This window comes from Amphiura filiformis, chromosome 2 (genome assembly GCF_039555335.1).
Source record: "Amphiura filiformis chromosome 2, Afil_fr2py, whole genome shotgun sequence".
NCBI classification, from domain to species: domain Eukaryota; kingdom Metazoa; phylum Echinodermata; class Ophiuroidea; order Amphilepidida; family Amphiuridae; genus Amphiura; species Amphiura filiformis.
The window spans coordinates 83,722,830-83,794,918 of record NC_092629.1 but is presented as its reverse complement, the minus strand read 5'-3'; the positions used below and the strand labels follow the sequence as shown (position 1 = coordinate 83,794,918).

At 35.9% G+C, this 72,089-nt stretch overlaps 1 protein-coding gene across 1 annotated transcript; it reads right to left on the bottom strand.

The window, feature by feature from the left end:
- Positions 1-12,316: 12,316 nt before the first annotated feature.
- Positions 12,317-51,044, bottom strand: LOC140172031 (uncharacterized). The gene is made up of 5 exons (XM_072195381.1): positions 49,534-51,044; positions 21,142-21,353; positions 18,334-18,432; positions 17,523-17,623; positions 12,317-13,125 (listed from the first exon to the last, which is right to left on the bottom strand). The coding sequence occupies exons 1-5, from the start codon at positions 51,042-51,044 to the stop codon at positions 12,913-12,915; spliced, it is 2,136 nt and encodes a 711-aa protein (XP_072051482.1). The 3' UTR covers positions 12,317-12,912.
- Positions 51,045-72,089: the final 21,045 nt, after the last annotated feature.

The window sequence follows — 72,089 nt, the reverse complement described above, 5'->3', positions numbered from 1 at the left end:
ATGATAATATGTCGAACTTTGCTCTGTTGACCTACAAAGACAACAAATTTGGCTGATTCCATTTAGGTGTAAGTTGGGACATGTGTAAACATTACAAATATGCAAAAAAAATCAGGTTTGAAAAAAATTAACCAATTTCATATTATAAGATTGTACATTATAGCTTTAATGGAATTTATATTCACGATGGCTTTTTATTCATATCTGCTACATCAAAGGAAGATTATGGCACTGTAGCACAAGTGTCAAAATAAATCTAATTATTGTACATATGGATATGACAAAATATTTATATAAAATTAATCAAATTGAAAACAAATAAAATCTATTATGTTCATCTCCTTGACCTATCGCATTAGAAAGTTACAAGATGACGCTTACCACGTACAAACAACTCTAAAATTATTAATTTGTATTGTAAACGAGAATAGTCTTGAATAAGAAAACGAATAACAAATGAAGTAAAAGGGGAAAGAAAACTACCAGCATTGCAAAAAAGAGAAAAAAGAAGAAAACTACCAGTATTGCATACATTGGGCCTGCTACGCGTATAAATACCTATTACAGAAAAAAATATATTAATTAATAAACCCAATATAACTGCCTGTTTTGTAAACTGAGTATAAAATATTATGCAAGAGCAACCTTTGCACGTAACAGTCGGACGGTACTATTAAGACCCAAAACAATATAACTAAAAGAATGCAAAGACTGCAAAATCTAAATGCCGAATGCGATTGTTCCCAATCTTTGTTCAAAAGTGTTTCCCGACTCGCAACTAAAAACTTACATTCGTATACATACAATGAAATATCAATAATTAAAGTGTTAATGACAGAATTATAGCAACAAATGCTTTTAAAATATATCAATTTTACCGATATATAAAACCCCGAATTTGCACTTACAGCGATCAATGGTTATTAAACGCAAGCATTGTGTCATGTAAAACCTTCGAATAAATACAATCCCTCGTATCAAGTAATAAGCTTTCGTTTCTCTTTTGTTCAGCGACAACGATTGGTTTTTACCGAATGAGGTGGAATGCTTTTTGTTGCGTTGTGAAGAGTGCCACTACCTCATTTGTCAGATACCAACCGCTTTTCGCTCAATGATAGAGTACTATATTCAACTTTAGTGGACCATAAGCAGTCCAAGAGAATGCCAAATATGGATCAGGAGTATTACATAATAATACCCTGCTATGACAATAGCTGCACTAGGTTAATCGTATAATCTCCTTATGTGGTTAGCATGGCTGGGCCAGGAAATCCACAAGGTCAGCCAATGTATGTACATGTATTCGGTACATGTGCCATATCTTTACAATGGGTGATAAATTTCTGGTTTGTTTTATTTCAAAACGCAACAGTCGATATTCTAAAGCTTGGTCCAAATCCAAGAGAAGAACCAACTCTAGTAATTTATGTGGTTTCAAATTATATCGGGTGTTGCCTTTTTGATAGAAATGGTGTTTGTTGATGTGCACAGTTTCCCATTAGATCATAACATGCTGTTGTACATCCAAGGTCAAAGGTCTTTTAATCCATATTTGGCGTTGTTCTGGGACTGATAAGTATATAATAGCTTATTGTCATGATTGCGCTAAGCAAATATCGGACACATATCCGGATGTGTTTATATTAAATGTAGATCTGATATCAATCACACGTCGGCGGTAACATGACTGGCGTGGCACGGGTGGTGGAAGTATAAGCGTCATAAAAACTTTTCTTTGTTTGTTCATTTGTTTGTATGAAACATAAACGATGCATGTTGATGGAGATGATTTTCTATCTAGGCTCTCCTCTCCCCACCTAACCTCCTCTTCTCTCTCCTTAGTGTCTCCTTTCCCCCCTCCTTCCCTTCCCACTCCCAATGCTCTCTCCCCTCTGTTTCTCTTTCCCCCTTCCCCCACAAACTCTGCGATTATCACATGACTAGATGTGTATATATCCTCGAGAGTCAATTTTTTTGTAATCTTGGAAATATTTCGATGATCTATGTTTTTTCACAGTGAAATAAGCCTAGGATTATTTCGAAAACTAAATCACGCTTTCAAATGTAGATTGACTTGTTCGACTTCTCTGCTCGTGTATATTGCACTGCAACATTTAAAAACTTCTTTTGTATACATTGATCAAGGTAACTTCAAACCTGATAATCTGCGGTCACACGATGATGTAACAAACTGAAATGAAAACCAAAACTGCTTTCTACACGTTTCAAGATTCTAACAAAGGGTACAGACAAAGGTATTGGTAATGACGTCAGTCAAGAGCTCAGGCAGGATAATAGGAAACCACGTGATCAAAACCAAAACCAATACCAAAACGTATTATTTGAAACGCCCGAATGTACTGCAACTTTTAAAAAGAGGTGTATGGGTTTTAAATGCCATAGCCCAATGTAATAAAATGGATAACCTTCACAAGAAAAGAATGAAGGTTACAATAGGATTCCTATTTGGTCGCATACACTGAAATATTTATTTGCCAATATCGTGGTCATGTGACCAATGCATCTTTTGCTACTATCATTAAAAATATTGTGTAATGCTGAAAGAAAGATCTTAAGTATTTCAAATTAATTTTCAGCAACTCAATATTTTCGTTACTGATAAATATGCCAATTTTAATGATAATTAAATGAATGACGCATAAAACGATGATTTTTTTAAACAATAGATCATAATTATTTTGACAAATTAATGTGTTTGTTATAATACTAATGAGGAAAGCGCTGTAGCCTAATGTAAACAAACGTATGTCTTCTTTTTTATTATAAACATATAATACTAGTATTAACGACAAATGCTAACTGTAATCCTAATCTTTGTTTTTGTTGTTTTCCAATGATCAAACAATAACAAACAAACAGATAGACACACACAAAAATAGTTGGTTGATTCAGTTCCCAAGTAATAAATAGACAACACCAATCGACCGTGTCAAATCGATTCTTATGTGTTTAAACAAGCGTGCAAATTGGGTAATCATTCGATGCTAGTTCCCTCATCAATTGGTCTATCCATCTTATGCAAGGGTCAGGGAGCAAAGACGGAACTAACTGACTGTTGTCAATAAGACTTGTCATTTATGATAAATATAATTGATTAAAATTGACTTTGAAATTAATGCCCTTTTAATGTTAATATTCTGATGTCTCCAGAGATAATATAATCGGAATATAAATCCCTACTTGGAATGAAAAGATAACGTCTAGAGAACAGTATTTTATTGATATTATAAGGAAACGTCAATCGTCTCTTTGTTGTGTTATAATCCTTGAGGAAGTACAGGGATTTCGTTTGTCTTCATTATTATTATATTATTAAGCATTTTCAAGTTCAAGTTACTTTTAAGTGGCTTATCTTTAATCGCTGTTGTAGATTCAAGATTTCAAAAGCGATTTCTCGTTTGATAGAATTATTCAATTATATATAAAGGATGATTAAAGGTAGGCAATTTACATATACTGCGCCAATAAAAGTATCCTTACACTTGGAAAAATAATCACAATTTCAAAAGTAAACCATATTGGAATAAAGTTTTTTTTCATATATCTAATCCGGCACACTATGACACCCCATTGAATCCAATGTGACTTCAAGAAGCAAATTAACAAGCACTTTTAAAACTGGACCTTCGTCTATGCAATTGCTTGTAACTTTACTTCTTGAGGTCACATTGGTTTCAATGTGGTGTCATATTGTGCAGGATTAAATATGCATCTATTAAAAGGATTTACTTTACCCAAATACCGTTTGTTTTGCAAATGCATTTTTTTTGTGGTAGGGCTGGAGTATTTTGAAAATTACGGGCGAAGCAAGCAATGTTTGGTTGAATGCGGAGGGACAATAAATTCCATTTTTGGTACATATTTACTTGAATAAAACGGTCAAATAAACGTTTAAATAAGCAAACTATCACATCAAGACTGCTCCCATACAGACTGTAACAATAAAAAATGTACAATTGCAAGAGAGATCATGGCAACAAACAATGAAATTAGTAACATCTTGGCTAACAGAAAAAGTTTACTTGATTTCCTTACGGTGGTTGGAGACGGTGATCAAGCCGTGACCAGATTGGCAGCCTGCACATACTGCAATTACTGTCCGTTTTCCTATACACAATACACAGTGCTCTCACCATTGACGCGTGACCTCTACAAATGATGTATGTTGGAAGAATGGACACTTGCCTAGTTAACATCACTGTGTGAAAAATAACCAGCCAATATTTAATTTATTCTCCAAACTTCTAGCAAATATGTTTCTCTAACATGACCTAAAATTACAGCTAGGTTAGATGTTCAGAAATGGTCGCACTTTTGTAAAATATGAGTGAGGGCAAAGCATAGCTAGCTCATAGCCAACTCCCCGTGTTAATTGAATGGAGATTTGACCGAAAATATTGAGCTATATTGGTAACGGACCGCTCCGTTCTGAAGGATGCCACAAAAAAAAACGGTACAAGCTATATTTAAACTATAGGTTCTAGAAAATACAGTTTTGTAACATGTCCTAAATTTTTAGCTAATTTAGATGTTTGGAGAGGGTCGCACTTTTGTGTTTTAGGAAGGATATGTAAACGACAGATAACACCAAAAATATGAAGAAATTATTTCCAAACCGTGTTAAGTCAACAATCATTATGTTGCTCATTTTGAAGAATGCTGGTTAACAAAAAGCAGGTCTTTGTCTCATTTCGTGAACAAAGGTACACATACCATTGTTTCCTTTCGTTTCCTTTATAATCGGTTACCCAACTGAAGCTATAATACCAGCTTTATTGCGATGTCGCACATTGAAAACAGACACTTGTGCACAACCAGAGAAGATCTGATTTAATCAGTTGAGCTGCTTCAATGAGTGTTATCTTGGTTTAATAGCTTTTAATGGGGTTTAAGTCCTGCAAAGGTCGAGATGAATTCTACTGTAGACATGACTGCATCATGATTGATGAAATCAGTGCGTGGATGACTCAGAATAAACCGAAACGTAACAATGATAAGTGCGAATTCTTTGTCGTCGCTTCACCTTATATCTTGAAGAAAGTCGACATTGACAATTTGAATCTCAGAATCGGTGACAACACTATCCAGCGTTCTGGTTATTCCTTCATGTAATTTTACACGAAATTAGGGTTAGGGTTAGGGTTAGAGTTAGGGTTAGTTTAGGGTTAGGATTAGGGTTAGGATTAGGGTTAGGGTTAGGATTAGGGTTATGATTAGGATTAAGCTTAGGGTTAGGGTTAGGATTAGGGTTAGATACAAGACAAGGCCTTCTACGCAGTTGCCCCCTACCCCCCCACCCCGACTATGGAACTTCATATCTACTTCCCTTCGTCATTCCTCCTCTGTCCTTGCTTTTAGGAAGGGTCTTGACCTATTTATTCTACCGCCTTTATTCATGTGTATGCCCTGTATATTTGTGTTCTGCGGAGCTTTTATATTTATTTTGTTTGTTTTTATCCATGAACTGCTATGCCGGACTGGCATCTTTTATAACACAATTTGTTAATTAATGCAGCATGTTCCTCTGCTTTTATCAATTGTGTGTTTTTGATATGATGTATTTTACTTGCGTGCATTTAGTTTAGATATCGTGTTTTAAAACAATTTTTGCATTTTGATTGAAAAATGTTCTTCAAAATTGAGCTGGCCTTGCTATGTATTTTATCATTTATTATGTATATCTTGCTATATTATGTTTTCATATCATGTTAGGCCATCCAGTCACATAGCTGCATTTCATCAGATTCAACATTTGAATTGGGATGACAAAGATGTTTTCTGAGTTTATACTTGACGACCTTAGTGGATAAAGTAGTTAAGTGCCAAAATACCAGTTTCGAGAAAAGTGGGTTTAAAGTTATGAATTATGTCTATTGACCACAAACTTAGTTATTTTTGTATAAAACTTGCTGTAATGAATTGATATGGATATTGTACTTAATGTAGCTATTTTTTAACGATTTGTCATTTATTGATTTTCTATAATCAGTAATCAGTATTTTGTACTTGACTACTTTTTGCACTAAAACCATGGGTCAGATTTAAAAAAAAGCATTTTTCAAAAAATTGAAAGTTAATAATAGTTAAAAGTATACATTTTTAAAATGCCCATATCGAGATGAACAATTTGGTGTATCATTTATGCAAATCGGATGTTGTTGAAAATTTGACCTCGTTTGACCTTGGATTGACCTTGACCCTATAACTGCTAAACTAAGCACGTTAGATATGGCAAACTATATATTTTTGTAATCCTTATACCCTAAGGAGTAATTTGGGACCATTTTGAAATTTTGACCCCACTTGACCCCTCACGTGACCCCTACTTGGAAGGGGTCAAATCGACCCAAATTTTCAGAAAAAATGTTTGACCCCAGTGACTTATAATCTGCCAATAACTCAATTTCGTCAAAATGGCACTTAACTACTTTATCTACTGGGGTCTTCACTTTACTTTATCAGAAACATACATGTAGACGCCACCTTTGTCCTGACCAGTCCTGTTCATACTCCAAATGATATCTATAAATATTAAAATAATCAAATGATTTTGATCCAATGTATTTAAACATTTTTTTTGTAGTTTTAGAAATTTTTAAACAAGCTTCTGATATCGGCAATTGTCCACGACTTGCATCAGGATCTGAATAGAAGTGTACTGGGCCATAATGAGCATTCATGCGTATCACAGTTTACACTATTTGCAACATCATTATTTATATTATAAAAGATTTCATTGAAACAAAACCAAAAATAAACTCACTATTGACGGTTTCTCCTATCATGGTCGGTAGGCATCATCAGAATGATGGTTGCAGATCCATACTTCCGGTTGGACGTATCCCGAATGAAGAGGGTGTTTTATCAGCCAGGAGAGGATCATACACGTGACTAAGGAAGTGGGCCCCTCGTCTCTGTTCTGATGATGCCTACCGACCATGATAGGCGAAACCGTCAATAGTGAGTTTATTTTTGGTTTTGTTTCAATGAAATCTTTTATAATGTTTATCAACAAACCTGATGAATTTATTTAGTGATCATAATTTATAGTTTTTATTATTCAAATTGCAATCCAAAGTTAAAGGACTGGTTGAAATCGTATATACTTCATCTTCAATGTCAGAATTTGTATTGTTGAAATTATCAAACGGTCTACTGACAAAAGTTTCCGACAAATCCTTGGGATTTAGAATGTTCAGTTGTTTTGGTTTTAATGGACAAATGGACAACAATATAGATAAGCCAACAAAAGATCTTACTAATAATGCAAAATTGACAGAATTGAATTTAAAAATTTTACCTTGGGAAACAACTAAAGAGATGAAGTTTGGTTGATTCAGAACTAGATGTATGTATATTTTGTCAATAATATGAGCATATGTTAATTTTCATACATGCATTCTATAAAAAAAAAATATATATCTTGTTCAAACTATTTTCAGTTTGTGTGTTTCAATTTTGACACAATAATAATTGCAAATCAAGCAATTCATGTTACTTAACAAGTTTATTAACATTGTTTTGACCATAGCGAAATATACAATATTCAAGTCAAGGTGTAAAGATAAATTAGATAAAACCCTTTTAAAAACGTGTTTACTTTTGGGCTGTTTTGGAACAAAGATAATTAGATAAAAGATACATTCTGGTATGGTACACTCTTAGAAATATTTTACTCAACTTTCATACACTCTTAAAATCATTTTACTCAATTTGAGTAAAAAGATCACAGCTCAACAAATTGAGTAAAAATTTACTCAAATTGACAGAGGAAATAATACCTAACATTTACCTCATATTAATAAATAATACCCGGACCCTCAATGTTGAATACTATTTATCAATATGAGCTCAATGTTGGGTATTATTTCCTCAATTTGAGTAATATTTTACTCAATTTGTTGAGTTGTGACCTTTTTACTTTTAAGAGTGTATGCAAAGCATAATATATTCATTGTCAATGAAATTATGACATAAAAAGATCATAATGTAATATATTTTAGTAATTAATATAAGATGATATTCTGATAATAACAAAACTACAATACATAATAAACCAAACATGTACACTAATGGGATTTATAGTATTATTTTGTCCAAGTCTATTTGTTATGCTTTCCCTATTTAATGGGATGTTATATGTAGTCTATTCAATATTGGAATAATATTATTATGACATAATTTGATTCAATGTAGGTAATGTGGCTATAAATTCTTTCAAAAATCTATACACAGTTACTACGCTAAGGGAGTGGGGTGGAGAACAGAGATCTTGCCCCATAATCCCCCCATTTAACACATAAATCACATGAAATTCACCTAAGGGCCCCATACCCCCTGAAAAAAAAGGTGTCGAAATTTGCGTATATAAACACAATGGAAATGGCCTAAAACTTACTTGAACAAGTACATTTTGGAATGTTAATTTTAAGTTTGATCTTGGTTCTTTTGGAAATTTTTTAAAGCATTTTTTTCATTTGTTTAAAAGGTACCTTATGAATGTGTGCCAAAAATATCTTGAACCCTTTTGACTTTCCAAAAATCTCTGCATACTTTTTTTGCTTTCCCAGCTCTTGTTGCCCAAACTTTGAATACTCGGGGGGTGAAAAGTAACAAAGGTTGGAGTCAATAGAGGACCGCCCCAAGGTTGCTGTTTCTTAACACTGTTGGTGTTATTGTTATACCTTCCATGTGACACCAAAAGTGTAAAAATAACACCCAAAAGTGTTAAAAAATAACACCCCTGGGTGCGGACCTCTATGCTCTAACCGGTGGTACTTTTAACACCCGAGTTTGTGCAGTGTACAAGAGTAGTTCTAAAGTGGGTTCTTGGTGACTTTAAGAATTAACCTCATGGTTGGATTAATGGTGTCTCATTAGGAAGATGTATCATGTTTAGGGCCTATTTGAACTGTGTTTTCATAACTTTACCAAATAATTTCATCAATATATTTCTTAATCCATGATGCAATTGTGTGAAAATCACGTATAATTGCCATGATTGGAATACGGGTACAAATGTAATCCGAAAACTAAACGATCAAAGAGCGTAATCGAAAAGGCTGAAAGATGTAAAAAAACAAACGCTGTTCAAAATGATCTCAAGCATAATGAGCCTCCTTCGTAAGACAAATCGTTAGGACATATTTTTCCGGTTTTGGTTGTTTTGCTTAAACAATATAGTTTATTTCTGATTTTCTGCAGATTAATATACAATGATCTCATATTTCTATTCACTCGGTCGGACATCCGGGAACATTGTCCCCTTCGTCCCCGTTGCACAAGCGCGCGCATAGCAACCAGCTCCAGAAAGGGGAACTGCACATGCGCACACTGGTTTTACAAGGCTATTTCCCTTTGTGACAAATAATAAGTCAAAAAATGAAATAGTTCGCAATTTTCCCCTCCCAATAAAAATCATGCCCGTGGGTAAAAGAGAAACAAATTCTAGAAAGTCTAGGGATCTCACGTAATGAACCCATATTTTTCTTGTGAGTATGGGCTTAAAATTGCTCAATATTTGGGCACAAACACTGCTATAGTATAAAAGCTGTTGATTTTCAGGAAAAGACAAATTACAAACAAGTAATTATTATTTCGATAAACTCGGTAATCTTTTAATAATTGTTTATTAACAAGTATGTATATTATATACATACCCAGAAAACACTGACAAAAATGTATGATCGGCCAAATGGACCAATAAACGTGTACGACTGCATCTTATACGTGTAAGATTGTATCTTATAAGTGTAAAATTGTATCTTAAACGTCTTTGTAGCGGGATGCTTGAATCGACGATTCATATAGTTAGAAATTACAAAACAACCAATCATGTCACACGTAACAAACTTCGACCAATGAAATCTAAGACTCCCACGACTTGTAATATAAATACGTGTTTCGCGTAAGAAGATTGGTCGTTTTTTAATTTTTTTATTGTGTGATTGGATAAAGGTGAAAGGTATTCTTACACATTTTTGGTCCATTTGGTCATCCATAAAAATGTCTGTAAAACGCGTTATGGTTTTGGTTAAACCATTCTGACAACCTTTAAATGTCGGGTTATTTAAAAGTTATGGACACATCTGTAAAGGGCATTTTTTTTGTCATTAAAAAAAACGCAGCAAGATTTTAAACATGATGGCAAAATGTTATTGTAAGGTATAATCTTGCAAAAAGTTGTGAAACGATTCCGGCGACCATTCATAGCATTATGCGTGAATGTTTTGTACCAAGTTTTCAAAAATATATTCTGAATAAAAAACGTTTTATACCCTTTATATAACCCGGTATTTAAACATTCTCTGAAAAACGTTTTGCTGGGGTAGTTTGTGCGGTTTTTTTTAATTTGTGCGTTTCTTGAATTTACTACCTTACCTTACCACTAATACAACCAACTAAACATCTACCAAAAAGTAAGTACCCCTTTTAAATAATGGCCATTATCCCCAAACCGTTAATTGCATGCCAAATTTGGAACATGCAGTCGAAGCAGAATTTATTTCTGCGCATTATGACAGCTCATTTGTTCAAATGATTCTAATATTGATGTCGCAACGTACATTTTAATGAAAGTAACCCAAAATTTGAAAGTTGCAGCAAAATTCTAAAATGTTGTTGTATTCAGTCAGTATCCATTGAAGGAAATCTGTGACGTGTCATTTCAAAATCAGACACTTTTGGGCAGGTTATAAACACCATTTTCCCCAATGAAATCGGACATTCCTAAGCGAAGATAATGAGTTCGTAAGTTATGGTAATATAAAATTGGAAATTGAGCTATCGGCCTTTAAAAATATTATTGACAATGTTGAAAGTAGGAATTACCATGAAAAATGTCTCAAACAATACAAGATGCCAGTTATATTCCGGTCTGAAAGTACCAGACAATATTTTTAACATTAATAACATCACAAATTCGCAACAAACCCAAATTGTGAAAAAAGTCACCCCAGGCAGATTTTTGGCTATTTCTCCATTTACGATCCTGCCAAAAGTGTCTGTTTTTGACATGACACGTCACATCTTATCAGCTCTCATTTGATTTTTTTTGTTTCATGCATTTGGAGGGGATCAAAACATGTGATAGTCAATAACAATTATCGTTATTTATATCACTGATCATTATTCACGTAATGTCAAATTGACACATGAAGATTTCAATATTGTTTTCTCACTAACAAGGTTGTTTTCTTTTCAGTGGTAAAAGTTAGATTCAAAATGTTTTGCCCTCACGAAGAAAGAAGATTAATCCAATGAGCGCAGAAAACATTTTTTTTTCGTGGACACTGAATACAAGGCAATAAACTATGCTGTAACTTTCAAATCTTGAATTACTTTGAATTATCAATTGGAACCATTGGAACAAATGAGGTGTTATGATGCGCAGAAATAAATTCTACTTCGACTGCATTATTCCAAATTTAGGAATAATTGCCTTTATTGAAGGGGGGTAACTACGTGTTGATAGATGTTTATATTGTTTGCTTGTCAATAACGGCCCTGATTTGGTAAAACAATGTAACTTGAAAATGACTGTTTCGAGAAAAAGAGCTTTAAAGTTTGACCACTTGGCGTTTATCTTTTTCAATCAAATAGATTAATAAACACATATCTTCGAAAATGTATATTTATTTCAAAACATTGGCTAATTTGGTTCAGTAGTTTTAAAATAACAACCATTTTTAGGAAGTTAGATTGTTTTACATTGTTTCACCTTGTATCAAAAATAAACATTTTACGATTTTATTAATATTGTACAATTATCTATCTTGAGATATATTGTTTTACTAGTAACTTGTGAGACTTTATAAACCTAATGATATGTATAATAATAACAATACTACTGCTACTACTACTACTGCTACTGCTACTACTATACTACTACTACTACTATACTACTACTACTACTACTACTACTACTACTACTACTACTACTACTACTACTACTACTACTACTACTACTACTACTACTACTACTACTACTACTACTACTACTACTACTACTACTACTACTACTACATATTATTGGTTTAAAGCCATATTGTAACATTTGCTGATTGTAATGCGAGATTTTGAATAAAGCGCAGGAACCGTCGTTTTATTATTACGATGGAAATATAAGTTGAACGCATACGCGATGTTCATAACACAGTACGTAAATGGCATGCGGGGCAGTCGTTCACACATCAAAGGACCGTGCCGTATTACGACTGAAGGAATGACACGCATTGCCGACATCGGCGCTGGTATATAGTATATTCCATGATTTTGCTTTAACCACAGTTGTTCGGCTCAAAATTAAAAAGGGACATATCTGACATTTTTAATGGAAATGTTACAATATGGCTATAACTCGATGTGTATTGTGGCAATATCACTGTCTTCTTGACGTTTATTTGTAACTACATGTCTCTCTCCAAGATCATGACTTAGTCTGTGTCCACAAATATCCAGGTGACTTAAAGTGAATGTGATTTGCAACTTCTGAGCTAGTGGAACTTGGTCCCCTATGTTCCAGAAATCAAGTTTTCAAAGGGCGATTGTCTCTCGTGTGTACGATTCCTTACGATTGCAGTTTGGCCTTGGTCTAATACACAAGACGTTTATGTCCTTTTTTCTGTCCTGTCCTTTGGAGATTGTTCGGGTAAATTCAAATGTCAGGAAGTCTTAATTAATTATTAATCTAGCTAGTGGAAGATAGAGGGACACCTGAAATATGTCCATTCCGAGGTAGATACGTGTGCGCTCGGTTCAACAGTTTTAAATTTTAATCATTAATTAAACCAACACATAACCTTTCTTTTTCGTTTTCAGAATTAACCAAACGTCATCTACCGACGGATTATGGTATGTTTAATGGTAATGTAACAAAATCTGCTTCAAAAGTTAGGAGCCCTCTCGTGACAGCCTCCCATTTGTAGGTTCATTCGCTGAATTCGATGGAGAAACTGGACGTGTGGGTGAGTACGGCTTTACCAAGCGAGCAGAATTGAACTGTGTTTCTTCTGTATCTGTGTGATTGGCCCAACCAACTTGTCGCTTAGTTTCCAATGGGTCCACTACCCCATCAAGCCAGTATGTGTTCATTGTGCCTTTACCCTAGATTATAATAGAAATAAAAGAAAACAAAAGATTGACGGTTATATTTGTTATAATTATTACGCTCATATTGCGTACAATTTAGTGTGCCCTCAATGTCTCGTATACGTTATGCAAACCCTATAATGACGTCATTCTGTGTTTCACTGTTTGTCATACACGACCTAAAGTTGAACGTCAACAAATGTATATAACCGATCGACGTCTGCAAATGTTCAGCAATGTGTTACCTTACTCTGATATTTTTTTTCAATTATTATCGTCTGTAAAGAATAACCTCTCTAAATAGTCGTCTCAGGGCATTTAAATAAAGGCACTTAATTTAATGCACACGTGACGAGATGGGCGCTGACATTACAGCGTCTAGGCAGGATGTCTGGAAAAGTGACCTTTGGCACAGCGGGTGGTCTCCTGTGTATTTCAATTTGAATTTGTCATTTTTTTTGCAACTTTGTAGTATTATTGTAAGAGTTTCCGTCGATAACCTTTTTTTCCGTCGATCAAAATTTAGTTCTTGAAAACATACTAAAAAAACAGAATCCCCCCATGTATAATTATTTTGCCTATTAAAGTTTCAGCAATTTTGATGGTATTTCTTAGCATTGTAGCACATGTACTGATCAGTTGGTGGTCTTGGTATGGCGGCGCACATTGGTCACGTGGGCATTAAATTTAGTGCCTTTTATTTAATACCCTATGGTAACTGCTAAATAATGACGTCGGTATAGGTTGGCTTAATCGACTAAAATGACGGCATTTGATAACACTTTCTGATTAATATTCACTACCTCGTGAACATGCTACTTTGACCCAGAACGTATTATTAGGAACCCTGATTGTCTACATTTTGGTTTATAATTCATATTGTTAATATTCGATGATGGATGTTAAAGATTTTGACCCATATATTTTCATAACAAGTGGGCCACAGTGACGAATACTTGACGAAAACCCAGCGATACACCTTCCGAATGCTTCCCATTCACTAGGAAACATTTTTCTGTGAAAAATCTGTGAACGGTTAAAAATCCGGGAAAATCCGTGAAAACAGATTTTTCACGGATTTTTCAACAGATCACAGATTTTTGTTTCCTAGTGATTCTTTCTGCACACTGCATAAATGTCCGTATTTTACATGTGAGGTTTTGCATTTGACCTTTGACATTACATAATAGTTTTTTCCCGCGCAAAGACGATACTGAAGCCGGAAATAGAGCTATTTGATTTGAAACTTCGCAGCGAAATCTATAAACAACTAAATCCCAAATGAAGCCGTTTGAAAAGAAATCAATTTCGCATCAAACTTCCTAGATCATTTGCAAAACTCCTCGGTGAATATAATTGCTCTTGTGAAGTGCGGAAATTGGCGGATTAAACAACCACTTTCTTCGAATGACCAAAACAACACTGACATCTATCTTAAGCTTGTGTCCTTTAACACAATGATGATAGTGGTAACTAGTAAATAACCCTGTCATGTTTACTTTGATTGGCTAAATCGTTTGGAATTAAATCAAATCGAGCTATTTTGATCAGCAGTGTAGTATCGAATTGAGTATACATACTATTTATGTTTGGATTATTATGAATTCGACAGAGTGACGAATCGAGTATTTTGAGCAAATTGATTTGTATCCTTATGATTATGTTTCAGGTTATCTTTTATTTCCACCAAAAATTAATTACTCCCCGACGTAGTTATTAAAATTTTGATTTGGACGAATTCTAAATTCTAAATTTTTAGAAGGACCAATGGAATGGTATAAGATTTTCAAACGCCGTTTACTCAGAACAGCAAGTTTGCGTATTCGGCACTCTGCTGTGTTCATAACGAATAAATAACATACCGTGCAATCATCAGGGAAAAACTACTATAATTGCTAGTATATGCGTCTTAATATCAGTTTTAATTGGATGGCAAGAATAAATCGGTGGAAAATGTTAGAGGTCATAATGTTTTTATTCGAAAAATCAATAAAAAAACACATGATTAGAAAATATTGGAACAAAATTACACTTGAATCATTAAAATCATTAAACATCAAGCAATACACAAATGTAGACCCCAGACAAACAATAATCATCTGAGTAAATTACAAGCACAAGAATAAAGCATACAAATTGATGCCAGATAAACCCTCCCCCCATTTGATTCGAAAAGTTATTTAAGGTTGGTCTTCAATTTGTTTTGGTTGGTCTGAAATTATGGAATTTGTTGGGCTTCACAACTGCTAAATTGTTCTTTATTGCAAAGTAATTGGCAAAGATTTGAAGTTTTGGGTAAATCTCATTTTTGACCAAATTTTTCTGGTTATTGATAGAGTTGTAAACACTTATAGGCTTGTCCTGCTGACAGTTCTAAAAACAATAGCCAACATATGGAGCATGTTAACCGATTTGAAGATTTACTAGACCTAAAACCAAGGAGTTTATATAGGAAGGAGAGAAAATAGATTATGTAACGCTTATTGTTCCTTTGTGCCAATTGGAGTTCCAGACACGCTATTCATCGAGAGGTACCTTTTGTTCGAGACAAAGGGCTTCCGCCATTAAATCGGTAACTGACCTGACCAGCGTATTAACGCTATAATAGGCAGGCTACTGTCAATAAGTGATGAAACGAAAGTCACGTAAAAGCGCCTATACGAACGAGAGGTTTTGTACTAGTCCATCCCAAGGGTGTGCGTGAGTTGTCGCATGCACACAAAACGGAGGTTCACCTACAATACAAACCTATTGCAGCGCCCAAATTGGTTTGGGCGCTCATTTGATTATACTCAGTGAACACGCCTTTGCTCTACCAATTCGCTACGGAGAGTTCAGCAGCATAGGCAAAGTGTGCGCTCTGTGTGGCGGATATAAGAATCTACACAAGTAAGTTGTCTACATTGTTTGCCAATAGGTCTACATATAAGGATTTGAAGTAATTATGATATCACTCCTACTGTAGTATTTTAAAGGACATTAGCCGCGGTCCACATCGTGTTTTATTATGTATATAGGCCTGCTATAGTATTTTACATGAGCATCGCGTATATAGGAGTCTACCCTGGACCTCAAATGTGATATATTTGCTGATAACTCGAGAAGCATATAGCCATACTATTTCTGAATCAATCCATAAAGCAAAGCAAATCATACTTGTAGGCCTATAATACTATATTGAATATAATTGCGGACCAACCGATACAGCTCGATACGCCCAATGTATGAATAAAAGCACCTAACAATAAAGTCGCCCAATTGAACAGTTGTAGTTGTCGATCGCACGACTTCATTAATATTGATTGGCAACATTTTCCAATATGTCAGCGCTCAAATCGGACACAATAGAACAATAGACTCTTCAGTGCGTTGCCTAAAACAGCTTAAAACTAAAATGCTACATGCACAACAAAAATGAACGTAAAGTCGCAAGCTATGTGGTAGTTTCGAGACCCTTTTTTGCTGAGTTGATACTCTTTATTTGACGCACACAAGCACAAGCCAGCAGTACATATTTGTCTTTTATGAATGCCCCATAGACTGCTTTTCAGTAGCGTAGCCAGCGGTGGGGCAGGTGGGGCAGAGTGCCCCCCCCCCCCCTGACAAAAAATGAAAGAAAAAAGTGCCCATCTGACAAAAAATGAAAGAGAAAATCAAGAAGGCAAAGGAAAAGAAAAAGGGCAAGGAGCCCCTTTTTCTAGCAAAATTCAGGGCCAAAATAGTGTAAAATACAAAATTTTCTACGCTACGCGCGCACATTGTAACAACAAAGCCCTTTTCAGCCGGATAATGGGCGAAAATAGTGTAAAATACCCTTTTTTTTCGCGCTACGCGCGCACATCATCCGAATAAGGGCTTTTCGGGAAGCTCGAAGACATACAGTCTGTGCCCCCAAAGGGTGTGCCCCGAAATTTTATTTTGCCCCCTCTGACCAAGAAAGCTGGCTACGCCCCTGCTGCTTTTACCCTTTTTGATAAACACTGCCATTCTATAAACACAACAATGCCATTCTATAAACACAACACATCCCTAGTGACCGCTCTGCCCCTTCTCGGTTTTCGGATGTTATGGGATTTCTCGTTATGAAGTTGTAATCATTGTGAGATGAGGTGATATTGAAGTATGAATTTCCAAAACGGGCTAAGTGTCTCACTCAAAGACCAACTACTGTCTTGTACAGGTGCGCATCAAATAAAGAATACCAAATAATCAATATACAATAATCCTACCTTGACTCCAATATCTCCTTGTTGAATAATAATAAATCTTTTTCTGTCACTATCTTGTATATAAAGAGATAGTAAATCATCTGGGAATGGTCTTGATACTAAATTTATCAAGTTTACGCACATTTCGTCGGAGCAAGTCAAACACATATTCGCAACCAAACGCTTTGTTTACAATAATCTCACCTTGACTTCAATATCTCCTCGTGGAATAATAATAAATCTCTTTCCGTCACGGTCTCGTTCTAGGGCTATTTTGGTAGCATGACTCAAATGAATCTTCATGGCTGAAAGTATACGATAAGATAAAGTTAAATTAGTCGACCTCGGTTTTTTCAACACGGTGAAGTCGGTGTTACCTTCATGTGAGGGGTATCTGTGGCCAGCACCGAATAGCTACCGTACGGTAGTGTTCATGTGTCGTCACATGTTACCCCCGGGTGGTCACTACCATTGTGGCCTGTAAACCATCCGCGATAATAAAAACGAAAATTGAAATTGCTAATACGCGGAAATGAAATTTAGGGTATGAAATAAAATTTTAAAATGGGGTGTCATAATGTGCAGGAATATATTAAATTTACCCAAATATGGTTTAGGATTTAAATTTAGGATTTTTCCCAAGTGTAAAGAAACTTTTTTGGCGCAGTATATATTAACTTACGCTTCTCTGGAATCAAGCCTTGAAACACTCATGTAATAACCTTATTACCCATTATCAAGTAATATGGAAATCCCCTGTGAGTCAGGGTTTTTCACCATTAAATCAGTCGATACGCGTTTATTCTTGTACTGCAAAATTACCAGATCTATATTTTATCAACGATATCATAACATCATATGAGGAATCTCAGGGGTAATAATGCAATGCAAATCTCAATTGATATTCATTTATCTATATCTATACGTTTTGAATGGGTGACGTCACGTTGAGATGTCGGCAAAACAAAAAACAAAATAACAACAGCGATGGTATCGGCATTAATAATCTTTTTACCTTCGCCGGTTGATTCCATTCTTGACGCAGTGTTGACAGTATCTCCGAAAAGACAGTATCGGGGCATCTTCATACCGACGACTCCCGCAGCACAGGGACCTAGTAAACAAATAGAAATCTTTTAAACAGATTGTCCTCTTGATAATAGACCAATTCCATTAGGGAGGGACGTACAAATTCCCACTCACAAATAGTAAATCCAGTTAAATAGATTATAGTACATATATATATGGTTTACTACCTGGATGTATCAGAATCTTCACCAACGTAGTATCATGATATGGGAGTAATATGTGAAAATTTATAATAAAAAAATGTTAACCAAGTTTACCTTTTCCTTAATAAACCCAAATATTTATGGACTCTTCAGAAGGATCAGGAAGCTATAACATTACTTCTTCTAAAGTTTCTTATAGACCATTGATGGATTAATTTCATTATTGCTTCAATAACCTGTTCATACAGGGTGTCTCCGAAAAACAGAACCCTCATTGAAAAAACCTCTAAGTGTTAGATTTAATAAACCGCAAAATATATTTCAATCGACTCATAACTGTTGAAGATATGCTCTTTTAAAGAAATGTGTCCGTGTTTTACTCTGTCCACGGAGGAGGTTTGGCTACTTCAAAGATTGAACGGAGTAGACGTACCATGCATGAATATCAAACATTTCTTAATAATAATTTCATAAAATAACAGCTTTATTTAGCGAATGGGCATTACCGTTGGGCTTATGGGTTCTTGTTCCTTGCTTTCTCTATATTTACAACATAAGTCATTTCTCTATTGGGGATAACTACAGGTAGCCCTGAAAAGAGCTGTTTGGTTTGCCGTTGGTTCTTCTTAAAGAGTTTACTCTTCTGCTCTGCCTTCTACCTGGTTGCCTCTTTGATTAACTCAAGTTTCAGCCCTGGTCCACATTACATCAATAACATCCATTATGTTGTAAACTTGAACAAAGAGGTATCTATTCTTTATGGAAATTGCATATTATTACTTGAATCAGTTTGAACACTTTTAAATGAGACTATCCTCAACGATAACTTAATTGGTCTTGTGTGACAGGAGGTAACTGTGTTATATTCAAAGAGAACGTAGAATTCATCAAATTACATGCCTTATGATCTAATTTTGTATCGAATGAGTTGGAATAGAAAAGGCGGAGATATTTTCACACCTTTCAAGTGAAACTTATACTATAACCGAGCTACTCTCACGCATAAAACTACTATAATCTGGATAATTGTCCATGCATGCAGCGAAATGCGTATTTGGAACGTTATTGAGATTTTCTTTATTTAATTAGTTTTCGTTCATTCAATAAATAAATAGGAATCGCAGATTGAAAACAGAAATCGGAAGCATTGTAATGAAATATGGGAAATGAATAAAACAGAGTGCGACGAGAATTCAGCCTAACTTGTCAACAGTAAGCGCATATACCTGGATTTACCGAACGTAAGCAAATATATTAAATATAATGTCTGCTTTTCAGACCAAAAATAACTATTTCGACTAGTTTTGTTTCAGTCCTTTCAGGGCGAGCATAGCTAGGAAACATAATGACAATAAATGTTCCTTTTATTCGCATTAATCTATATAAAAAAACACTAATAAAAAAACCTAATATTCGTGTTATTCTAAACACACAATTCAATAACATTTTAATCATGAATAAAATTAGAAAAGAAACGAAAAGTCTTAAGTTTTATTTTTGTTTACACCCTAAAACATTCCAAATTAGTGATAGTTCTTGAAATTAGTGGTGACATTTTATGTCATTGAAACGATTGAACAAGTTTTGTCAGGACAGAAGGCAATATAATCAAACTTGTTTGATCTTTAGATCGATCATCGATGCGTGATCGATCATTCTTAGTCAGTGGGAGTGGTCTATTACGTAGACACATAATCTTTGGACAATCGCATGATTTTGGGTGTCGTCTATCAGGCTGTAGACGACCCCACGTCATCATGCGCAGTGAAGGGGTACAGTATAGCATCAGGCACGAGTAATAACATTAATAACAACATTTATTGTTGACCCTCTCCTTACGGTTGTCGATTGCAGATGACAAAATTTAATAACAACAAATGCATAACAATAAGTACAAACAAGCCCAGTATTGGTTCAGTGGTTCTTGAGATTTTACTATTTAAAAAATATCTTAGACCTTTTATGCTTAAGCCTATTGTCCAGTACTCAAAGCATTAATAAATTCTAATCAAATAGTTGATTAATTACAAGCATCGACGGACTATACCAAGACCGAACGAATTAGGTTGCGGTGCCCCAGAAAACATTTCTCGCATACGATCAACGCGGATTTTGCCGGAATAGCTTATAATCTGGAATATGTATATTGCTGTAAATTTCGTTTTGGTTGGTCATCAGTATTAGCACAGCATCCACATTGTCAGTTATAATAAAATAATTATATAATACAATAATTCACCGTAGAAGTAATGATGTAACATTAATTATATACCATATGCTATGCTGTTGTTGCTGGATTACCCTACACTTTAATCAGGTTGCACTCATCATAGGTTTTTATACGATATCGGCCTCTTCAACTCTAATAATCTTACCTGTGCAAGTTAAACATACACGGACTCAGCATAATGTGAATGGTGCAATGCAGATGAAGAGCGTGACGTCTAGTACGGGGCAATACATTCAAAATTTGTGTTGACCCATCGCTATGGTTATTAATCCCGTTACATCACTACCTCTGTGGCGAATAGTCTTGCTTACAAAACTATAAAAAGCTTTGAAAAAAAAAGATTGTTGCTGTAAGGACCTACCAGTGTGAATGCCAATGCGAAGTTTGATATGTTCGTCTGGTAAATGAGGTATAGCAAATGTTTCGGTAACACTAAGCAAATCCAGTGCCATAGATGCTATCTCCCACGCATGTCGGTCGGTAGGCTCTGGTAAACCTGATACCACCATGTAAGCATCGCCGATCGTCTCTACCTTATACACGTCATATTTGTCGATACAGCTGTCGCAGATACTGAAATAAAGAAGTAAAAGTGAAGACAAACGATATAAGATATTGTCCGTGACCGTTAATCGCAAGATCCAACAAGCAGATGCCATCATGGCATCAGCATTTATTTATTTATTGTATTCATTAGGCATCAACATCAAAAGTAGATAAGGAGACCAGACGAGCTGCCATGGAGCACTGAAAAGTACTGTTGGCGAAAGGAGCAAACCTCAAAATAAGTACTCCAAGTAATTTGATCATTTACTTTGTTTACATTTGAAACTATTCGATGAAAGATGGGAATTCACAACAAAAGTCAATTGGATCTATTTATGGATTGGAGAGTCTGCTAAATGGTCAGGTGAAGTATTAAAAATTGTACAAATATTACATCAACCACTGATCGAAGACAGTGTGCAGAATCACCAAGTGGTTATGTGATAGATCTGTATATTGAATGAAAACCATTTCCAGAAAAACGGTGTGAATGTTGGCATTTGAGCAAAATCGGAACAACTTTCATTGTATAAATATTATTGGATAGGTGGAGAGTGAGAACAAGATCAAGTTATGTAAGTAAATAACAATCCTGATAACAGAAATGAAAAGAAACGATACAAAGTACAATTTATTTGTGTTATATACGGGCTGGAGTAGTGACTAATTTATAGTAAAAGTATTTAATTACATAACCAAATAAGCCAAATTACGAACAGTAGGTTAAAATAATCATAAGGGTGAAAACTAGCATTAAAAAGTGCTAACAGCATACAAAACAAAGCACCATATTCTCTTTTTATGGTGGCTCTGAAAAGCGCAGTTGAAAAAAAAATCTTAAAAGATGAGTTTAGAGGTTCAGTCGGTTGCCTTATCCCCAGGATTGTCGGGGACGTCTTGCAGGAATTGAAGGATGCTCCGTCTTATTGACGAAATAAAGGAACAGAAGTTCTGCCCTACGTCGTTGAGAGGGATCGGTGATACTTTCATGAATTGCATTTTACATGAAAGTAACCTTAGACTTGCGTTGGTAACAAGTCATTTTCGTCAAGTCTAAGTCCAAGTCCAAGTCATTGTGTGTAAGTCACAATTAAGTCAAGTCACAAGTCGTAGGAATAGTGTCTCGAGTCTACAATTTTGGTGGGAAGTGAGCACGGAGGTGTGTGTATGTTTATGGTATATGCAGGGTACACAAAGGGGTTAACAAAAAAGTCACCCAGCCGTCATAAATACGTCTATAGCTTCAAAACTATAATTCGTATTCGCATTACCATGATTACTTACACATATTCATACTAGAAGTATTAGTAGATTGTAACCCTAATGTAATGTAAATACGAGACTCCAGAAATATTAAAATTTATGTAATCACCCTATTGTTTAAAACTCTTATTTGTCTATTTCACCTGTATTTTGTAATATTAACATTTGAAACATATTGAAATTATTAGGAACCCGTAAGCCTAATTAATGCAAATGCTAAATATTAGACTACAGAAATATAAAAATGCTGAAAATGCAGTGTTTCTACATTTTTTAATCATTGTTTTTTGGTTCCAGAAAAAAAAAAGGAAAATACACCAGTATTTCTATTTTTAAATAGTCAACATTTCAATACTCAGATTTGTAAATTATCTCATTTTTGTGTTACATGTTGAAAAATACTTTTTTTCCACAAATATTTAGCATGCATATGTGACGTGTCATGTCAAAAGGAGACACTTTGGGGCAGGATCGTAAATGGAGAAATAACCAAAAACCTGCCCGGGTGTGATTTTTTCACAATTTGGGTTTGCTGATAATTTGTGATGTTATTAATGTTAAAAATATTGTCTGATAGTTTTAGACCGGAATATAACTGGTATTTTGTATTTTTGAGACATTTTTCAAGGTAATTCCTACTCTCAACATTGCCAATGATATTTTTAAAGGCCGATATCTCAATTTCCAATTTTATAATACCGTAACTTACGAACTCAATATCTTCGCTTAGGAATGTCCGATTATATTGGGAGCAAAATAACTCTATATTTAAGATATGTAAAAACCTCAAAATTTATAACCTGCCCAAAAGTGTCTCCTTTTGACATGATACGTCACATATGATCATGGCATTAAATTACATTGTTACTAAATTCTACTTCTGGTCACTGTGCTTTTGATAAAGAGAATGTATAATAGAAAAAGATGGGGGGGGGGAAACATCATAAATAATGTAAGTATTACAAAACCATATTGGACATTTCAAGTATCCAGTTTTTGAGTGTCTAATGTTGCGTTCGGAACAGGCAGGCTCATACCATTTTGTAATTTTAATTTATTTGATGAAAAACGAAACACGTCCAGTATTCAAACTTTAAAGCTCTTTTTTGTCGCAACAGCAATTTCAAGTTAGATCACTTAACCAAATCAGGGCCGAGTTGTACGCGTCTACACGATAACAGAACAACTTTTTCATATGCCAGAAACATAATAATTATGCACACAAATCCATTTACAAAATTGAACATAATTATTTAGAATTGACTGGCAATACCGTACCCATTTAACAATATAATGAGCTTATTATTATGTTAGACCGATGGTAATTGCTTATTATTATATTAGCCAGATGGTAATTGCATTGTTTTTCTCTTGCTCGTTCACCTCTTCCTTTGCAATTCCCATCACGGTTTTTGTCTGTATATTTTTTTTGGGTAAATTTTGCTTCAAATTTGCACAGTTTATTTTGTGGCCTTTGCTCTCGTGTTTCCGTTTTCTGTGCAGACTGCAATTTAGGTGTTAGTTTTTTTTTAATTTTGTTTTTATATTTTATCTGCACTTTCATACTTTGTTTTAATATTGTTCAGCGTTTTGTGATCTTTTGGATGTAATGCGCTATATTATTATTATTATTATTATTATTATTGTTAAATGTTGGTTAACCCACCACTTGAACAGGATTTAGCCAAAGCACACAAAGACTTAAGCTATTTACTAATAAGTATAAGCTTTTTTTTATCCTCTTCAACAATGGGATTAAAGATTGATGTTTGACTGGACAAAAATGAGAAACATGTAGGACAAACATTAGGTACATATGAATACAACCTCTATACACATTTTGCACTGTAACTCGAAATATAATTTGCCGACTTTACGAGCGGTTTGAGATGGACGGTCACATATGTTCTTATCATTTTTCCGGTATAGGTGGATTTTTCCGGTATAGGTGGATAGTGTATTAAAATACATTTGATGTGTGAGGTACAGTTACTCTACTAAAAGGATATTTTACTGCTCAAAAGTGTAACCATTAGTTAAATTAGCTGGAAAAATGTCAGTTACTATGGCAACAAGATATAAATTGTCAAAATAAAGGCACCGATATTTATATGAGGCAAAAGTCTTTTACCACTCAACTTATAAAGGAAATCTATATTTGCACGTTGCCACCAAAAGTCCATTTTGCTGGAATATCACTCTTAAGGGAAGGGGTATGAACGTTTGGACAGTATTTATTATGGGACATTAGAGCACATCAGACATATTGAAATGCATTCTGAATACGAAGAATGGCCTTCTGATATCAAATAATTTTGATTTTTGAAATTCGCAATGTAATACACATTTTATGGCAAATCATTAAAATTGATATTTTTGATATTTAACAGTACTCGCACTAAACTTTATAAATCTGATGATTTCTACCTAAAGTGTATGTAGGTGGGATGAAAAGCCGACGATCAATTGAAAATTTTGACCTTTCGTATTGAAGATAGGGATTTTTTTCCCCAAACACCAACATTTTTTTTTCGATTGATCGTCGGCTTTCCTCCCAGCTACATACACTTTAAGACTATATCATTAAATTTATAAAATTTACTTCGAGGACTGTTATCTCTCCAAATGTGAAAAATATCAAATTTTAATAATTTGTCATAAAATTTGTATTATATCGTGAATTTCATAAAATAAAAATTATTTGATATCAGAAAGACATTCTTCGTATTCAGAATGCAATTCGATATGTCTGATGTGCTCCCATGTCCCACACAAAATGCTGTCGAAACGCTCAAAACGCTCATTCCAGTTCCCTTACGGCACTTATACTTATGTATTTCTAATAGTTGCAGTCAATAGAAAGCGTGTTTGCTTGTTTCGTGTCAATGTGCGACGTTGCCTTACTACAACCTATTTACAACGTCAGCGAACGTGGTGTGTTAGCTGGGGTTACATCGCAGCAAAAACAAAAACACATTTTAAAAACGTTTTAAACGGTTTATATGTCGGGCTATATAACGGTTATGAAACGTTTTTAAAACGTTTTGTATGAAAACACACTACAACAACATTTTTAAAATGTTGTCCGAATGTTATTGTAAAATATTTTGGCAAACATTTTTGCCAAATATTTAGCAACACCGCAATAACGTTATGTTAGAATATTTGCTGCAAGTGTTAAAATTTTTTTTGAATGTTATGAAAACATTTTATACCCTTTATCCTTTAAATAACCTGACATTTAAACGTTTTCCGGCAACCTTTTCTAACGTTTTGCGAATGATGTCGAAAACGTTTTGTGTTCGCTGGGCTGTGACCATAAAGTGAAGCTTTGACGATTTACTTGGCAACATACTCCACATTATCACTAATATGATGAATGGTATGACTTGGTAGCTTTAATCTTCAACAGTTACCATAGAGTATTAAATAAAAGGCACTAAATTTAATGCCCACGTGACCCATGGGCGCCGCTATACCAATACCACCAAGTGATCAGTAGATGTGCTACAATGCTAAGAGATGGGAATTTTTCTGACAAATATCATCAAAATTTCTGAAAATTTTAAAGGCAACTTAAATATACATTGGGGGATTCTGTTTTTAGTATGTTTTCAAGAACTAAATTGTGAAAGTTTTGATCGACGGAAAAAACTGACAAATTTGCTAGAAATTTTGAACATGCATCCCGCGTTTCCAATTATAATACACAGGAAGACCACCCGTTGTGCCAAAGGTCACTTTTCCAGACATCCTGTCTTGACGCTGTAATGTCAGCGCCCATCTGCTCACATGGGTATTAAATTAAGTGCCTTTATTTATATGCCCTAAGACGACTGTTCAAAGCTTGTTAGGAAAAAGCTTAGGTTGGAACACGTCTTCTAACACTTTCAATCTACGTTTTTCTTGCGCATCGAAACCGAATAAAGAAGCATAACTGCTGATATCTAATGAATCTCTCTTCTAATTCACATGATTTACATCGTTACGCATGGTTCACCTTTTCACAACATTTTTATTTTTCAGTTCTTTTGTTTCAGCTTTCTTTTGTTCCTTTTGTTTTAAATTTAAACAAAATAGGCTTGCATAAATTAGCCATCCATCACTCTCAAAGTCTAGTCCGTGTCTTGTTGAATAGGTCAATTTGTCAATCATATTCTTGTAGCTTTACTTCTTGAGGTCACATTGAACTCAGTGGAGTGTCATCATGTACAGCATTAGATAGTGCATCTATTAACATGATTAACAAAATAAATTTACCAAATATGGTTTAGTGTTGAAAATGTTTTTTTTTTGGTGTTCTGATACTTTGTGACCCGATTTGATCAGTTCAGTTCAGTTCAGTTCTGTTTTATTTTCATCTCAACACACATACACATAAATAACATGATATAGGAAAAAAAAATTGTAATAAATTAGTAACAATGCAATGCCAAATAAATTACAATTGAGATACTAATATTAATATTACAAAATAATACTTTAATAATGTGGTATGTGAGATGTGGATGCCACAGAAACGCAAAGCGTGTAGAGTTGTGGCATCCATTTGATGGTTACAGACAAGTCTATAGCTTAAGGGGGTACTACACACCTACACTTACTGATGTTGAATTCCCAGTTAAAAAGTTATGAACCTTTTATTTTTTTCTCCAATTTTTGACTACATCTCAGTTTCCATATTGCCGAATTTAGCTTGGTTGGATCAGATCTGGTCACAAATAAAAATTTGTCTGTTAGCCTAGCTATTAATGATTCCACTGCACATAACGTTGTTGCCATGATCTCTTTTATTTTTGTCTGAGAAGCAAAATTGCAATTGTATAATTTCTATTGTTACAGCGTGTAGATGGGATTCGACGGTATTCTTCTTCAATTCCGGATTATGAAAAAGTGTAGAAACCCATGTCTTTCCAATTTCAGATAATATGCCATAATCCAATAAAATACGAATTAAAGAAAATCTTAGTTATCATTATCACAATTTGACCATAATAAAGTAATAATGACCTTGAGTTTCATTTGTACATGATATATTAATAACAAAACAATGGCAGAGCTCTGATGCAAAATGTAATGCATCTTACAATATGAAGAATCTTACAATATCATTAATTCCAAATAAATTGTTGAATCTTGTAATTCACAACCCACGTAATAACTTGTTTTTCTAACGGCTTTGTTCGATGTACTATATCAGACTGGATTGTATTAAAGCTCAATGTTATATCATCACTGGGTAGGATAAACCTATGCGAGATTTAACTTCAACATCAACGTGCAACATTTTAACTGGTAGCAAAGCTGTGGCATGATATGCATTTCGATGTTGTATTTGGAATAAGCAAAGTTTCTTCTGTCAAATCCATGCATTTGTTAAATGAATTTGAACTCAGTGTAAATACATGTACAATATATGTTATACACGTTATTGCTGCACATTGGAGGTTTGAAACTTTTTGTTCTGAACACTTGCCATATTAAAAACAAAACAAGTAAATACATTGTAAATTAAATCTAAAAGTAACAATATTGGTAAAACAAATATAACACAATGCAGCATTTGGCTTATGGTGACTTGTATATTCATAACAGACGAACAAGCCTGGTCTATTCGTCTATTCGTGTTCGGAAAAGAAAATGAGCGGATCCAGGAATTTTCAATAGGGGGCGCCATGGGTGCCGAGTCACCGCACCCCTGCTCAGCACCCACACAAAGTCAGGCGCCGCTGAGCAAAAATTAAGGGGGAGGGCGGCGCCGCTGTGCAAAAATTAGAGGGGCGGTCGCGTCTGCTATAATACGTTTACGGGACCTTTGGACGTCCAACATATCGATTCGAACGTACCATTGGTCTGGGGAGCCATGACAGGAGGCACCAGGGAATGACACTAAATTCACGATTTTTGTATTACCACGCAAACCTATTTCGAATTTTGTTGGCTTTCTGTCAACAAAGTGAGGCAAGGTATAGATCGGTTATAAATAATTCATATAATCTCTTACTCGGTCCATGGGATTGAGGTCACCACATAAAGGTGTTATAAGTTTAGCGAATCGTACCTGTGGACTCCCGAAGTGAAAACGCACTCTATCGCCGTCACGACGGGCGGAAATGGGGTCAACTACTATGATCCCATCAGGAAATAATGATATTTTTTTTTCTAAGAAAGTCTTCTAAGTTGATAAGGGAATGTCAAACTTAGGACTTACTGTCAATAATACGAAGGAAATGCATAACAGGTATAATATATGAAATACAAGTGAGTATTTGAAGTCACAAAAACATGTGATACTTCACGTGATCTTAGATTATGGCGTCGTATTTGTCTGTTTATTTGAATTCATGTCCTCGTGCGAAAAGAATATCAATCTTCACTAATCATATAATGGTATTTGGCTCCCGGCATGAATTATTGATTTTATAAGTAGGTAAAGAAAACCACACAATATTGACTACGGTGTTAGAGCAAAGCACCCGTGAATCGGGATTCCCTTAAAATCACGTGGGCATTCTGCAGTACTTTCAGATTGGCAGCTGGTTTACATGTAGTTAATTGTCATTTATAATCTCAATTGTTTATCTTGGTCAATTAACATCTTTTTTAAATGCAGATATATTTGTGGTTTGCTGGATTGCACCCGAGCTCGGCACTTTAGATGCTAAAAAGTCACGTACAAACTTGACACACAATAAATTGAATGTTAACATTTATTTTAACAAATTTACACAACAGCTATTTAATTGTGCATTTTAATCCAACCCGAGAAGATGCTCTGACCCAAACATTAAATTCGAGTCAAGTTCTGTCTACAGACTGTCTGCAGATATTATTAGCGCCTTCTAGCAAGGTCGGGGCATCATTTTAATAACAATACGCTATTACATAAGAATTGGACACATCTGCTAATGAGTGATTGTAACATCCTGATTTCTATTATCCTTGGAGGCACCTCTGTTAACAATAAATCAATGACCTTCATCCAGCGAGGATCAGCCAAGTACGAACAGTTTCTTGTTTAGCACATTTCTTCTCATTTCTACTCATAATACAGGCCTGAATCAATCGCAATGAGTAAGATGATTTCTGTGGTATCATTCTTGATTTTGATTAATACTTTAGGCCTACCTGTTTGTTTCCTTAACATCGGGCTATGACACAATTACCATTTTCCACATACGCCTTCCAGTTTACAAGAGTTTACAAGCGTATAACGAATAATAAATAAGTATTAATAATTTTGGGACTTTCCGAATTCGCTAACGTGTTTAATAGACACCTGCATTTGTGATGCTTACGTCGTGTGCGTGGCCTGAAACAAAGGTCTGTAGTGCAAATCTGTCTTTTTATCTATTGTTTATTGTTTCTTGTCCGAGTATTTAATGACATTGTACCAATATACCTACGGATGCATTGGCATATCATAATTCTCCACTGGCGTATATATGAAGAGCTTAGTTTCAAAACCCCTTACATCCACTTGCCGAATTTTGAGAACACATCAAAAAATCATCAAACAATATCATTGATATAGGGGGTTTGCAACAAAAGCAGTTTTTGGTGGGATGCTCATCCTACCCAAGCATCCCACCAAACTTTTGTTGAAAACTCCCTTATATTAGTGATTTTTTTGATGAACTTGACACAAGTTTATAGACAGAATATTGAGTATTTACGTTAAGGAAATGCGTTTCAAAAAAATACTTGAGTATTCAACATACATACTGCACATTATCACTAATGCAATGATTGGTATGATTTGGTAGCTTAACATCTTCAAAAGTTGTCTTGAGCGACGAGATCGGAACACATCGTTTAAAACTTGTTTCATTAAGCGTTTTTCTTGCGCATCGGAACTGGCTGAAGAAGCATTACTGTTGATATCTAATGAATTTCTCTTCTCAAATCCATAATTCATATCGTTATGTAAATATTCAGCCAACAATAGCGATCCGGAACGCTGCTGATTCATAGTCACCTAAAATGGCTATCAAATTTTTATTAACTAGTGCAAAGGTCAGGTAGCTAAGCATGTATTCATTTATGTGTGCTGAATTTAATATCCACCTGATTTTGTAGATCGATGTCCTTTGACTTTTAAATCGTCGTCATTGACGCCACTAGTATGCGTTTTCATCAAATTATAAATCAATGTCCTTCGATATGCATCAGACTTTTTGATTCATTAATAGGAACTAGGATATTGCTCTAAATTCTCAACAAAGTTCATTAGCAACTAAGAACTCAAAGTTTGTGTTATGCAGTCAAGTTAGCTCAATCGATAAGGCGTTCGACTATGGAGCGAGAGATTGCAGGTTCGAACCCTGGCGATGCTTAGTACGATCTCGTGGAAAAATTGAGAACTCGAGGAGCCATCCATTATTATTATTATATAACACCAAGGTATCAAACTAAACATTTTGTAATCATTTTCATGATGTTTGCCGGCGGTACAAAACAGCATATTGCGTAACTCAACCAATTACGCATGCTTTGGTCTCTCCACGCGCGAGGTATGCCGCGTAACGCGCTACGAGTTGCGAGCGACAACACAAAATGTTCGGGCCCGTTCAGTATCAAAATATCTTGCATGGTGTTACCGTGCAGTATTAAAAATGTGCGGTATAGCTAAAATCTTCGTATTATATAATAATAAAGGATATTGCTATCATCGCTGGTTGGGATACCTCCTGTGCGTAATTTGACTTTTGACCTCAAAACCAAAGTTTAAAAATTTCGACTAGTATCTAGATTGTGCGGCATGATACACATTTTGATGTGATGTTTGGAATCAGTCTAATAGCAAACAATAATTATGGTCTGAAAAGACGTTCTGAGACTATTCTTTAATATGTACTTCATGTTAGCAAACAATAAACTCCCGACACGGGTTTATAGACAGACCTGTAAAATAATTATTTACTTTATATTAACAAAAATTACTGGAAATACGTTTCAAAATAAAACCCTAAGTATTCAACATACATACCTGTACAGCTTGTTTAGTAAATGAACGATCTCAATAGGAGAACTGCGGGCCGAAATATGAGTAAAACCCTTGATGTCGCTAAAATACACCGTAACTTCATCATAGAGTGTAGCCTCTAATGTTTTTCCAGCTTGAAGCTCCTTTGCGATGACTTTAGGTATCATTTGATACAATAAACGTTGCGTTAGTTTCTTTTCCGTCGCTAACTCTACAGTCTTTCCGCTTAAGTCACTAGCATATACCCCAATTGATGATAAAATACGGTGCGAGCTGATACCATGGAAAATACTTAAGATAAGACAGACGATAATACTGAGGCATGTCACTAAGATATACGTTATAATTAAGTTTTTCGATGTTCTTATTACGTCATCAGCATGCCGTTGGATATCTTAACCAATATGACTTCTTCCAGTACCCAGAAGATTGATCATAACCGTGCTATTGCGAAACCATTGCAATGACATTTCCTCCAGCTCAGATTTCCCATATATTTTACACGCGTCTTTGTTGAGACTTATTTCAGCACGCATTGCTTCTACAGCATTTTCAGCATCCATTGTGAAATGTTCTTGTTCGGCAAAGTAAGTCTCTAGTTTATGGTAATAATTGAAGGCCTGCTGAATGAGCAACTCGCCTTGGGCACGAACAGTATTAAACCATTGCAAGTCACTGAAAGTCAGCATACATTTGACGAAATACACACTTCCTAAAGCTCTTTCAATACCAAAAAGATCTGTTGCTAAAAGCAGAGTCTCCAGTGCGACTAATTGAAACCATACGTCCGACTCAACACTACGTAACTGGGCTAAAATACTTTTAATCAGTTTGTCATTAATGCCAGTGTAAAACTTTATATTCGCCACGAAAGGTGTATCTTTATGTCGTCTGTCCACCTTCCATCTATGATCCCAAATTGACTCTTGTAATTCTGCCTTATCAATTACATCTGGCCACTTACCAATGTTACTAAGAGCTGAATCTGTATTCCGTCTCCCCTGTTGAAGTGCTGCAAAGATATTATCTTGGGTTACATTTGAGCTTAGAAACGAAGCACTCAGTCCTCTTTCAATTTGCAAAGACACGACCAGCTTTCCTATCTGGTCGTTATTAATGACAACCGATTGTAGCTCTGACGCACTTGCATTAGCATTAACCGATTGACTCAGCAACATACTGCACATTATCACTAACGCGATGAGTGGTATGACTTGGTAGCTTAACATTTTCAAAAGTTGCCTTGAGCGACGAGATTGGAACGCACGGTCTATAACTTGTTTCATTCTGCGTTTTTCTTGCACGTCTGGACCGAATGAAGAAGCATAACTTATTGTATCTAATGACTCTTTTTTATCAGTCACATGATTCACATCATTTTCTAATGGTTCAATTAACACTGGTGATCTGGAGTGCGGCAGATCCATGACTCGCTAAGAATGGCGATCGTATTCTGATTAACACTAGAGGAAGAAAGGTAGCAAAGTTTATACGAATACGGATGAAACTAATGTCATCAACACAAATGGATTTAGTGAGTTTCACTCGCGCCCAACTGCTGCTGATCCATGACTCACTGGCAAAATGGCAAAATCACATTTCATTACCAATCAAGCAAACAAAACTAAAACGAATATGTACGAAACTGCCATCAATACGAAAGGATTTAGCGAGTTGTAGAACATCTCATTATATATCCTTACATAGAACTGTCATTTAATGGAAATCACGATTTAGTTGCGGACACTTTTAAGAGATTCACATTAAATGCATATCAAGTACAGGTATACAGACACAGTGACGAGTTATTTGGATTGTAAACAAATTCAACCATTTATATTTTCCTGTAATATTATTGGTTTGGATTTCTAAATAGATGGCGCCCTTTCACATTCATATATGGTGTAATTGCATTTCTTTGTATTTTGATCAGCCAATCAGAATATAAATTAGTTATTATAACGTAGAAGCTTAAGAATAATGATACGTGGTCTTATACAAATAACAAGTCACTAAAATAATTAAGGTAATATTAGTATTTTAATCCTGTGACAATTGACATTGGATTACGAGATTCCTATTGAAATGCCGACATTTAATAAAAAACACGATTTGTATTTGTACTGATAATCTCTATATAGCAAAAAGAACTCTATAATTTCTATAATCACGGATTACTAGTACATGAACTTTCATGTTAATATCAGAAATTTCTTTTTCTTTCTTTCTTTCTTTCTTTCTTTCTTTCTTTCTTTCTTTCTTTCTTTCTTTCTTTCTTTCTTTCTTTCTTTCTTTCATTCTTTCATTCATTCATTCTTTCTTTCTTTCTTTCTTTCTTTCTTTCTTTCTTTCTTTCTTTCTTTCTTTTTTCTTTCTTTCGTTCTTTCTTTTCTTTCTTAGTTTCTTTCTTTCTTTCTTAGTTTCTTTCTTTCTTTCATTCTTTCATTCATTCTTTCATTCTTTCATTCATTCATTCTTTCTTTCTTTCTTTCTTTCTTTCTTTCTTTCTTTCTTTCTTTCTTTCTTTCTTTCTTTCTTTCTTTCTTTCTTTCTTTCTTTCTTTCTTTCTTTCTTTCTTTCTTTCTTTCTTTCTTTCTTTCTTTCTATCTTTCTTTCTTTCTTTCTTTCGTTCTTTCTTTCTTTCTTTCTTAGTTTCTTTCTTTCTTTCTTAGTTTCTTTTTTGGTACTTTTTTCTCTTTCGTACTTTTATTTTTTATTTTTGGTACTAAAATAGATCAAAATTACCATTAATATGCAGCGAATTTTGCTATTGGACAATCCTCAATCACTCATGTGTGGCTGTACCGTTACAATTCAGATATACAGTGGCGTTGCCAAGTAATTTGAAATAAAAAACACCAAATAAAAAAACTAAAAAAAAAACAGTCATCCGTTGATACCTTAATATTTTATATTTTTGGTTTTGGATTTTTATTACCTAATTATATTGAAATAGACGACAACCTTTTACGTTGGTATACGGATCATGTTGGGAACGTAATTGTGTTCCATTGTATATTTTGATTAGTCATGTCAGAATATAAATTTGTAATTATTACATGGAAACAGGAGTATATTAATAACTGATCCTATATAATTAAAGAAATGAAGTAATATTAGTACTTTAAATCCTGTGACAATTGGCATTGGATTACAAAATCCATTCTTTTCCCACTCACAAGATGACATTTCCTGTTTCATTTGTGGGGGTAATTAGTATAAAATGATTGAGTTCTTTGTCTCAAAATGATGATCAGGAGTTTAATTTACTATAATTACGGTGTACTAGTACAGATGAACTTTCATGTTCATATCAGAACTGATTACGGGAAGGAATTCCTAGAAAGCATGATTGCGTCTTTTTAATAAAAAATGTAGTTCACAGCATCTTGCAAAATTCAAAGCGAGCGTGTAGAAGAATTCAAATATCACAGATATACTTTTGTAGGTCCTGTGGTTCTTGAGATATGCGTACGAGTTGTACATGCGAGATCTTTTCATACCCACTCATCCCCTCATACACATCCACCCCCTCCACTCTATAACCCCCCACCCCGCCCCACCAGCGCTCGAAATAAGGCGCGTCCTTGCGTCAAAGACCCGTCAAAGTAGGCGCGGACCCGCAAATTTCCTACAGTACGGGTCCGCGTGACCCGTAAAAATTGAACCAAGCAAAGATCAGAAAATCCTAGTTTTGTTGTTCCACTGGAAAATCTGGTTCACATAATAGGTCCAGCTCCTTTTAGTTTCCCATCAAGTTCTCAACCCGGGATTTCATTTTTTTACAATCTACATACCTTGATCGCCGCGGCGGACCGTAGCTAATTCTCTCTCTTGAAATGTCAAAGGCATGGGTCCGGCGTCGGACCCTTGACAATTGGTAAGGACCCTTGATATTTCAAAGGCAGGGGTCCAGAGGACCCTTGGATTTTACTTCTTATTTCTAGGCCTGCACCCCACCCCAAAAAAACATAAACGCACCCCCATCGGTAAAGGCTCATGTATTAAACAGCCTGATTCAGAAACACGTGTTGATTCAAAGTGTTATTTTGCATAATACTGGATCATCATTTTATGATTTGATTAAGTTTACGATACAGTTGCAAGTGCCTGTACGGGCTTCGACGTATACTCTTCCCCTGTGCGTTTACAGGATTCTCGTGAAATACAGCAGTCAATCAACGTTTTTTTAATTTTAGGCCAAAGCAACTCTTTCTCGAAAACCGGATTTTAAAATGGCTGTAATAAAGATATAATTGCTTTGTTTGGTGGGCAATAGAAGATATAAACTGGCCTCAAAAAGAAACTTATAATTTTTCACAAGGTCATATCTTAAAATCCAGTCCATAAAAAAATTAACAAAAATTGCACACAGTATTACTTTAATACTTTACTCTAAATACTGGTCAGTAACCAAACAGTTGTCCAACTGACGCAACAGCAAAATGCACTGACATGGAACAGCTTCCTGGACCACATTCACAGTCCAATAACTGGCACCCAACACAAGAAATCTGTGAGTAAATGGAATACTGTGGAACAAGACCTGTTTCTTAAAGAAAGTGTGTGAAAAGCATAAGCAGCCCCGTCCCACACTATTCCACTTACTCTTTTGAAATAATCACTTGTGTAAAGAACTTGTACGCATTCTCACAGATTTCATTTGCTGGGTTCCAATTATTCGCCTGTGAATGTGGTCCTGGAAGCTGTTCCGTGTCAGTGCATTTTACTGTTTTGCAGTTGGACAACTGCTTGGTTACTGACATGTGTTTAGAGTAGAGTATTGAAGTATTTATTCTATCATTCCACCTGCCAAATCTGTGAAGCTGCATTCAATATATGTCAAATTTTTATGTCAGACATCTCAAGACAATCTGTATATCTTTCGTGAGTCAGTAATATTTTTCTTACAGGTTCTTACACAGCCGTGACGTTAGTATTTATATTAAAATATTTGACACCAACTCCCGACACACCCAAATAAATATTTAACCCGTGCGGTTTATGCAGACCCCTCAGATTAGTCTTGACACTTCGTGAAGAAATATTCCATATTAAATGTCAAGTCTGTACTATACTAATCAAGGAAGGTATACGGAATATATTATTGTACCAACCCTTAAGTCAACAATAGTAAGTATACGTAATTAATATTTTAGACGAAGAAACGGCAAAACAATGTCAAATAACAATGAAAGATAACAAATCATAACGAAGACTTACTTAATTAACTCATTATAGCCTATATTTCTACCTGAAGTACAATACTACCAATTACGTTTGAAGTAACAATGTGAACACGCCCTCGTAAATGTTGACAATTCTGGGAATTGGCTAATTTGATTATCGGGTAAAAATCCCACGAACAGCGATTTTCACCGCATTGTCTGCAAACCATGAAGGAATGGCTATTCGAACCAAGCTACCTTAACTTAAAGCCATATTATAACATTTGCTGAGGAAGACGCCCTTAATATTTTTCAAAATTCTGTTTTTTACATAATTATAATGTACGTTATTAAACTAACATACCCTGCAAAAATCAAGACTCTAGTTAAGTCACAATCCGAGATTTTGAATAAAACGTAGGAACCGTCGCGACGCGTCGTTAAATTAGTCGAACGCGTACTCGATGTTCATAACACAGTACGTACATCGGCGCTGGTAGTAAATTCCAATTTTATTTGCTGTACCTCACTTGTTCAGCTTAGAATTAAAAGGGGATATATCTGACAGTAAAAGCTAACATTTTATGGAAAAGAAATACTAATCTATTTTTATGGAAATGATAAAATATGGCTTTAACTTATCTTAACGTAATGGATTTATAACTCGCGCATACCATCAAAACAAGATGTTCAAGGCGCAATACAAAAGGAGTTTAAGAAAAAGGTATAAACTTAAAAAGGTATAAAGATATACAATGATGAAGACCAATACACCAAAGCAAAAGTATACTAAGGGCCTATATTCAGGTACTATTCAGGTACTTGAGATGGCGATATTTCAATACCTTAAAGATTATTGTTAGAGCCAATGGGGAATAACTTTATATCCTACCTCCGAATAAGGTAGTGGTTAACATTTGTATCACTACCATGAGCGTAAATGGTGGATCTACGAATTTTCTAGTCACTTGGGTGTAAACATTTGGTTCAAATGGGTTTCACATCACATACAAAAAATTATTGTCAGCAACTTTAGCAGGAGAGGGTTGCTTATCACTACTCTATCGTTTGATCGTTAGTAACCCCTTGGAAAATAACACTTTCATTATTATATCAATTTTTGGAGATTGTATGGTCAAGGTTGTAGACGTATGACGGGTCAAAATAGATAAATCGGCAGTACTTGGCAAATCATGTCGCACACATTGAATTATATTTTTACGCATGCTTTAACTCGCATTGTGAATTTCTTTTGTACAAGCAAACAACAACCAAACTGCACCCGCAAAAATGATTTTTTTTTGCTTGGAATAATTCCTTTTGAAAACCACACGAGTTTGTTTGAGGGATGGTCAAAATATTGTGTCACAAATGAAATGTTCTTGATATTTAATGTTGCTCGTTCTTAATCAAACGTGTATTCATTTGGCTCGCACTTTGAGTTTTTAAAATACCATCAAAATATTATTAGATTTATATAATTTACTTCGAGGACTGTTATATATCAAAAATTTGAAAAATATCAAATTTTTATAATTTGTCATAAAATTTGTATTATATTGTGATTTTCAAAAATGAAAATTATTTGATATCAGAAAGACATGCTTCGTATTCAGAATGCAATTCGATAGGTATGAGGTGCTCTCATGTCCCACAAAAAATACTGTTGAAACGCAATAAACGCTCGTTTTAGATCCCTTAATCAAATATTATTTCATTAATGCCTTTCCAGCATACTTGTCGGGCACTTTTAAGTTAGAATGTAACCTATTAGATTGAAACATAATGTAAACTGCACCTCATTACCCCTGGATCGTTTTTCTAATAGTGTCGTCATGTATTATAGGGATTTAGGAAAGGGGCATTGCAGAAAATAAGCTCAATGTAAAGTATCCTACTTGTGACTTGTGAAGTTTCATTTGAAATTCGTTGAATTTTGCATATTAAATAAAAGCATCAAGAACTGACAAAAGATTTGGTTTGAAAATGCGACATGTACTTTACAATACGACAGCAAGTATTATCTTATATCCAATTGTCTTTTAGCATATTCAATAAACCTTAGTAACGTAAGTTACCTACAGACAACCCATGGGCATTATTGAAATTGATGTAAAAGTAAAAGTTCACAAGATTTGATCTTCCTAATGAAACTTAAAAGGACTAGCTTTGATATATGAATAATAATAAATAGTTTGGGGATACTTTATTTTTGCCGATATTTCAATTCCAAATACTACTACTACTTCTTCTTCTTCTTCTTCTTCTTCTTTTTCTTCTTCTTTATACTTGGTACAATGATGGCCCATGACCCCTAGAAATTTCCTAAGGTAGTCTCGATCCCAGAGGTCAAAGGTCGCGGGCCCCAGGGGCCCAAATGTAAAAATACAAAATATGTTTCGCATCAAATAAAGTAGCCTCATGGCCCTGAGTTGGTACACTGATAGCCCTATGAGTACTCTATATTTACAGGTATATATGAGCCCCATATGTCTTATAATACGGGCCCCATGGCCTCAAATGTTAAAATAAGGGTCAACAGATTGACAAGGCTGGTCCTAAAACTACAAGGGCATTAGGGCTTATATGTGGCACATGTATGAGCCTTTACTTGTAAATGTGCCTGTTACCCATTTCGGCCCCAGATGGTTAAGGCTAGGGGCCACAGATGCCCAAATGTAAAAACAAAGGGCCAGCCTTTTCTCAGCAAATAAAGTAGCTACATGGCTAAAATCTGGTTGTTGTGTGTATATGAACCACATTATGTCACATTATATGGGCCCCAGGGCCCAAACGCTAAAACATATGTAGGGCCGGCCGTTATTCAGTAAATAAAGCAGCTACAATGCCCCACGTATACTGATAGCCCTTTTAACATTAAACACATTACGAGGTGTCAGAATGTGTGTTAAGTGTGTCGGGGTGGGTGGGGGTGTAGGCTGGAAATCACAGGCATAGATATTTGTGTTTGCTCAAACACAACAGTGCCATCTAGTTCTGCTTCTTCTTCTTCTTCTTCTTCCATTTCTTCTTCATTTCTTTCGTCATCATTACTTTTCTACATCTTCATCTTCCTGAACCAACAAGTCTTACAGCAATCACATCTTACATAAAACATCGGTTTACAATACCTGTAAAGCTCGTTCAAAAGATCAACAACAGCCATGGGTGACATCTCAGCTGCCATCGGCATAAAATCCACAATATCACCGTAATAGATGGTAACTGCCTTATAATTCTCAGCCAGTACAGCCTTGCCTTCTCTCAACTGCTTCACAACACTTTTCGGTAACATCTGATACAGGAGTCTCTCACTCAGCTTTTTCTCATTTTGTAAATCGTTTTTTCTATCCGTAAGTTGTTGCGCGTAATGCCCGATAGTAGTAACAAGTTCATGTGACTGTTTACTGAAATAAACAGCAAGTATAAAACTACCGCATACTACTACAATGCTAACTGTACCGTGTACTGATGCGCTTACTTGCGCTTCATCGATGACTTTTTGTGCATCTTCTCTTATTACATTGGAGGACCAATTGTGAATTTGAGCAATTGATTGGATGACAACAGAGATGTTCCAAAACCATTGAAAAGACTTGTCGCGAGCAGTTAATTTACCGTACTTTTCACATGCATCGACGTTGTCGATAATATCAGATGTCATATTTGAAAGATCCTGCATCAAGGACTCATGAGCGTTTATTAAGTTATAATATTCTTCTGCTAATAACGTGTAATAATCAAATGCTTGCTCCAATAAGATTTCTCCTTGTGCAGATACCTTGACAAACCAATCCAGATCGGTTTTACACAGTTTACACGAACTGTAATGTACACTTCCAAGAGCCCGCATTATACCGAACAAATCTGAACTATGTAACAGATTGTTTCGCGCGACAAGTTTAGACCAGATGTCGTGTTGATCATTCTCTACGATCTCCCGAATACCGGTAACCATCAATGCCTGATTAACTGCAGTATAAAACAATACGTTATGCCTCACAGACGTGTTTCCACTATTATTTGTCACCTGCAATCGATGACGTTTAATCTTCTCCTGCAAATCACTCTTCGTCGCCAACTTGCCGACATTTTGTGAATAAATTCCTTCTGCAGGCCAGACATCCAAAGCACTCAGCGCTATATTACTGTTAACATGCCCGATATACAACTGCTCTAAGACCCCTGGGTTGTTTCTTTGCGATCCCAAATACATAGCACTTAGACCGCGTTCAATTTGTAACGCGACTATCAGGTCCCCGATCCGTTGATTGGCATAGGCATGTTCTTGTATAGCCTTTGCTGCTTTCAGACGGTCAACAGTTTCTTTTAACGACAACACGGAGAATGCTACAAGCACAATCATTGGGATCACCTGGAATATAAGAATTTTCATACAGCGGTGTATATCTTTGCACCTACCACTGCCAGAAGTGATATCGGCGATAATTTCACGTACAAGACGATTGTCTTCTTCATTATAAGTCGCGGAAGACGCTGATACCACGCTTATAGCATCAAAACTATCCGATGCTGTGTCAAGCTGCTTGACATGATCAACCGAATCTCCCCGTTTATTTTCAACACTCTTATTGTTAGTGTCAAATTTTGACATTATCTTTCTAGCTGTGTCTTTGGATGCCATTGTTAAGAGCGATACTAATATACGTACGTCCTGATCAACACGCTGGTGTTTTTGAAATGAGATTTGTTTTCTTTTGGAGCAAAAAACTCGAATGTAAGACTTCTCAAGAGAATCTATTTAGATAATTGTACCATACCCTTCATTTTTAACAATAGTAACGATAATGAGTCATAACGAAGACTTGATTAACTAAATATAGCTTATTATTATCTGTCTGGAGTAAATACAATACTACCAATTACCTTAATGATATTAATGATGTTATTAACCCAGGTTTGTTGTCTCGAATGGTTTGCACGGACGACCAAAGTTGTGTAACAGTAATCGTTGTCCTATGAGCCATTTTTGTAACATGAACTACAAAGAGGAAGAAGGGGTTGTTGCAAGTCCCTCTCCTACATGTTTCTATATCAAACGACATTATATCGAGGGCTTGGAGCCAGAACTAGCTATGTCCATTTGTTTTCACAATTATATGTTACTCATTTCGGTAACAAATGGACGGTTAATTCTGACTTTGGAATATAAGCATGGTCACTTGCGTCTAACTAACTGTTCATTATACCATGCATATCCCCAAAGTCACTTGCATTTATTATGGAGGGCATAATTAACCGTACATTTTGTTGCCGAAATGAGTAACATGTAATTGAGAAAACAAATGGACATAGCTAGTTCTGGCTCTAATTATTTGTTATAGCTCTCCTCTATCCACTGATACCATAAGTAATAAGTACATACATTCCTTACCATGCTTACAGAATGTCCAGAATATTGCTTTGACGTAAAAATGTGAACATGCCCTGTCAAATTTTGGAAATTCTATGTATATGCTAATTTTATTTTCAGGTCAAATCCCACGAACAGTAATTTTTACCGCATTCTCTGCTAAACATGTAAGGAGTGCCTATTTAAAATACCAGGAGTGGAGTCAATATTCTTCAGAATAATTTCTTAAGATAAAAATAGAAACCTATGACTGGGTTCAACCCACCCTCAATCCAAATAGCTTGCTCTATCTGCGGATAAGTTGGTTTGGGTAACATTTTTTTTCATTACCATGAGCGCAAATGATGGATATGCGCATTTACTTAGTCATTTGAGTGTAAACAAAAGCGCTTTAATATGCCTGACGAAAATTTTCAAGGACTTGGTTGCACAACCATCACCCTCTTCGCAGAACGAGGGTAAAAAAACCTGATTTTAGTCATTTAACAGGTCTACATTGGTCATTTCAAAATGCTTTTTAGGGCCATTTTATGAGTAGAATTAGTCCATTTTGACCCGCCCTGCGTTTAAGATTAACGACGCTCATTACTCAAAGGACTTTTTGTGGATTTCATTGACACATCAACAGATCAAAAGTCGGTCCTTTGCGGTGTCATACAAAACATTTATTGTGCAATATATTAATTAAATAATTAATATTAGCGTTTGTTAAAAATAATGATTTTTATCTACAATGCAAGTCAAAGACCATTCATCCAATTTAATTTGTTTTATTTTGTTGTCTGTATAATGCTTCTTCATTTGTTTAAGTTACGTCAGCACAAGCATTGGCTTCTATTTGAGTACACATAAAAATGTTACTTAAAAACATTTTTCTGGCAACCATATTGGATGTCACATTGTCGGTTATCTTGAATTTTAATTATGAAAATAATTTTAGATTGGCAGGAATGTGCTCATTGTCACTCATCATCATCATCAGTCGGCTGCGGAGCAGGCGACTACAAGCTTTCTCCAACTAATGCGATCTTGGGCAAGCGAAACAATTTTGTTTGGCTGCAGCATCCCTTCAGTATCTCACAGGAGGTGCTGGACATACTGTAAGTACAGTGTGCGCGGCCGTCCCGGTTTCCTCTTCCCATGTGGTGGAATATAAAGCGCATATTCTTTCACAGGCTCGCCATCTTCAAGACGCAGTATATGGCCGAGAAATTTGAGTTGATGAATCTTGACTCTGGTAACCAGTGGAGTGGTGTTGGTCAGGTTGTAGATGGTTTCGTTTGGAATCCGATCCACACGCTTGATGTTTAACATGACTCTGTAGCAAGATGTTGCAAATGCATTGATCTTGTTTTCCATGTCCTTGGTATTTACCCATGACTCGCACCCGTACAGAAAGACAGTAACACACGTTGTCTGAAACAGCTTGATTTTTGTTTCGATTGGCAGGGACGGGCTTCTCCAAAGGCGTTCCAGTTTCCAGAAAGCTGCCCAGGCTAGTGCTTTTCTTCTTTTAGGTCTCCAACACTAGAGCCCATCTTGGAACCCAAATACCTGAAGTCTGTGACATGGTTGATGGTACTACCATAGACTTCAAGTGCTGGTTGGGCGTTACAGTTTGCAGTCATATATTCTGTCTTAGGTGCGCTGATTTCAAGGCCTAGATCTGCTGCTGCAGTTGCACTCCTAGTAAGCTGTGACTGGGCCCGGTCTATGGAAAATTCCAGCAGGGCAATATCATCAGCAAAATCCAGGTCATTCAGCATCTTGGCTGGATACCTGCTTGATCGACGTGGGTAGGTAACAATTCCAGCGTCAATTCCAGAAGTTGATTTCATCAGAAGGTAGTCTACCAGGATAATAAACAGGAATGGTGCCAACACCATCACCCTGAAGCACTCCAGTTGTTACTTGGAAAGGCTCTGAGATACTGCCATCTACCATAACGGCACTATTGGAGTCTTTGTAGAGCACCTGGATGGCATTGACCACAACCTTTGGTATTCCATAATGCCGCAGCACTGAAAACATGACGGACCTGTTGATGGAGTCGAAGGCTTTTTTGAAGTCCACAAAAGTGACTCTTAAGGGAAGTTGGTACTCCTTGAAGCCTTCCATGATCCTCTTCAAGATGTTTATTTGCTGAGCACAGCTGCGACCAGATCTAAAGCCAGCCTGGTTGCTTCTCAGTAAAGGATCAATGTGGGGTCGGATCCTGTTCAGAAGGATCTTGTTGTACACTTTTGCGGCAATGGACATAAGCGAAATACCACGGTAGTTTGTCATGAGAGAGAGAGGTCACCTTTCTTTGGTAGAGGAATGATTACATTCGTAACCCATTGACGTGGTGGTGTCAGCGTTGAGAATACTTCCATACAGAATTCGAGAATCATATCAATCATGCTATCCCTCCTCCCTGAAGTGCTTCTGCAGTTATAGCACAGTCCAATCCTGCTGCCTTGTTGGTCTTCATGGCTGCTACTGCTTTGACTACTTCTTCACGAGTTGGGGGCTCAGTGATAATAGGAAGATCTTCAACAGCTGGTGCAGGAAGTTCTGAAGCTGCTGTGCCACTGTCGTTGTTAAGGAGTGAGCTAAAATATTCCTTCCATTCCTCAAGCAGTTCATGGTCACTGGTTGGAGCTGATCCATCTCTCTTTTTGACTTTCACCCCTTTTCTTGAGTTATTCCCAGAAAGCGAGTGTATAATTTTCCAGGTGGTGGTATAATTCCCCATCTCGTCGGCCAGCTTCAGGTCTTCCATCTGCTTATTGAGGGTAGCAAGCTCATCAGATTTATAGGAGTTGTTAAGGCTGGTGTTCAAGTTCCTCCATCTTTCTCTAGATTGACGAGACTTTGAAATGGAGTACCGCTTTTTTGCCTCATCCCTTTCAAGTTTAAGTCTGATGGTTGCATCTGATACCCAACTTGGTAGTCCGCATGGCTCTTGCTTTCCAATAACTTTCTCGGCAACTTCACGGACCGCTGTCTCGAAGGTCTCATACCTGTCAGAGATGGGTGTGGTGTCATCAATGCTCAAGACCTGGAATCTGTTTGATAGCTCCAGCTGAAATTCCTCCTTTGTATCAGGATCTTGCAACTTCTTCCAGTTGAATTTTGGTCTCTTGCAAGGTTTTCCTTTGCTAGTTCGCAGACTGGCAGCTAGACAGATGCTCACAATACGATGATCGGAGTCCACTTCTACCGAGTTGTATGCTCGACAGTTGCGGAGAGAATTTACCCACTTGCTGTTTATTAGTATGTGATCTAGCTGTGCATGGGTTGATCCAGCTGGATGGGTCCAAGTCCAGAGACGGTTCCTGGGTTGCGGGAATCTCATCTGGGCCGGTCTGAGATTGTACTCCTGGCAGGTGTTGATCAGACGCTCACCATTGTCATTTGTTGAATCATGGTAGCAATGTGGACCAATGACCCAAGGATGGGAAAGATGACTGTCTGTTCCTATTCTGGCATTAAAATCGCCGAGGATGAGATGGATGTTGTGTCTTTTCATACCATCCAGGTGGTCAGATAGAGATGAATAGAATTCCTCCTTGTCAGAAGATGTTGCGCACTCAGTGGGTGCATATACAACAGTGATGCTGAGCTGAGGGTTGCCATGGAATGTTACAAATAGTATCCTCTCGGAAACAGCTTCAACACTCTTAAGACATCTGTGAATGTGCTTGGACATGACCAGACCAACTCCTCCGTGCCTTTGCTTGGTAGCAGAACTGAATGATAAAACCCAGTTCCTATCATCTGACCAAAGTTCATCGGTTGGGCTTGGTGTAATGAGACGATGTTCTTGAATTCCGGCAATGTCAATACCTGCATCAGCACAGCCCATGAATAGCTGATGCATTTTCCTTGTTGATTTACAGTACGGACATTATAAGTAGATATTACAAGAGGTTTGAAGGTAGACAGGCGACAATAATCAGGGCCAACAGTTCGTGATGGTGTGCCGAGTTCCCGCTGGTCCGTCATGAAGTCAACAGTAGACTGCCGCTCATCTACCCTCGGTATTTTCGAAGATTTGCTTGTAGTTTTCGTAATCATGAATTTTGCTGGGAATTATTTTGGTCCAGTAACCAGCAGCTTTACGGGTGATCAGCCCTGTTTCAGCTTATTTCTGGACACACAGCAGCCGAGATCTACCAATATGTAGTAGTTCGCCCCCGATCTGGAACATGTTGGCCAGTGTTGGAAGGTTGACCAATGATGACATGTTCAACACCAGCCTAATGACCGTTGAGAAGTAAATCTTCCTCTTCCGCTCTTTGGCCCATGATGAAGATTTAAAGCCATTGGGATAGGCTACTCCAATATGGGCAAATTTTTTGGAGACTCTGAGCTGCCCAGTAATCAGAGTCCCCCTCTTGGCCTCGTTGATGTAGTCCAAAGGAGAGCGAAGCAATACGTTTGGCATCAACTTGGATGCAGGAGCTGCCGGAAGGTGTTGAATTTAATTCACCAGACCGCCTTAGGGGCTCCACTCCGGATTTTTGTAAGGTTTACTCCCTAGCCTTTGCCTCTCCCGAGGCGCTCACAAGGCAGTGAGGTTCATCCACATTTCTACACAAAACTCTATGATTGGGACAGGAAGAAAGAAAAGATGAAGAGGAAGAGGTAAGAATAGACACAACACAAGCTGGCACCCACACTAGCTTTTACCCGACAAAAGGAAATGGACGATGATGTCCGTCTGTGGACAACCTTTTAGTCCACAGTCCGGATTTAATTGACAGCATCGCCCATTTCCTGATGCCCGTGTGTGTTTACGCTGTCACCTTCACCTCCGCCAGTGTGAAATGATTTATGTACCCATCAGTACTGGAATTCAGCGCCTTTACCCTAGTATGTGGAATAAGAACTCCCATCCTCTACGAAACTTAGGACGGAAGCTCCAATCCAAAAACAACACCAGACAATAAAACAAGCTACCAAGCCAACTAATTTGGCTCACCTTTCCTAACCAGCTGTGTTGCGAAAGGAAGTTTCAAGGTAGAGAAGGTAGACAGATAGAAGGATGAAAAGTAGAAAAGGATGAAATATAGAGTAGTGTAGGTAGGAGCATCCAAAAGGGACAAAATATAGTACCCATTTGGAGAAAATTCAGCATAGATGGAAAGAATTGGCAAAAAGTGCCAAAATGCTGGTAAAAGGTAATTTTCAGCTCCTCGACACTGGGATAAGGTGTCTTCCTTTATTGTCACTAGACGTTCATTTGTTAGCTTTCAGAGGATTTGCACGATATCAATCAATGCATTTCAGCTCAAGAGACAACAATATGGCAAAAATTGTAGCCATTTTAAAGGGCAGATCTATTGCAAAAACAAGTTTATCTCCATTCGAAGAGAATAATTATAACATTACAAGTTGACACTCGTTGCAATTTTTTATGCGTATTTCTCCTGAAAAAAGAGAAATTGTGTGGGTAAAGTTCGGGGTTGTACGTGTTCTTCCCCCGTTTGAAGCGAAATTAATTTACAAGGCAGCGGGCTGATGACGTAAGTAAATGAAGCGGACACTATCATGCTCTCATTTACTTGTGTGATACAATCACAATCACTTTGACAAGTTTGACATTAGCAACAATGAGTTGTACTATTATTTACCATAACAATGCTGCATAACAATATGCAGACTATTGTTCTCATTTGGGAAACAAAGCCTAACACAGTATTGTTACTGTGGGTTTGCATTGTAATATTTCATTCAACTGAAACTATAGTACCTATAGTATTGCAATATCGCACAGGGAAATCAGATACATGAGTTTGTGGACTTAACACGGTTTATATACTAGTCTGAGATTGATCACGCTGAAATTCTAAGCTCAAAATATTTTTTAATTTTTTAGTCCAAATATTTCTCATGATATTGATGAATTGTAATATCACAATTTACTAATATATAAAAAAAAGCGGCTGATTTTATCCATATGTTTAAAAACCATTAAATTTGTAATAATTAATTCAGAGTTTTTTTCTGACAACACCAACAGTATACGTTCTGTGCATTGAGAATGTTTATAGTCCCTTCTCTCAAAGCAGGCACATCTCAACTTTTTTCTAGGTCAAATCTGTCTCGTTCGAAGGAACTCATCGCTTAAGTTGGTTTTTGCGGAATATCAATTTTAAACGTCTTATTTTCTCAAAAAAGGAGTCATTTTCATTGTCCACATAATATTGGCTTGCCAATGATATTGATGTTGTTCGAGCAATATATATGACCTTTAACATTAACCCCGCCCTTTATAGCGGCAGTGAAAAAAATGCTTCAGATACTTTTTTGGTTCAAGTGGGTTTCACATCACATAAAAACAATTATTTTTAGCAACTAGGGGAGGGGTGCTTATCACTTCTTTATCTTTTTACCATCTTATAGTATCCTCGGAGCATAGCCTGGAAAATAACACTTACATAGTTCGTCAGCCGTATCACATACTGACGTATTTGCAAAATACGCATTTCGAGAAAATCGAACTTGAAAATCTAGCGATTTTCATTTGCTGCATAATCTTGATTAAAATATTATTGTCGATTAAAACCAGGTTAACAGTAATGCAAATAATACCATATTTTCAATATAATTCACTTATCACTATCAGAGCATAATTTATTCTGCAAAAAAATCAATATTAAATAAAATACGTCACTATGTGAAAAAGACTAATGTCAATTTCGCCGTTCAAATGACAAATACGTCGTGCAAATACGTCAGTATGTGAAACAGTTGCGCAAAATAATACGTCAGTATGTGAAAAGGACAAAACAGCAATTTTGCCGTGCAATGATAGAGTCGCGCAAATACGTTGCGCAAATACGTCAGTATGTGAAAGGGCAAATTCTTCAAATTGCAGATACGATACACTGACCTTGCGCAGTATAGGTGATCGGCAAATACGTCGTTATGTAATGCAGATATTTCAAGGTTTTGTAAATACGTCATAATTAAATTTATTAATATCTTACTAATTAAGCCACTTTGAGGCATGGTGTTTGGTGAATATGTAGAGTAGAACATAACAAACTAATATACTAATTTTCTCAAAAATGTTAAAAATGTCGAATACGTCAGTATGTAATACGGTCGACGAGTTATATTGCTTGCAGAACCGATTTTAATATCAATTTGGGAGATTGTAGCGTCAAGTTTGCAGACGTATGAAGATAACTTAGTATAGTCAGTTGCAATGCTTGAATGTACTTATTTATATATCTGCACTTCTTCTTCTTCTTCTTCTTCTTCTTTTTCGTCATAGAAATATTCGTCTTCAACATTTATTTCGTCATCATCATCTTCTTCGTTATCGTCTTCTCTTTCTCTGTTTTCTTCTCAATCTTCTTATTCCCGAACCAACAAGTCTTACATCAATCACTTCTTACATGAAATATCGGTTTACAATACCTGTAAAGCTCGTTCAAAAGATCAACAACATCCATGGGTGTCATCTGAGCTGCCATCATCGTAAAATCAACAATATCACTGTAATAAATGGTAACTGCCTGATAATTCTCAGCCAATACAGACCTGCCTTCTCTCAACTGCTTCACAACACTTCTCGGTAACATCTGATACAGGAGTCTCTCACTCAGCTTTTTCTCATTTTGTAAATCGTTTTTTCTATCCGTAAGCTGTTGCGCGTAACGCCCGATAGTAGTAACAAGTTCATGTGACTGTTTACTGAAATAAGCACCAAGTATAAAACTACCTAATACTACTACAATGGTCACTGCACCATGTACTGAAGCGCTTACTTGCGCTTCATCGATGACCTTCTGTGCCTCTTCTCCTATTACATTGGAGGTCCCGTTGCGAATTTCAGCAATTGATTGGATGACAACAGTGATGTTCCAAAACCATTGAAAAGACTTGCCGCGAGCAGTTAGTTTACCGTACTTTTCACACGCATCAACGTTGTGGATAATATCAGATGTCATATTTGAAAGTCCCTGCATCCAGGACTCATGAGCGTTTAGTAAGTTATAATATTCTTCTGCTAATGACGTGCAATAATCAAATGCTTGTTCCAATAACAGTTCTCCTTGTGCAGATACCTTAACAAACCAATCAAGATCGGTTTCAGACAGTTTACACGAGCTGTAATGAACACTTCCGAGAGCCCGCATTATACCGAACAAATCCGAACTATGTAACAGATTGTTTCGCGCTACAAGTTTAGACCAGATGTGGTGTTGATCATTTTCTACGATCTCGAGAATCCCAGTAACCATCAATGCCTGATTAACTGCAGTATAAAACAATACGTTATGTCTCACAGACGTGTTCCCACTGTTTTTTGTCACCTGCCATCGATGAAATTTTATCATTTCCTGCAAATCACTCTTCGTCGCCAACTTGCCGACATTTTGTGAATAAATTCCTTCTGCAGGCCAGACATCCAAAGCACTCAGCGCTATATTACTGTTAACATGCCCGATATACAACTGCTCTAAGACTTCAGGGTTGCTTCTTTGCGATCCCAAATACATGGCGCTTAGACCGCGTTCGACTTGTAACGCGACTATCAGGTCCCCAATCCGTTGATTGGCATAGGCATGTTCTTGTATCGCCTTTGCTGCTTTTAGACGGTTAACCGTTTCTATTAACGACAACACGGAGAATGCTACAAGCGCAATCAACGGGATCACTTGGAATATTAGAATCTTCATAAAGCGGTGTATATCTTTGCACCTACCATTGTCAGAGGTGATATCGGCGATAATTTCACGTATAAGACGCTTGTCTTCATCATAAGTCGAGGAAGACGATGATACCATGCTAATAGCATCAAAACGAACCGGTGCTTTGTCAAGCTGCTTAACAACATTGATCGTTTGCCTACGTTTATTTTCAACACATTTGTTGCTGGTGGCACGCTTTGACATTGTATTTATATCTGTGTCTTTGGATGCCATTGTTTGGAACGTCCTGATCAACTCGATACTATTTTAAAATGACAATTTCTTTGCGTACCCTTGTGTATTTACACCTGTTTATCCTTTTGTATGCAGATAACACATTTATTCTAATTATTTTCAATTTGCGCAATGATTATGACCCTTGTCGGTACTTCATGGGAAAAATCTTTGATTGAAACCCGGAGACGTAAAATATAATTTCGTTTTGTGGTATAGACAAAACAATTAGAGCGCGGGTTATTTTATGGGTCATTCTGATACACCTTTTTATTCCTCGATTCCAACACCTCGTGAGCAAGTAACGCAAACTTTCCGGAAAGGATAACTAAATACATAACTACATTACACTTGAACACCTGTATCCTTGACATACTGTATTAAACAGATTCAGAACGTAATTTGCTCTGGTAATAACGACACTTGGACTGTTGATTAAAATAATTATAAAAGGATAAGCAGTTGTCAAAATGAGATATTGTCTTCGTTTTATCAATTTACGAAGGAATTTTTAAAAAGATAAACGAGGGGACAGATGCAACGGGACAGTGTAACCTCTGCACACAAACTTTTATCGGAAGACTTCAATATACGATTTCTGAAATAACGCTTTGCTACTTTGTACTACTATTGTATTAAAATGAAAGATAATACAAATACATGTAAGGTATCAAATCGTTTAATTAGTTGCGGTGTTATTATTGTTGTTTCTTAAAGCCATAATGTGTGGTTTGCTTCACAGCGACGCCCTCAATTTTACTCGGATTTATACTTTTTACATAATTATTAACTTTTTATATTAAAACCGGGTCGACCCGGTTTTATTCAGAGTTCATCGATCGACTACTTGCTAACATCTAGGTACACACGTCGAGCGCGATGCTCCGTGTAGTATTACATGTTACGAACGGCGAGCGTGGTACACGCATTGTAGGCGCTGGTATGAAATCGCAATTTTCTTCGTTATACCTCATTTGTTTGGCTAGAAATTTAAAGGGGATAACGTGATCAGTGCAAATAAACATTTAAATAGGAATCTATTCTTTATGAAGACCAAACTGAGACGTGGAACCAATAATTGCTTGCATCCTTACATCTCAAATAATAAAACTAGAATTGGTTCTATTTTTCTATATATCCTTTATACTGCCCACGAGGCTGGATATGCCAAATAATCATAAGCAAGCACGTGCCGTATTCCGAGAAAATTAAACACATGATAATCAATTGTATATTTCTAACCTATTCATAATGGGCCAAAACTCATACACTATCCTCTAATAGTTTTGAAATGTATCTCAAATTGTTTCTCTCAACGGTGCTTAGTTCAAGGGTTATGTCGAATGGGTCATTGCGTCATAAATTTCATACATAGAGGTCAAATCTTAAAATAGTCCAATTTTATCAAAAAACATATGAAATCTCAAACATTATACTTAATTCACAGGGTTTTTTTTTGCCATTTTTTTGTTGCCATACCTCCTTATTGTAGTCGAATTCCAAAAGAAATATGTACATGTATAACCTTTGACCCACGATTTCAGTCCATTCTTAAGTTAAACACTTATCATATATTTTTTTTGTTCTATTTCATTGACCGAAAGGAGTAACTTGAGACAAGTTAGGATTGAATCGGTGCATTTTGAAAATTTGACTTCTGTGCATGAGATAGTTGACATTTGACCCACATTTCTCTATAACGGTAATGAGGTATCAAAATACACAGAACACAATTCTCCATCTATTAATTGCTTCCTTTGATTGATTAGGTTTAGTGTCTTTAAGATATTGCTTATTTAATACTTTTTATGTGTAGTGTATGATAAATCGTACTACTATGATGGCAGTCATGTTACTTATCTTTAGCTACCCATTCCGAATTTCTGTATTCCTTATAACTCCAGTAAAATAATTAACTGAAACTCACCTGTATAAAGCATTCAATAGATTGACTACTTGCAACGCTGTTGCTTCTTTTGCCATCGACGTGAAACCTTTGATATCACTGAAGTAGATAGTAACCTGTCCATCACTCTCGGTCAACACTGACTGTCCTTGTTTCAACTGTTCCGCTACGCTTTTCGGTAACATCTGATACAGCAATTTCTCGCTTAGTTTCTTTTCCGCACGAAGCTCATTCTTACGAATTGTTAATTGTCGCGCATATTGCCCGATGGTCGATACAAGTGTATACGATTGACGACTGTAATAGCCACCACAACCAAGACAACCAATAACCACAACTATCTCAATCACAATTTGTATGATAAGATTCATAGTCGCACGTTCAATTATTTGTTGTGATTCGTTCTTAATGATCGCAAATGTTTTCGTACGGATAGCTGTCATTTTGTCTATAATATGAGTTATATTCCAAAACCACTGTAGTGACATTTTTGTTGCAGATTGCATGCCATACTTTTCACAAACATCCACGTTTTGTGTTATCTCCATACTCATTTCATCGACTGCTTTTAAAGCATCCATATCCGTTGCTAGCAACACATCAAATTGCTTCTGCAACTCCGGGAAATAAGTAAATGCTTCTTTTGTCAAAATATCTCCCTGATATGTCACTCTGTTAAACCAATCCAAGTTACTTTGAGATAGCTTACACGATCCGTAATGAACAGCGCCTAAAGCTCGCTTAATCCCGAGTAAATCTGAGCTGTGGAGAATGATATTACTGGCAACAATCTTAGACCATAGATGTTGCTTGTTGCTATCCAGAGATGCCTCTATACCACTTTCCATTAGTCCATTATTAATAGATGTATAAAACTGAATAGTGCGAATAGTCGATGTATTACCGCCAGCAGTGGTGATGTGTTGTCTCTGTAATGTAAGATGAACCACGAAAGCTTCTTTGCTGCTCATATAATCTATATCGATCATATTGACACTTTTGCCGGGCCATACTTTTAATTTTTCCAGCGCGAAATTACTCCGGTTACGTGCATTGTAGACCTCTTCTAATATATCTCCGTCCTTTCGAAATGAACACAGAAATGTAGCGCTGACTCCTCTTTCTATTTGCAACGCTACGACCAGCTTTCCAATAAGCTCACTCTGCTTTACCAGATTCTGTGTTGATTTTGCCATATTTAGTTGCTTGTTAGTTTCCGTCATGTTGTATATTGAAAAGATTACGAGCGCAACCAATGGTATGATCTGTACGAGTATGATTTTTGCAATATGTTTGATCTCAGACACGCCATCATTATCTGCCGTAATCGCCTCGATCAATTTTCGCGCCTGGAATTGATCACCGCTTTGGATAGATGACCGATTACTGTGCGATGATACTGCTGATCGTGTAGAATAGCGTCGCTGAAGTAATGATTTGCAGGATAACGCTGAAACCATTGAGTCGCGTGGTGCTGGTCTTTTAGTGTTCTTTATCCTCATGCTATCCATTGTAGTCGCTGCTGTCGGTTTGATGCTTGATGCCATTTTCTCCCAACAACTTTGCTTAACATCTAGGCTTCGTGGAATTGAACAAACAATTTCTATTGCTAGTCAACGGCCTTGATATACAAGCTAGCTCATTAAAAACTATATCATCTGAAGTTGGTCTGTTTAGATAATTGTCCCGCCCCTTCATTTGGTAAATACGCAATTAATATTTCAAGAAGACAAAATAGACAAACCATGCCTAATTAAATCAATTACAATAAAAAGAGTGCATAATTACGACTTACATAGATTCTTCTTGATTCGTCGGTCGTAACACATAGTGTCGCACGTGCAGGACAACTGCAAAATGCTAATCCCAGAAATTCGCCTTTGACGGATATGCAACTAATAACATAGTCAGTACTCCTCCAATATTATCTCTCAGTGAATCGATTCCATTTGAAATTGAAGGTAAAGGATTAAACTATCAATCTGTAACTAAAATAGTTAAAAAGGAACTTTTATAAGATATATCTTGCTCTACACTAATACGTCACTATGTGAAACAGAAGATTTAGGGATTTGGACACGTTTTTGAAGCTTAGGTCGCACGTGCGACATTATGTGAAACGGAACATGTCGGACTTTCAGTGTTATGTCTTCTTGTACCTTACGCCACATCATCCGTCATTATGTGAAACGGAATATTTGGGGTTTTCGGCTCGTTTCTGAAGCATACTTCACATTATTGACGGATGATGCTGATTCTGTGCCTATTATAAATGTCAAAATTAAAAGAATAACATGCTCTGGACAGAACCTGCATCCAGTCCAAAATCAAATCCCCAATGTTGATCGTAAGTCAGTTTGTGAAACGGAATATATTAGATTCTTACAAAATTGTTAACATAGGTCAAATAATCAATTCAGAGAATAAGAAAAAAGCAGCAGTTAAAAAATCCGAAGCATCATTTATTACGTGTTACAGTAAGTGTTGGTATTTGGACAGAAAACTCCAACCAACTAATGACGATCGAATGACTAAATTGTCAAATACAGGGTGTATCAAAATGATTGGTACCCATCGGTGTTGGTTATTGAAAACCCAGCTACTTACAAATGCAACATTGGGTCTTTTTGAAATGACCATAGTTAATAGTAATGAATACATGAATACAAAACTCACCCAAGTCCATTGGAAGTGATTTTGAGAGAAAACCCTGTGTATCATTTTAATTCCTTCAGTTATATTTACCTGGTCAATATGGTAATTTTACGTGCAAATGAGTGTGTTAAACTGTATTAAGTATGACGATTAGCATTTCAGGAACTTCGCGGGGTTCATTTTAAATTTTGGACTTGGGTGGTTTTTTGAATCATATACAAAGACAACAATGTTTAAATGAGATAACCACTAGTAAGATATAACAAAATAAAGCACACAGGTATGTATAATGTTGATAAGCATTCTGCCATGTAATATAAACCACACACTTTCCTTTATTAAACCCATTTTTTTCAAAAGTCACTCTCCAGCAATGAATGTGTTAGAAGCGGACTTTTATACATACTGAATTTCAATCAATGTGTTACAAGACTCAAATCATAGAATTGGGTGGTTCTTTCATACATGCTATTTTTGTACATGCTCAATAGACACAGTGGATGAATTTGAGTTGTTTTTTCATACATATGACAGGCCTATGCATAGCAAGGAATTCCCATGCTTAACTCAATTTGGCCACAATATGGACTTGGGTGGGTTTTGTATTCATATATTCAGTTATATTACTGTTTATGACATTTATTAACAAATTATATGGATCCTATGTTGCATTTTGACGTGACAGTCATGTCCATATCACTGGAAACTTATGAGTACCAATCATGTTGATACAGTCTGCCACTGGTCAATGTGGGTCAGAATGTAATGGTAGCTTCAGGTCCCCCAAACGGACCAGCCAAATTTGCACGCTACAGAGCCTGAAAATAAAATCCCGCGAATCACACGTATGGCAGCTGCCATAGGGTGCTAACGGGTGCTAAAGGCAACGCGGGCGCCGCCGGGGTGCTAACGAACGCGTCGCAAGCACAAGCGTCCTACGCGATCAATAATCAATTCAATGCGCCGTACGCGACCGGTAGTTCCTGATACGCGATGACTGGGTCAATAGCGCTTCCACGCAGTAACATACTTCTGAACTCACTGTCAGGGTCCTGGTAGCTTATTAGTGTAACTTTTCGAGTCACCGTGTCTAGACATTTTGAGCAATCAAATACATTCGGTGTCAAACATTTCATAAATAAAATAGTTTTATTTTGCAATTTCAAATTCATGCATACATTTTGAGTTATTGTTTCGTAATAAAGGAGGGGTACTTATTTTTTGTAATGTGTTTAGTATGTACGTGGATTTCAGTCTTGTCACTAATGTTAGCATATTGCCAAGCCGCTTGCCACTGACCGTCGTGACGCAGGCGTCCTGCAGAAAATCGGACACAATCAAGGCTTGTCATTGGCTAATACCTCATGCAGCACACCTTATACTTCTTTTAAATATGTAACATTTTTAGCGAATCACTAACAAAGTGCCATTCATATCATGACGATGAGAAATGTTATATCTCCAAAATAAATAATTAGTAAATTACAATTGAATATTTAGGGATTCAATCATTTTTCACCGTTGTTCATCACCGATTAACAATGATGCGTCCGCGTCGTCTGTGTGGTTTACTTCGCGAGCTAAAGATCGTGAAATTCACAGTATTATTTCATGTGGAATATTCACTATAGTCATTGTCACTCAACCTGGGCACTCATGATATTACAAGAAGATCGATAATTTGTCTGTTGATACAGCAAAAGACCTACAGAATAAAATAGCAGTGTTTAGCAGCTACCTCTGAAATAATGAAAACAACATGTAGCGCACTAAGTTCCAGGCATGACGTATTTTACGCACTCTCGCGTAACGCGTAGTCTCACTCGCGTATACGCTACAGTAAAAGTGTGGATTCATCACGGATTAACAACTGTTGGTTCCTGTACAAAGGTATAGGAGGAGTTGCTTAAAGTACTACTAAAGTTTGTATTTATTATGATTTTTATTTCTGAAGTCCTGAAACCTTTTATTGAAATAGCGCCACTATAAACTTGAAATAAGCTACACATAAATATGAGGGTGATCTATTCCCATGTTTTTAAAATCATTCTAAATACCGGGTAATGAATGTTTTCAACGTACGTACCTGGTGTCTACCACAAGAACGCACGTTGACATGAAACTCTTGTAAGACTTCACATCCTGACATAATTAAATAGACATTATAATGTTTTTCTCATAAATTAATTCCAGAAATCATATTCTGAGTGTAAAATATTTGTGATCAATTCAGTAACAATTTTAGTTTGAGTCACACAATCAATATCGTGATCATTTTGATTTTGTGATTAAAAACACCAGCGATTCGTTGATATTTTTCGATTTGCATCCTGACTCCACATCGCAGCTCAATGCGATGCTATAAAAAGTGTGATCGGAGCCAGGTGCTCGGCGGTGAAAATTCTCATCGCGCGGTGGAAATTTCGGTCCGCGAGAGAGTCGGAAAATGTTCGCATCGCGCGGCGATATCGCAGCCGTGCACGCTTGTGATTGGCTGCTGGAAAATCAAAGTCGGTAGAATGACCTTAAAAAGAGATGCAGACCTCAAATGCTTTTCAAACATCGCAACATCGCGCGATGAAATTAAAATGTACAATTAAAAAATGTAACATGTAGTAGCTTATGCAAGTAATTCTTTAACTGCCTCTGGAAGAAAGTGGTCCACTTATGATCGTGAGTTATGGACTATTATAGTATGGTCAATCCGTCACTTTAAACATTATTTGCATTTCACTGAGTTCACAATTTATACTACCACAAACTCTTACTAAGAGTCTTATTTTTGAGAAAAATGCCGTTAGATAATGATCCATCAGGTAAAAGAGCAAGATGGGGAGTAGAAATTGATCCTTTGGACTGGTCAATAATCTACAAGCCAAGCATTTCAAATACAAATGCAGATGCATTGTCTAGAAGAAAATCTGAACCCATGTGAAATAGCAGGTATTGTTAGAAGGGATAAGAACCCATGTATATCACAGAGGAAATCTAAATCAGATCAATATGTAAATGGGATAAAAGGGACATCCAAAATGGAAGAAAGGGAGTCTGAAAACTTGCAAAATGAAAAATGACAAATACACTGATGCAATGGAAGCAAGTCAAGATTCAATTTCTTCCAACACAAGATGATGGTGTATTCTCTTTAAATACTGACAAGCGAAAACTAAAAGAAATGCAGGGACAAGATGGAGGAATTTCTGAAGTAATGTTATGGATACAAACATCCTTTTAATCTAAAGTGAATGGTAAACCAAAGTTGCAGAAACTTAGAAGAGTGTTTTTAAACACTCTTCTAAGTTTAAAAACATTTGACAATTAAAGATGGTATTCTATGGAGGAAATGCAAGTCTTTGGGTCAGTCACCTATTTACCAGGCAGTTATACCTACTGCTTTAGCTCCACAAATACTACCTCAAATACATGGCTCAACATTTTCAGATCATTATGGTGTGCAAAAGACAGTGCAAAAAGCCTTGAAATTATATTTTTGGCCTTTGATGTATAGGGACATTTCAGAGTTCTGTAAATAATGTGTTGCATGTCAAAGCGATAGAAATCCAGTACTAAAATTTAAAGCTCCTTTGAAATCGGTGATTGCTACCAGACCATTTGAGATAGTAGCTGTATATATTTTGGAATTGGGTTTGACTTCTTTGGGAAACAGATATTTGTAAGTCATCACAGATTACTTTCTCAAATACATGTATGTGAATATGTACCAATTACATGATCAAAAAGCTGATACAGTAGCAAATTGTATGTTTGTCAATTACACTAGACAGCATTCTATACCTGAAAGAATGCACAGTGATCAGGGTGTGCAAATTGAAGCACAAGTCACTCAAGCACTTTGTAAAAAGTTGGGAATTGAAAAATCTAGAACTACTCCTGGACACCCAGAAGGTGATGGTCAAGAAGAGAGAATGATGCATACAATTCGAGCACAATTAGTGAAAATGAAAAGTTTGACCTCAAATTCTATAGTATAGTATAGTATATTTTATTCACACACAAATCGTGGCCCTCAGGCCAAATTACAAGTGGTTTACAACATTAAAAACAATTAAACATCAAAAATACAGTATCAATATTAACAAGGAAAAATACAGCAACTGCTGTTGATAGAAAATAAAATATTATTCAAGATATCATTCAAAAACATTATAAATACACACCATTAAAAGGCTAAAATTGGCTCAATAATACCAGATTTAAAAAGTTCCGGGCTTTTATTTATTCAATAAATTGATAAAGTATGGAATAGCGCTGTTTTTGAAACGATCGGTCCTTGCATAAAGTTGAGAGATTTGATTTGCATTGCGAAGGACCCTGCCATGACTCTCCAGTCTGGTAGGAGGGATGAGATCTTTTGTTCGAATAGAAGCAGAAAGCCCTTCGGCCAACTTACGACAATGGTCCTCCCTCCTATCAGCTAGAGAATCTAGCTGGCACAGATTAAGAGTGTTATCATAACCATCATACAAATTTCCCAGAACTATTTTGCAAGCTCTTTTTTGCAGCTGCTCCAAAGTATGATCTTGAGTTGTGGTGAGTGAGGAATGCCAAACTTCATCTGCGTATTCAAGTAATGGTCGTACATATCCTTTGTAAACTGAACATAATTCTGTGAGGGACTGGGATGAGTTTATTTCATATTTAGAATTTTCATACAATACTACAGCTCATTTATCAACGGGAAATAGCCCTTTCTATTTGTTACATGCTAGACAACCGAGGTTACCTTGTTAAGTAATGTTTGGATCATATTATCAACACAATGAAAACAAAGCGCTAACAATAGTGTGACAAATATATAACAGATATAATGCTGCAGCTAATACCGTAAAACCTCGTCTACAAGCATAAAGAATTCTTCTGATGAAAGCTAAATTAATCCAGGCGCCATTATTGAGTTCGAGCAAATGAATTACAGATCCAAGCATATACAAACAAGTATTATTGTAAGACCAATCTATTGTATTGGCACATTTACTCATATATCGTATTAATTTAGCTTTCATCAAAAACACTATATGTGACCATTAAATGAGGTACACGTAGCACCAAATTGAGGTACCTATGAATACGACCTTCATGCCCATTTTACACTGTAACTCAGAATACAATTGAGGACATTTACGGCTCATTCGTGCTGTACGGTCACATATATGCTTGTAGACGAGGTTTTAAGGTATGGCGCGACAATCTAATTTGGAAGCTAAAAAGAAGCAAAAGCAGCAATATGATAAGAAAAATCGCTTCCAACCATATGAGATTGGAGACACAAATCCAGGTATGAAATAATACAAAGATTCAACGATAACTTAAATTATCAGCTTGTAGGTGTATCAACTCCATCTTTGGTTCAAAAACAAGTATAATGCATTATAATAGGCTAAAACCAGCTTACAATTGTAACTTGAACAATTCTGATACATGTGTTCAAAACAAAAGAAAACAGATCCAATGATCCAAAACCGGTCACTCAGTCACATCTGAGGCGAATCAGAGACAGACCTATAGTACTGTAGTTCATGACAATAGAAGAGTAAGACATGTGTCAGAATCTAGTCCAAGTAAATCACCTCAATCTCCAAGATCGAATTTGCAACATCTTTCACAAGATAAAAGAGTAGCTTTACAGACTGCATGGCATTTTGCTCAAAGTAGTAGACAGTCTAGTTCTGGGAATCCTCAAATGTAAATTTATTTATAATTGTACTTCAATGTTTGATGTTATACAATGTGGTTGTAAAGGTGATGGTAGGTAACACATGCATGTAAAGTAATAAATAAAACGATGAATTAGTCAAAATGAAAATATAATGAAATTGTAATGAAATTGACTTTGTAAAATGTTTAAAGGAAACTGAGAGGGTTTTTACAGACCAAATGGTAATAGAGTGGAAAGGAAATAAGAGATAAATACATTTATTCATCAGCTAATTAATAGCTGATATTTTAAAATATTTTACAGCATAGTGCCTGTTACACATGGCCCAATGTTATGTGACTCATGACGGACATCATCTTGAAGAAAAGGGGAATTCGTCGGCTGTATTCCATAGTGGCGTATAGTGATTTTTGGTCATTTTTTTGAAAATTGGCACATATGTTTTTAATGATGTTCTCTTTCATTTTTCTAAGTCTCATCAGTCATAATTAGCTAATTAATTAGTAGTTACAAAGTGACATTTTTGTATTCCATAGTGGCGTATCGACCATACGCCACTTTTTATACACATTTTATAATTATGAAATATCGGCAAAAATGAAAAACATCGTATGTCATAGTGGCGTACACGTATCGGACCTATACGCCACTATGGAATACGAACGACGAAAAGTAACGACATAGGGATTACACGGCGACCGAGGTGGCGTACGGTTAACGTTAGGTTAGGGTATTGCGTTTTGTTTGTTTTCCATAGTGACGTATAGTTTTATTTTCAGTTTGCCAGCAATAGTATGTATTTATTTCTTTTGAAAAATATATAACAATAAAATCTATTTAGTTTACTACAGAAATTTCACATCATTTACAAAATATAATGAATGTCTGATTTACACAACTCGATTTTAAATTGGCATTTCTTCAAACCCGATTTTCTCGAAAAGTTGTTTATTCGCGGCGCCCCACTATACGCCACTATGGAATACAGACGACGAATTGTAAAAAATATTTTTCATAATAGTATTATTTATAGAAATAAGGAATAGAAACACCATTCGGATTCATTCAGATTACAATCGATCCCGATCTTGTTCATAAACGGCCCTAACGGCCATAGCCGAGTGATGCCGATGCACTTGGATCTGGAACAATGAGAATGTAAAAAGATGAGATCTCGACCAATCAGATCACGAGCTCGCATGGGCTGATGATCGGGGCGTTCAGCAAAACACGAGGTGCGAGAGAAGAAAATTCACTCGCTCACTCGCTCTCTTGCTGGGCAGACACACACATCAGGGGATGTAACACAGAGCAGTTTTGCTCTGGTTCTTTTACTATATTATTTTATATGGCACCAATATGAAGAGTAATAAATTAAAACCCTCGCGTCGAGGTTTTGCCAAGTTTTAAAAATAACGGTTACTTAATGAAATAACGGTTAGTTCATGAAAAAGAAGAAGTGAAATTTAGCAAAACGCGACGAGGTTTATTTACCCGTAAGAGAGCTCCATTGTTCCGCTATTGTATCCGCTATTGTATCCACTATTGTATTCTATTCATAAAAGCTACTGCAGGAATCGCGGCAATCCCTGATATCGCTGGTGTCTACCGCCGGCGTTTCGTATTTATTAACATTCAAAATGATCCGATACTCTTACATTTATAGACTTATTCCCGCTTTTTATATAATATTCAGAAATTGCAATTATGAAAACTACAAACTTTGAAAGTGAAAATATATTACCATCGAAAATATATCATACTTAAATTCTATAGAATCTATAGAGGCATTGCATGTGACGTATCATCCCGTAAATATGGCAGACTACTCAGATGCATTCAACAAAAGCATGAGTGCAACCTACCATGACAGTTCGTCTCACACACATAACCCTGCACTACGATCAAATAGGTTGATGACAACATTTGATTGAATGGACTGTACTCCGCCATAACTACGGTGAAGGACACCGGTTCAAATTCTTTGTTTGGAGCCAATCAATAATTTCATGCAGGGCCTCTATAGATACCCAACCCAGAAGTGCCCATTTATTTTCTAACTTTTTGTAATCGCGCCCAAATATCCCCGCAAATATCTTATACACTAGGGTGATTCACAAAAAATGAAATTGGTATTTTTCAACGGGACACCCCCTCATTTTGTTCATTTTGGTAATAAAATCATACCTGCAAAATATGAAAAAAATTCAAAAAAGTTTAGGGGGTGCTACCGGTCAATGAACTTTTGTACACAAAGTCAATGGGATTTATGAGCCATTTTCTTTACAACACAAAAAAAGCCATGTTAATTTTCCCTGATTGTGCCAAAAATATTTGATCATAGTGTGAGTAATGTCCTTAAAATAAATGCTAAAGAAAATTGTAAAAATGTTAACCCGCTTTCCAGAAAATTGCATTTTTGTGAAAACTGTTACATTTGGGGCAAGGCAGTTGCTGGAACAGCCAAACTATTATGGTACTTGGCTAATATAAAGTTGTGTTTATGGGGCTCTAGTTCTTTCTTTTTTTTTAAAATGTGTTTTTGATGTGTCAAAATGATTGAAATGTATGTAGGTTTGTAACTGTAAATTATGTTATTCAAGTGTTGAATGTGTGTAGGTTTGTAATTTTATGTAAGTGTAGTGTAATGTTTAATGTGTAATCCACTAGTAAATGTGTCTTAGCCACTCTAGCTCTTGTCACAAGTACCTTGCACAATGTGTAGTTTTGAACTGGCCACTATCCAATGTTGTGACCCCAATTTATATACATTTCTTTTCAACCATAGTGAATCTAATCCTTCCTGTGGTCATTCAATTCAAACAATACAAATCTTCATCAGGTATGGCCATAATGACCACCCCTGATACAGATGTATGGATTTTGATAGTTACTATTACATAAGATTTCAAAAGCTGGTATCACCATTGGGGTAAACTAATATGTGAAGAATTTTAATCTTTTTTTTTTTTTTTTTTTCAGTTAAATAAGGTATAAATTTGTGGTGCCTGGTGGGATTCCAAGGGATATCCCAGGGTATTCTTTTCTTGAGCTACACTCCCTCTGTCACTTTTGAAACATTTTTTATTATTACAGTCAACTATGAACTTTAATTTGGTAAAAACCCATGTTTTCACAAAGTTAGGTATATCATTGAACATTTACTTCAGTTTTGCAAGCCTGGTAGACTTTTTAGGCCCTGAAATAAGCATTTGAAAAAAAAAAAAAAATCCCATTGACTTTGTGTACAAAAGTTCATTGACCGGTAGCACCCCTAAACTTTTTGAATTTTTTCATATTTTGCAGGTATCATTTTATTACCAAAATGAACAAAATGAGGGGGTGTCCCGTTGAAAAATACCAATTTCATTTTTTGTGAATCACCCTATTATACACGGTTTTATTGATTCATTTTGGGCATTTCAAAAATTAAAAGTCGTCAAAAATGGCAACATCCATTGATAGCAATGGTTGAGTAAACATTGTCTAAACACTAGATAAAAAGAAAGCTTTGTACTACAGAGAAGATATGAGGAAAAGGAGATAGATCCAGCTATCCTCAAACAAAATATGTGTGCTGCCGCTCATTCAAAAGTAATCACGCTATTCAGGTTTAACAATAAAATACAATAAAGGGGTTCGAACCCATGATGGGTGTGATACACAACTTGCTGCTTAATAGTTTTAGGGAAAGGTCAGTGTCTGTATAATCATCATACTATGCATAATCATCATATCATAGTATGCATACCATGCATGCAGACCCTAACATCCAGTTATATTTCAAATAAAATATGACCGAAGTTCCATGGCAAATTATAATTTCTGACGCTTGTTGACTCTTTCAACCTCTACGATTTATGATACAGACTATTTTCAATTGTCAAAATATCTTTATTAGGTTTGCAGGAAATGACAGGAAAATACATAAAACAATAAAATAAACATGATCAACAATCATCCCTTTTCTAACAAAATCCTAAAACACTCTCCTAAATAATTATAATTCGAAATAATAACACCTATTCATTTATTCATTATAAACCTCTCGCAAACTGGAATGTGTATGTGGTGAATTGTAATTTTAATAACCGATATATGGAAACAAACAGGTACTATAATATTATTCAAAATCAAGAATAATATCAAACAAATCCTCCTACTCGAACAGTACACTTAATTTAGGCCCGGGATTTAGGCCTGCATTATGATTATAGACCTAAGGTAAAAATACTTGAAGAGATAACAAGAAACCTTTCGTGCTTGGTCACTGTAGTGCTTGGCTGATCCTTGCTGGATGAAGGTCAATATTGATCTATTATGTGAGTGAAATCAAACACCGTGTCCTCGTTGCTACTCCCATGTAATCGAAGGTCGTAAAAATTAATCCGATAACAATAGAGGGTATTCATTACTACATCATTGATGTGGTTGCTCAATGCTCATGCATAAAATTCTTCCACATAGGCTGTTTAGCTTAATCATGTTAATCGGGAAGTGACCTCTTGAAATGATATCATCACACTGATCAGAATGATCTTTATGTTATTACAGTGCGGCCCACATAAAATGTTCAACACAAAGTGAACGATGCTATAACTTGGAGGGCTACAAACCAACGCCGCCAAATTCGACTGACGTGTGTACAACGTGAGAAGCTATGAGGAAATGGAACACTCGTTGTCTGATAATGCATGTGTTTATGGTTCGGATAGCGGTTACTTAGCAGCTCTCGTTCCGCTTGGGTTTATTGAATACACTCTATATATAGTCATCAATATGTCGTTTCCAGTCCCTGTCTGAACTATAGGGTTCAGCTATTATTTTTTTAAATAATTCTTTTACCCCATGCAGCTGATTGGGGTGGTTACGGGTCGTTTAAAACCGAAATGAGGATATCGAACATAGGCCCCCGCAGGGCTACAAAAAACTGCTAACCGCGAAATATGGATATCCAACTAGTTTGTCCCTCGAAGCTGTAAAAAACACTCATCGCGAAATATGGATATCCAACTAGTTTGCCCCGCAGGGCTACAAAGAACTGCTAACCGCGAAATATGGATATCCAACTAGTTTGCCCCTCGAAGCTTAAAAAAACCACTCATCGCGAAATATGGATATCCAACTAGTTTGCCCCGCGGGGCTACAAAGAACCATTAACCGCGAAATATGGATATCCAACTACTTCGCCTCGCATGGCTACAAAGAACCACTTACCGCGCAATATCTTTTTACCTCAAAAAAAGAATTAATATCTACCAAAACACGTTTCAAAACGTAAAAGGGGCCAAGTTTAAAAATCTTTCCTGTGTGGCTTTTCACCCTTTTTAAACTTGGTCCCATTTATGAAAGTTTCTAAAGACCCATACGAAGTCATCTTTAGGCTACTTGTTTGTTTTCTTAGTTGTCAGTGTTCATTTTGTAGAGTAAATTAATTAATGTTCGTGCTTGATTGAAGTTTTTCCGTAAAGACGTTATAATGTATTTTGATTTAAGCAAAAGTAGCAAATACTCACTTTGTTAAATTCTTCATCGTCTTGTGCGATCCTGCGCCTTAGATGTAACAGGTTGACAGACAGTCAATTTGCTAAGTATATATAATACTCTACTACTCTTTATGAACACGCAATATAATGAAACATAAACCATCAAATGTTTTTGATAATACATAGCCTACGTCATATTGCACCGCTTTCGAACAGTCTTAAACCTAATTGTTGCATGTAGAAATTAGGACTCATTCTTCATGTTATTACGGTACCACTTTACTGAATGGGACCAAGTTTAAAAAAGGGTGAAAAGCCACACAGGAAAGATTTGTTAAACTTGGCCCCTTTTTACGTTTTGAAACGTGTTTTGGTAGATATTTATTACCAAATAAACGTACGTTTCCAGTCTGATTTATAGTCTACCGACTCACCCCGTATGCAGACAGATTATACGCCAAGACGAACAGCGCTTACAATACGTGTATAATCTCGCCGATCGTATTATGATCATGATTATTGGCAGAGCTACACGCAGCTGATGTAAGACGTAAGAAAAATAGCGATATGCATACAGTTTATACGGTACGTCACTGATTCAATGATAATGGGAAATACGCACGCGATTTGTTTATCCAGCACTCGATCAGTGAGCTCAGAATAAAACCGGAGATCTCCGGTTTTATTATAATTGTTAAATTTTACTGTAATTAAAGCACTTCAGGCTTAGTCTTTCACAGGGCATATATGTACACCAATTGCCATTACAATGGTGCAAAGTAGAAATGATGCGTAATGCTAATAGGGACTAGGTCAATTAGGATTATTGTTCGCCCTTAATACTCCTGATTTCAGACAATTCCAGCACTATTTTGGGGGATTAAAAATATTATCCTGTTTTGCCAAATGAAACATAGCTAATTTCTAATCCTTTAGTTAGTTCTAACTGGCAATACATGTCATATTTGAATAGTTTTGCAATTTGAGAGTAAATAGGTCAAAACATATAATTTTCTTTTGAACAAGTCTAAGCACTCAAAATCTTGAGTATAGGCTAAATGTTTGGTCATCATTTTTAATATGTTAATTTTGATAATTGATTATAAAAGAGATTTGACAATTATCGTATGTATCTTCTAAAAATAAGAATGCTTAACCTGAAATTAGTAGAATGCAAGTCACAGCATACAAAAACAGCCTTAAAAAGCATGTTTTTGACTCTTATTCCAAAAATTAGCCAAATATTATTTGACTTTCATTGCCAGTTAGAACTAACTAAAGGATTAGGATTTAGCTAACTTTTATTGGGCGAAACAGGATAATATTTTTAATCCACAAAAGTTAGTGCTGTACATACATTTTGAAATACGCCTTTGATTTAAAGCACTTTTGAATTGCGCATTAATGACTTAACTTGTAATACTACAGTATGCACTTGGGTGTTTAATGCACTAAGCTTTTTAAGATTAAGTATTATTGTCAATCGGTTTATACTTTATTAATTTCGCAAACCTGATAAAATATCCATAACTAAGATGAACCTGTCATTACCGTGATCACGGTGATAAACCTTATTATTAATTCATCTAAGTTTGAATCAAGCATGGGATTTTGCACAAACATTGGCTAAAAAGACACGATCATGCACTGCTAAGCTCATTATAATATAGGAGAGTGTTAGTTATTTTGCCGTATTCAGATAAGTCTTTTTAAATTCAATGCTATGTACTGAAAGTGTATATAACTGGGAAGAAAAACCGATCATCATATGAAAACTATGACGTTTTGTCTTCAGGTTATGCATGAAGTGTCCATAAACACCGAAAATATTTAAGCTTACAAGAAACAATTATTCGTATTTAATGACAGCAATCGCACATATATTGTCATATTGTTTTTATTTAACCTCTTTCTTCTTTTTATATATATTTTCTTTTTTTATTTCTCAATGTCCTCCTTATCCTCACCTGATTCTAAAATTAAGCAGCAAACACACATTTTATTTATAACATGAACGTGATTCAGTAAATTATTGATAAGCGATATTGACAGTAATCATTCAAGGGTCTTACTGGAGATATGCTACACCAACCTATAGGTTCGGCTAGCCCAATTTCCCTAGTCTATCTAGAAAGGACCCACTAGATGGCACAACAACGCTCGACTCGACTAGATTAGATTTCACTAAAATGAAAATGTCTTGATCAATCAATTCAAAGGAACAATCACTGAGACCTACATGACCTGTAATGTGTGCTGAGGCTTGTGGATCAACGTCTCGGCGTTGTGCCTGTGAATCGCACTATAAATCACTGCGTCTTGTCTTGTCTTTTCTTTTTTTTCTTTTCTTTTCTTTTCTTTTCTTTTCTTTTCTTTTCTTTACTTTTCTTTTCTTTCAGTGGTGTATTGTTTTTCTTGTATTGATTGATCGAGAAATTTTGATTTGGGGACACACTTTTATTTAAATGAGGATCGATGATGTCGTATTCGGTAGTATCCCCAAAGCTTATTTAAGAAATTAGAAGATCAGAAAACCATCAAAACGAAACAGTACTATGGAATGTTTATGGTACTTTGTCACAACCTGGGGTACCTTTGTGTTACATAGTAAAAAAATGAAATGTTTCAAAGATTTTACCTACACGTCTCATTTGAAGTGGTTCATCCTCCTGAGAATTTTTTAACCTTTTTTATGGAAATCGGTTAAAAAAATGAGAGAGTGCGGGCAAAAACAATCACAAAGTAAGTGGGATTTAACCCCACCTCTTTTTTTCTACATTTACAAAGACTGATTAGTCTTTTAAATGACCTTCTGTATTTATTTACTTGGTATGGGAGTTCATTTAGACATTTGTTTTACTAGATTCAAATTTTTAATGGGGTTTTAGATCAAATTTAAGATACGAATCCCTCCTCCTAATCCTCCTCCTCCTAATCCTCAACCACCCTTGGCACATTTCATGCCAAACGTTATAAGAAAATAATTAAAAATCATTTTAAAACAGGATAAAAACATGAGTAATATAGAATAAATTAGCCTCAATTTAAGACATAATTGAATCTTCTAAGTGAAGGAATACTCAAGAGACACTGTTTTGAAGTCCAAGCTGCACATCAAAATGAAACAAAAGCACCTTTTTGGGTACCCCAGTATATGACACAGGATCTTATATACATATTTTACCATCTTTTCAGTCTTTGAAAATTAAAAAAAAAAAAAAACCGTCGAACGTCATCTGTTGAAAAAAGAAATCATTGTATGTAACCTAGTATAAGGTAAACAAATATTTTACATGTAATATTAATTAGTGCAATAGTTTGAATTAAAAGTGTAAATGCAACATGTTGAACAAGAAACTTGTCAGGAAAACATTTAAGAGGTATGATCTTTGAATTATCTTGTCATTCCAAAATGGAACATAAATCCCGGTAAAAGGTCATGTTATGCTTGGAATTGACTCCCTCAAGATATCCGTGGAAACTTTCCTTTCACGACTCTTCATATTTTAAAAACAACTGTATTTCATACTAGTCAGTAGACTAATATTGATTGTATAAATTTATACAAATGTATTTATAGCTGTCTGATGTACAATGTAAATGGTCAATTCCAGCCAAAGCGGGACAAAATTCTCTCTGGGGGCCATTTTGAAAATGTTTTCCTTTTCAATTCTAGACTTATCAAATGAGACGATCATATCTAGTGAATCATCAGGTGGAAGTGCCATCGGATTGAAAAATAACTTTTCTTGCTAAACCAAATAAAGTGTTAAATGCGCATACGCATGTTACCCACGAATTCAAGCCTTTTTCACCTGTAAATAAAATTTCACTTTCTTTAATATCTTTCAATATTTTATATGTGACTCATATAATCGGTGAAGACTTTGAACGTAAAATAGAATTTTATTACATATATCTACAAAGAAATATTTTGGTTATTACAAATTTTAAGAAAGAACCAGGTGTACAGTTAAGATTGTGTCAATTCTTCGAACTCTTTCCAAAGTGGCTATCATTTAACATTACTGTATTATTTCGAAAGATTAGAATAAATGCTTCATATAAATATAAAGTTAGATTTTGTATCTCGTCGCAGGATGAGGATCTCGGATGGATTCGTGGGTAACAGCGTCTGGAAAATAGCAATTACTAATAAAAAATTTAATAAAAATAAAAAATACTTTTCCGTATGTCAATAATTCAGGCTGCAATGGCACTAAAATGAATTTTAATCAAAATACAAACTACATGGAATATTTAGAATGGATCATTATGGCATTTTGGGTATAACAATTTTGAGAATAATGAAGTTGCCAAATTCAAATAGACAGAGCAAACAGTTTTATATTATAATTTTAGTAAAATCATTCCATATTTTCATGCAGCAATATTCTATTAACTCGTGTTTGACAGTTCCTATGAACTAAAAACACTATCAATACATTGTTAACTATAATTTAAGTAGGGATTCGTGGGTAACCAAAATGTTCGTGGGTAACACATATTTGAAGGTATGTATTGGTAAGCGGCAAAATAGAAAATATTACAGAAGGTTGGAAACCATCATGCGGTTATTCCTCCATTGTGTTTCAATGATTCCCGTTTCTCTAACCAATTACATTTACCCCAAAAATGGTAATTTAGGATAATCAATCAAAACTTCATGATACAGCTTCAGTATGCCTTCAAGAGGACGCTATTAAACAGGACTGTTTTGGAACCCATTTCGCATGTTTTCAAAATGTTAAGATGCATAGAAACATATAATTTACGAGTAAATCCTTGGATTCGTGGGTAACCCCGAATTCGTGGGTAAAGCTATAAGTACTATAGTACCGTTTGGGGTTTGCGTTTCTTAGGTGCATAAACTGTAAGTACTGTAAAAATTATAGCATACCCATGGCTTGAATATGTGCTGATTTAAACTTAAAATAAACAATCTCCTTGTTTTCAAGGTTAGCATCTATTCGGGATTCGTGGGTAACAAAAGATTAAACCGTCGTAGATTCTTTTATAAAGCGGTGAACGTATTTTTACGATTTACAATTTTAAGCGCTTGTCAAACTAAATTCAGTGTCCAAAGTCATTAAATATTAATTTAAGTTATGGCAATTATGTTTGCTGGACTCGTGGGTAACAGTTGATACGTGGGTAACGTCAAATTTGATTTTATGGAATTTTATGGGTAAAACGTATTTGCATAAAATAATCACTTGGACCTCAGAATTATAGAACGAAACTTCGTTTCATGATATAGTCATTTATGGCATATTCACTAGGGCGGGTCATAAATAGGGAAGGTTTTTATTTCAAATCGG

Coding starts and splice junctions, on each gene's coding strand:
- LOC140172031 (XM_072195381.1), bottom strand. CDS start 51,044: ATGGCATCCAAAGACACAGATATAAATACAATGTCAAAGCGTGCCACC. Junction 18,433..21,141: donor TCGCATTGGCATTCACACTG/GTAGGTCCTTAC, acceptor TTTGTTTACTAG/GTCCCTGTGCTGCGGGAGTC. Junction 17,624..18,333: donor AATGGAATCAACCGGCGAAG/GTAAAAAGATTA, acceptor GTATACTTTCAG/CCATGAAGATTCATTTGAGT.